The following is a 72,089-nucleotide window of genomic DNA, read 5'->3' on the forward strand; positions in this document are numbered from 1 at the left end:
TAAAAATTTAAGAATCTGATCCTATAGTGTATAGGAAAATATAAACATGAGAATAGCTAAGAAAGTTAGTGAAGAGTTGAGGTGGAAGTTGTCCTGAAATGTTTTTTTTTTTTAATAAATATGGCAGATTTAGTGGCTGATTTTCCCACATCCATTCTGTCTGAAGATCCTTAATTTAAGCCAATAATGGTATCTCCATTTTATTTGCCTATGATTGATTCAGGGAATGACAAATGTTAGCCAGTTGGGACAAATGACATGGGAGGAGAGCCTTTACTGTTTTTTAGGGGGGAAAAGAAGTCAGTTTCATTCTTCTTCAGGGTATTAACTGGTATCAGTTCGATTTTGGAAACTTCTGTAACCACCTCACTTTCTACTTGAAGATGAAGACAACCATTGGCATGTCCAAACTGAGAAATGGAAAGAACTGGATCCCTGATGACGTCATTGAGTGAAATACTGCAAAAAAACAGTCTAGGTTCATAAGACTCTGAAAGTGCCATTATATGATAGTATGAATTTCTTTTTTTTCTCTGCTTAAGCCAGCTTTATTCTAGGCTTTATTATTTTTGCAGCCAGAGCACCCCTCTAAAATAAATCTACCATTAAAATAATATAGAAATGGTATGTGAAGAGGAAGAAACAGAACAACAAATACAGAAATTGCCCCATTTCAAAGGAGTAGAGAAGCTATAGTTATTCAGTTAATGGTACTGAGACAAATTGCCTAGATTGTTGGACTCATGTAATGTTCCTATCTCCTTATTTTTATCAAGATAAATTATTGATATGTCAAAGATTTAAAAGGAAAATAAAATTAAGCCATAAAAGTACTAGTTAATTCTCATTACTGTTGGTGGAAATGGAGAATTGTACAATTGGCTAGTAGTCTATTAAAAAGTTAACTTAAAAGTTTTAAAAAAAATTTCACTGACAGTAACCTAACTGAGATAAATGAAAGCATACATCCACGCAATGACTTGCACATGCATACTCATAGCCGCTATATTAAAAATAGCTATGAAGTAGAAACATCCCATATATTAATTAGTAGGTGAATGGATAAACAAATGTGGTATTCATATACCACACTGAATAGTATTCTACAATAAAAAGGAATAAACTATGGGTACATACAATAATTTGGATAAGTCTCAAAATCATTTTGCTATTAGAAGAAGTCATCACAAAAGAATGCATACTATATGATTTCATTTATACAAAATTCAGGAAAATGCAAACTAAATTTAGTGACAGAAAGCAGACCAGTAGTTGCTTGGTATGCAGTCATAAGAAAGGATTGACTTAAACAGGCACAAAGTATCTGTAAGAGATGATGGCAATGTTATGTACCATTGTTGTGGTAGTGGTTTCATGGGTGTACAAAACAATCAAAACTCAAAATGCACAATTAAAATAAATGCAGTTTTCCGTATATAAAGCAAACCTCAATGAATCTAATAAACATATTGTCTGAAGATATGAAGATTTTAAACCATACTAGGAGAGAATATGGGGAATTTTTCTTTTTCTTTGTTTTTTTTTTTGAGACGGAGTCTCGCTCTGTTGCCCAGGCGGGAGTGCAGTGGCACAATCTCAGCTCACTGCAGCCTCCCACTCCCAGGTTCAAGCTATTCTCCTGCCTCAGCCTCCCGAGTAGCTGGGACTACAGGTGCACACTGCCACACCCGGCTAATTTTTGCATTTTTAGTAGAAACATTGTTTCACTGTGTTGGCCAGGATGGTCCTGATCTCCTGACCTCATGATCCACCTGCCTCGGCCTCCCAAAGTTCTGGGATTACAGGTGTGAGCCACCACGGGAATATTTTTTATAATCTTTAAGTGGGGAAAGCCCAGAATCGATCATGGAAACAAGTGAACAATTAAACTGCATACATAAAATTGTATGTCAAAAACATCACAAATAAAGCCAAAATACAGTTAAGAGTAGGAAAAAAATTGATACACTATAAACACATAAAGAGCTAATTTCTGTATCATATAAAATCACTTTGAGCAATGAGAAAAAAGTAAACAAAGGAGAGGAGTAAACAGAAACAAAATTACAAACACTTAATGGACCTGAAAATATGTTCAATGTCTTTCAGCAATAAATGAGACTAAAACAATAAGGTCTTGTTTTTATCTATCAGTAAACAATTTTAAAAGAACTGTCTTACAAGTACGCTGGTTATAATAAAAGTAGAAGTCCACTTACCCTTATTTTAACTTGTTTCTTTAGTAATTTCCTTGTTTTTTCCCTCCTTTGACTTTTTAGTCAAATTTTCTAATTTAGTCAAATTTTCAAATTTTCTAAAATTTTCTAATTTATGTCAGTCTCTCTAAAAAGCCCCCCCTTTTTGTCATATTCACATATCTCAATTTAGAAATTGGACACAAAGATTAAAGATTGGTGGATTAATTTAATTCCTTTAAAAGAAGAGCTTGCATGTATCCAGGCACCATTAGAGCATTCACACACTCATTTGATCAAACATGTAATGATCAATTTTCAACGATGTGTCCTACATGTCAGGCATTATGCTCAATGCTGTGTGCACAATGGTTAATATAGTAGACAGGACTTGTGCACTCATGGAGTGTACAGTCTCCTGAGAGAGACTTCTGTTAAATAACTAGAGAGACACATATATCAACTACAAATCAGAATGACCTAATTCAGATTGACAATTCGGGGAGTGTTGCTCTGATGGTGTCTTTCTGTTAAGGATTGAGGATGAGTAGGAGTTGTCCAGGCCAATAATGAGGAGGTGAGCGTTTGAGCATTTCAGACAAAAAAAGTAAAAATAAAAAAAAACTTAAAGATAGAAAGATGTCCTTTCATGATGTCCATGAAAATCTAAAAGGCAAAAAGCTGTGGTGTCGTGACCAGGGAGGCAGAGGACCTATAGTGGCAAGGCTGCAGGGAAGCAGGCGTCAGATTATAAAGAAGCTGGAAAACCCGGGTAAGGAGTTTACATTGTATTTTGTGTTCAACAGAATGCCATTCACTGGTTGCAGGTGTGAGTCAAATGATTAGAATCATATTTTAGAAAAATCAGCTTGGCTTCAATGTGAAAAATAAATTATGGTGAAAAGGGGTGGAAGCAGGGGATCTAGTCAGGGGTATGTTGCAAGAGTGCAGAGGAGAGTCCTAACTGACATTATCTTTACGGGGCAATCTCTGTGCCTCACCCATAGTAGTGAAGTTCAATAAAATTCATTGAAATGAAAGACTGATGAATTAATAAAGGTGTAAGTCTTGCTGGCCTGAAATTCTATTGAGCCATTTTCATGAATTCACCGCAAATAACAAAGTCTTCAAATCATATAACTTTAATATGGATTAGCACTTTGATCTATCAGCATACCAACCTGTGAAATTCGTAGGGATTTCCATCAAAATTTATTTTTATAAATTTTAAACAGTAACAGTTCATAAAAGTGTTCTTTGTTACAAGTCTTTACCATGTAAAAAAGCTTTTTTACTTCTCTCCTTATTTTATACCCTCTAATTCATATCTAAATTATATCTTGAATTAGAAAAAAACTTAATCATCTAACGTCCTAGAGAAGTGATTCTTCAAACTTTCTGCTGTATTCATTATTAATTATTCTATTAAATATGATGAATCCTATAGATACAAAAAGCTACATTTTATATGTAAACCATTTAGTGCAAACATTTGACTTTTTTATTATTTATGATGAAATAAAAAGTACACAAATTAATATTTTTGGTAGGAACAATTTTATTGTTCCATCTTTAAAACACAAATTAAAATAATACCATTAGTGGTTTAAAAATGGTGATAATAGTGTTAGGGAGTAACTCTATTATTATTATTAGAGCTCCATTAATGTTGAACAATAACTCTATTATTAGCTAAATTTCTAATAGCTCTAGTGATTGTAAAAGCACATGATTTTCTTAAAATTACTTTGGTCTCATTGTACACAAACATAGGTGACATGGGAAAGAGAAAAGGCCGCATGTAGTCCTGGATAGGTGGAGTCATCAGGGAGTGCCACATAGAAGTACTGATTTGTGAAAATAAAAAAAAAATGCTTCATGTGCAGAGCTCTGTAGAAAAATGGCAGACGTTAAATTTTTGGCTGGTAGAATCAGCTACAAATAGTACTTACGACTTTCAGACAGACAGTTCAGGGATTAAGAGACAAGTTTTTTTTTTTTTTTAGAAATTTTGTGTAAACAATGAAGTTTCCCTAAATTATGAGTCTTTCTCCCACTGGTCAATGTAGATCCCATTAGTTAAAATCAGAGTCCAGGGCCGGGCGCAGTGGCTCACGCCTGTAATCCCAGCACTTTGGGAGGCTGAGGCAGGAGGATCACGAGGTCAGGAGATCGAGACCATCCTGGCTAACACGGCAAAACCCCATCTCTACTAAAAATTACAAAAATTAGCTGGGTGTGGTGGCGGGCGCCTGTAGTCCCAGCTACTCGGGAGGCTGAGGCAGGAGAATGGCGTGAACCCGGGAGGCGGGGCTTGCAGTGAGCGAGACTCCGTCAAAAAAAAAAAAAAAATCAGAGTCCAAACAATATTATATTTTCATGGTTACCTCTCCTTTAGTGTTCTTTCTCTACAGCCCGGAGACTAATGTTTTCAAGCAAGCACTGGATGCAATTTCCGTTGTAGTTAAGCCACGTACGCCAATAAATTATTAGGTGCAGTTTTGAATTATCCGTTCCTTTGAGATGTCATTAGCTGTCCCTTCTATTATGTTTATATATGAGAACAAATGGAGTATGGTTAATTATAATGTTTTGAGCAATAATTAATGGTTGTTGAAACCACTTCCTCGTCTGTTTGTTATTCTAACACAAAGTACTGTACTTTCTGGCAAAAAGATGGTAAGTCGTTAATAAAACAGAGTATATATTATAAGGAAAGCAATTAGAACCAGTGTTCATTCTGAAATAGACTCTGAGTTTAAAAATATTAGTTCTGCAGGAATAATTTTATAGAGGTCATTTTACTTTCTAGTGTTTAAAATATGAATTATTAAGATCAATATTTTTGGAAAATAAGGTAAACAATTTTTAGTTAGCAAGTTTTCATTCCAGCTTGTCTTCTCTGAGTGCCGTCATAGAGGTACACTTATTTTCTCACATCTAGTTAAGAAGTATTATGAAGTACATACAGGAAGCATATATCATTCTCTTGAAAATGAGAGCGTGATAGCCATGCACTCTTAGGATTATTCATATAAAATAGGATAAATGAAAACATATTGGTGAAAATTCATGTTAAAAACAAAAAAGATATCAATATTAGTTTAATCAATTAATTAATAATAGCTTAACTAATATGAACTAAATAGACAAAAAAGATCCTTTGGATATTAATTCTGAGCTCATTCTAGTGAAGCCTCTGATGAATTAGGATAATTGCTGCTAATAGATGTGTGACTCTGGGAAGGTTATCAGGTCTCTGGATTGTGAGTGACTTCATCCGTAAAGTAGAGAGGACACTGATGTTTTCGCTATGATAATTTATATTCTAGGTACTTTTTATTAATGAAACGTGTATAATATGGGCCTAAGTAAGAGTCAACATCAGAAAAAGTATTGCTCTGAGAAATGACATAATAGGGTGCTGTCAGACTTACCATCCTATGAAGAGGTATAAAAGAGATGGAAAAAAATGTGTTAATTTGAAAATCATGATGGCAGGATTATACTCAACATTTTCTGGTTTCCCAAAATGGGCCAATCAGAGATCCTATTAAAGTACATGAGTTGACTCAATAAGCAGACATTCCACCATAACCCAACTGATAAGCTCCAATCTGTTTCTTCCAACCAGTCATCACACAGCTCGTTGTTCCTGGCTCATAGTAGATGCTCAGCATATGTTGATTGAGTTAAATAATAAAACATACCACCTTCCCTGTGCTTAGTGGCATTTGGATCTTCTTTGAAAGTGGCAAATGTATAGTTTAAAAAATGTTATGACATATGAAAAATATACTGGGATTTTTAACGGATTAAGTAAAAATATAAATGACATGTGAAGTTTGCTTCTGAGAATTGATAGGGGAAGAACACAGAATGTCACAATGATAGGATGGGTGTTACCATGAGGGTGGAGGTAAGGGAACAGACACAGAAAGTGAAAGCTATTAGTGTCCATGGTAATATGAATCTTACTTTCAAATTGTTCTTGAAAATGAGTTTATTTGAAAAAATGAAAAGGCCCAATATAATGTGAGCTAAATAACTGTCATGTGTGTGTATGTATTTCCATTCCGATTATTGCAAATATTTATCAGCGTACTTGATCAATGAAAATCGATGCTGGCCATTGTGCCATACTGATATGTACTGGCCAAATAACAATGATGTATTTGAAATAATCCTTGATAGTATCCCAATCAATAGAGAGATTACTCATATAAAATGCATTTTCATCTCTTATGGGTCATGTATGAAAAGGTCATCTTGCTCCCTAGGGCTCTTTACCCTGCCAAATGAATAGAAAATAAATGTCATAAATAATCAAGAATGAAAGCACTTTGGAATATATCTGTGTCTTATTAGTCACTCATTCATTATGCATGAACTATAAATGCATTTTTGAAATAATGCAAATGCAAATAATACAGTCCAACAATGGATAATTTGAATAAAAAGTGTCTTTTACTAAATGTTTGATAGCAAAATCAATCTAATGAAATTATATGTTTTGGTAGCTAATTGTGACAGCCTGAAAAGATGTATTTTTTTTCTTTTAAAGTAAAATTTTAAATTTTTCAAGTCCAGCCAACCAACTTGACTTTGGTGGGACAACTGTAAAAATGTCTCTGTTCTCTGAAGCACTGTTTACTAGATGAATTAAATAAATAACATACCACTTTCCCTACAGCTTACTGGCACTTGGACTTTCTTTGAAGATGGCAAATTTAGAAACTTATTTTCTCATAGTTCTGGAGTTTGAGCACTTCAATATCAAGGTGCCAGCCAATTCAGAATCTGCTAAAGGGCTGCTATTTTGTTCATAGATGATTCATTGCTGTGCCCTCACTTAGTGGACAGAGCAAACAAACTCCCTTGGGCCTCTATTACAAAGATACTGAGCTCATTCATACAGGTGGAACCAAATCACCTCCCCAAAGTCCCTACCTTCTAATACCGTCACCTTGGGTCTAGATTTTTAACATACGAATTTCAGGAGGACATGTAGCAAATTCCCACTAGACTTTCCTTAGAATCACCAAGACTGCTCATTCAGACAGCTACTACCAAACCCAAGGAGGCTTTTGGAGCAAAACAAGTGCTTTTACAGCAAGTCTAAATTCTCTATGTATTTCTGATCAAACCCCACAGAGCATTTCATGCCAGTTCTTAATGAGAGGGAAGAAATGTAATGAGATGAGAAAAACAAAATGTCATCCCACACTAGGCTTTGTTCTCTTGAATTCTCAGACAATTTATTGTAGTTTTGTTCGCAGGAATTAGTTTGTTTAATTGGGAATGACTTGCATGCCAACATTATACTCTATTTTCCAAAAGCTTGCCTTTGAGCTTGCTCTTAAATACATGATGCCTGGGGTTGGAAGCCTAAGTGAAGAACAAACACTTTTGGCTTGGCCTGGTATTTGACTTACTGCTTTATTTAGGCAATCTGATACCCATAGTTAAGCCTTAGCAAACCCTCACTTTAACACATGTTAATCTTTGCCTTTAATTTAAAAGTAGGACTGAATGCTCAGCCAATGAAATTACTGCCTTTGGCAGTCTTGCATGTGTGAGTGTTTGTGAATGCTTTATAAATCATGACTGTAGTCGTAAATTTAAAAAGTAATTTAGTTTAGAGGACAGAATTTGTTCACCATGTACCACATTTATGCAGAATTTTAAAAACCCACAGTGTTCGTTTAGTTGACCATTTTGAGTGCCATTTGAGATTGTATCCCCCTCTGTTTTATGTAGTTTTATTTGCAATGCTGGGTACCAACCAAAATTAATTGTTTCTTTCTCTTCTATCCCATAAGCATTTTCTTGTACCTCTAGAATTTGTAATCTGACTTGCAATACTGTTAATTGTTTATATGTCATTCTCAGCACTACAGAGTAAACTGCTTGGTGATGGTGCTATATCAGCAGTGTTATAGATCACATAGGAAGAATTAAACAATTTTTCAGCTGAAAAATTTTGTATAAGACAACCTACTGAAAATAGATTCCTCACAATTTGGAAGTCCATTTACCAAAAAGGAGCCCATTTTAAATTCATGGCTGATAATAAAAATCATATTTTTTCATTCACAAATATTTATATATTCATTCTCTGTTTCAGACCCTATGTGAGGTTCTAAAGGAAGGGGAAAATATAAAATGCATCAAATTGCCCAGATGTTAATACACAAAGCAAATAACAAAATGTAGAAAATAAATGCTAAAGGTTTTGTACTATGTTAAAGAAATGTAGATAAAATTAATTCCCCTGGTGATATAAAGTGTCAAAGCAGGCTTCTCAGAGAGGATGATATTTGAATTGGGGCTTGAGGTAAGTCCAGAAGGTTGAGAAAGATTTTGTTAAATAAACAAGGGAATAAGGTCATTTCATGGTTTTAAATGGGCATATACAAAAGGCTAGAGGGCCGAATAAACAATACAGTTCATGAGATAAATAAGAAATGCCTCAAGAAAATGCTAGGATTCTCTGGATAAAGACAATCTAGACATAAAGCTGAACTATTTGCATTTTATTCTATAGGCTGTGGTTTTTAAAAAATGATTTCAACTTTTATTTTAGATTCAAGGGGTACATGTGCAGGTTTGTTACATGGATATATTGCATGATGCTGAGGTTTGATGTATGATTGAACTTGTCATCCAGGTAATAAGCACAGTACCCAACAGGCACTTTTTCAGCCTTTGCTCCTTCCTTCTCTCCCCGCTCCAGTAGTCCGCAGTGTCTATTGTTACCATCAAGGAATTAACATATGATAGTTTTTAAATAAAGAAGTGATGTGGTCATATAATGGAATAGAATAGAGAACCCAGAAATAAAGTCACACAACTACAACCATCTGATCTTTGACAAGATTGACAAAAATAAGCAATGGGGAAATGATTTATCCTTGCTATGTGCTGGGATAACTGGGTATCCACATGTTGAAGAGTGAAACTAGACTCATACCTATTACCATATACAAAAATTAATCAAGGTGGCTTGAAGACTTAAACGTAACACCTTAAACTATAAAAATCCTGAAAAAATCCTAGGAAATACCTTTTTTTCTGTTTTACTTTGGCTTTGGCAAAGAATTCATGACTAAGTCCTCAAAAGCATTTGCAACAAAAACAAAAATTGACAAGTGGGACTAATTAAAGAAAATAGCTTCTGCCACAGCAAAAGAAACTTATCAACAGAGTAAATAGACAACCTACAGAATAGGAGAAAATATTAGCAAACTGTGCATCTGACAAATGACTAATACACAGAATCTATAAGAAACTTAAATCAGCAAGCAAAAATACAAATAACCCCATTAAAAAGTGGGAAAAAGACGTGAACAGACACTTCTCAAAAGACATACAAGTGGACAAGAAAAATATGAAAAAATGCTTATCATTTCTAATCATCAGAGAAATGCAAATCAAAACCACGATGACATATCATCTCACACCGGTCAGAAAGACTATTATTAAAACGTCAAAAAATAGCAAATGTTGGCAGGGCTATGAAGAAAAGAGAATGCTGATACATTATTGATGGGAATGTAAATTAGTTCGACCACTGTGGAAAGCAGTTGTGGAGATTTCTCAAAGAACTAAAAATAGAACAACCTTTGTGACGCAGCCATCCCGTTATTCAATATATATCCAAAGAAAAATAAATCGTTCTACCAAAAAGACACATGTACCCATATGTTCATCGCAGCACTATTCACAGTAGCAAAGATGTGGAATCAACCTAAGCAACCAATATATATTGGATAAAGAAAATGTGGCACATATACACCATGGAATACTACATAGCCATAAAAAGGAATAATATCTTGTCCTTTGCAGCAAAATGAATGGAGTTGGAGGCCATTATCCTAGGCAAACTAATGCAGAAACAGATAACAAAATACTACATGTTCTCACTTATATGTGGGAGCTAATCACTGGGTATACATGGATATAAGGATGGAACAATAGACACAGAGGACTACAACAGTGTGAACAGAAGGGGACAAGGGTTGAAACACCACCTGTTAGGTAACATGCTCATTACCTGGATAACAGGTTCAATTGTACCCCAAAGCTTAGCATTATGCAATATAGTCATGTAACAAACCTGCACTTGTACCCCCTCAATCTAAAATACAAGTTGAGGGTTGGATGTGGTAGTTTACACCTGTAGTCCTATCACTTGGGGAGGCCAACGTGGGAGGATTGCTTGAGGCCAAGAGTTTGAGACCAGCCTGGGCAACACAGCAAGACCCTGTCTCTACAGAAAATTTTAAAAATTAGCTGGACACAGTGGTGCATGCCTCTAGTCCCAGTTGAGGTGGGAGGCTGAGGCATGAGGATCACTTGAGCCCAAGAGGACAAGGCTGAAGTGAGCTATGATTGTACCACTGCATTCCAGCTGAACAGCAGAGGGAGACTCTGTCAAAAAAAAAAAAAAGAAAGAAGAAAAGAAAGAAAGAAAGAAAGAAAGAAAGAAAGAAGAAAAAAGTAAAAAACCCACAAAAACCAAAAATAAAAATAAAAAAAGAAGCAATGTGGTGGTCTAATATGAGCCAAGGTTGGAAAAGGAAATGATGAGGTTGAAGAGACCAGTCAGAAGGTTATTTTGAGCAGAAGGTTATTGTGAGGGGTTGGGCAACATGGAGCCATGAAGCAATTCAGTGCTAAAGCTGACAGACTGTAAAATGTTTGGATATAGGTAGTTAGGAAGGAGTCTCAGACAACTCAGCAATTCCCACCTTGAACTACTGGGCAGGATTATCTCCTTACCGAAGGGATCTGGATCTCTCTCTCTTTCTCTTTTAGGTGGTGGGGCTGAGTTGGTGGACAATCACAAGTTTGGCACATGACTTTCATGTGCTTATGGGACATGGTAATAGAAACCTATTATTTAGTCTAGCCATGAAAAATCTTATCTCTTTACCACCTCCTATTCTTGAGTCTGGCGCCTTAGACCACTCGGCTATCCTGACACCTACCACCTCCTATTCTTAAACCATGTCTCTTCTCACTTCACATGGTTTTGAAGAAGCTGTCATTTGTACAAGGATCCTTTTACATATCCAGAATGGATAGGTTGGGGTAATGTCTTCCTAGGATGTGGTCCATCCTAGGATGTGACATCCTAAGAGTCAATACCTTATATTATTAAAGTGGAACAGAGAAAACAAAGTCGGTCTTTCTCTGGGTTCTGAAACTGAGGCTCTGTAAACTTGGGGACCATTGTTGGTTACATTCCAACATGTGGACTAAAGAGTACAAAAAGATAACTGCCAGTGTACAAAAAAAAAAAACAAAACTGTAAACAGATGCTCTGAGAGAGACAATGAGAGATGAAATTTCCTGAGATTTTCTCAGGACTGTGGCCTCTTGTGGTGGCCATACATCCCATCCCTTAGGCTTTTTGGCATTCTCCAGTAATAGCCCCAGTAAATCTTTCTTTCTCTCTTTGATTTTGCCTAAGCTAGCTAAAGTCCATTTCTGTTTTTTTTTTTTCTGTTTGTTTTTAAAACTAAAGTGGTTTCAAACCCCTTTTGAATGAAGATGTTCATTATGCAAAGAACAATATTCAGGATATAATATCAAAACTTGAGTATAGATTTAGACAACATCAATATAGTTTCAGGAGCTGAGCTCTAGGAGTGGATGGAAATGTCAGGAAAGAACAAGCAAAGTGTAAAGAGAACAGGCCTGAGGGCAAAACCTTAGTAACTACCTAAGGTAAAGATAGACAAAGAGGAAGAGTTGTTTTTCCATATGCAGCGGAAACAGGTGAAATAGGTTGACAGAAGCCATAAAAGACAAAGGAATTTCAAATATGATGTGTGGATAATAACTCTGCTAAATATTGCAAAGAGGTCAAACAGGATGAGGGCTAATAAGAAGCTATTGAATTAGGCAAACAAATGATTATTGTTCATTTTTGTTAGATGTAAACAGTTTCAATAGAGTGAGAAGGATGTTGACTAAAAATGGATAAATAATGAATGAGCGAAGATTGATCTTGCAAGGTGTGTGAAGGGGTGGAAAAGAAAGAGACAGTAGTTAGAGGAAGCAATAGTGTTACTTTCAAAAAATGTTTTGTTTGACAAATATTTAGTTCTTACTATGTGCCAGGTACTAAACAAAGCGAAGTGCTAAAGTAGATATAGTTCCTGCCAGCAACAATTTATAGTCTAGTGATGAAAACTCATAAACAAAGGTGGTAACAGAGTCAGGACTAGAGAAGGACATCTTTAACTCCTCCATAGGTATGTGATCATAAAATACTTGATGTCTAAAAAACATGTCAATTTTGTATGCCTGTGCATTTGCCTGCATACTCGTGTGTATCAGCACACATGTAAATACACACTCATACAAAACACATACCGTCTAAGCTGAAATAACTAGTTTGTTTAAAGGAATCAATACTATAACCACTTATCTGGATGTGCAAGCTAACTTCCCAAACCAGTACTAAGCGTAGTACGAAAATCAAGCTGGGACACTGTTCACTTATCTGCAGCTTAAGAGTGAATTATTTCTCTTACATGACAACTGAAACAATGCAAGGAATGGGTAGCCTTGAACATCCCCCACTCAGACAAAGTGTGGTGATTGTGTTTGTAGAATGAGAATAAAACATTCAGTTGAATTACACTAATTTTTTTTTGTTTATTTTTTAAAACAGCAATGACAATTTTATTTATTTATTTATTTATTTATTTTCTTCAGTTAATAAAAATTATTTCCAAATAGTACTACTAAACTTGCCACAGATGGAATATTTTAGTACTTTTAAGGTCACAACCATAAGTGTCTACTTTTTCTATAAAAGAATGTCAATAATAAAATTCTTTAGAGGGGAGGCTCCTGTTTATGAGTTACTCATATTCTACTCACAGATATGGAAAAATAGCTCCTATCTACAATTTTATTTATACCTGGCCAGGGTCTGACCTTAGAAACTTCAAATGCTTCTTCTCAATAGTATTTCAAACATACCAAAAGCTTGTGAGAGTTAATCAATTTTGACACATTTTTACTTATTTTTTTCTAAGATTATTGTGCACTATAAACATCTTATTTTTTTCATTCTATCACTGTGTGGTAGAGGAAAAGGAAATCCAGTTGATGAAAAAAACTGATGTACAAAACAAATAAAAACAATAAAATAACTGCAGTTTAAAGGAATTCAGTCTACTCATCAAGCCAATACATTTTAGAGAAAGGAACTAGAACGAGATATATAGCCTATGTAGAAAATTGTAGTTCATCCTGAAATGGTTACTACATCAAAATTATATTTTCTTCATTTTGTATGAATTGGTCTCTGACCAGGTAAACCTAGTAACTTGTATTATAATATTTGTGAGTCTACTTGCCTATTTCTTTTCATTAGAATTTAAAAGCAGAATTGCCACATATACCATATATACCACAAACTCTTGCTTACAACTACTTTAAATCTTTTCTTTTGCCTAACTTTTCCCCAATTTTCTTACTTCCCTGTATTCAGTTATTGCAGCCATGAATCTAAGTATGATCCTTAATTAATTTCTGTTCCTCAAACTTGCTCATGAAATATGTCATATTCTTATAATTTCTATAGTTCAAATATACTCCCAAATAGATCTACTTTGCTACAGCTCTGCTACTGAGATCCTTTCTCAAGCCCCCTTTTTTCTCACCTATAATCTGACATTAGCCTTCTAATTGGTTATGCTGCTTCCCCTGAAAACTGTAGGCCATTCTCCATACCGTAATGGTCTTATAAAATGGGAATCAGTGCACATGGCAGTGCTGCAGCAAATCATATAGAATTTTTAGAATAAAATCCCAGTGCCTCACCATGGCCTGTAAGGCCAAACATGATGAAAGGTCTCTCATACACCTTTACCATTCTCCCTTTCTCTCTCTACACTGCAGCCACACAGGCCTTTTTCAGTTCCTTAAACTCTCCAGTCTTGTTTCGATTCCAGGGCTTTTGTACTTGAAGTTGTTTCTGCTTGGAATATTCGTACTTAAAAGTATTGTGCAATTTGATCATGACCATGAAAGATAATTTAGTTCAAATTGAAGAAAAATATCTTTTTTTTTTTTCCTAAAAAAAAGAGAGAGAGAGAGACTGTTTCTTGCCATCTTGCCCAGGCTGGAGTGCAATAGCACAATCAACTCACTGCAGCCCTGAACTCGTGGGTTCAAGTAATCTTCCCACCTCAGCCTCCCAAGTAGCCAGGAATAGGTGCACATCCCCATACCTGGCTATTTTTTTATTTGTTTGAGATAGGATCTTGCTATATTGCTTAGGCTCCTCTGGAGCTCCTGGCTTTAGTTGTTCCTCCACCTCAGCCTCCCAAAGTGCTGGGATTACAGGTGTGAGTCACTGCACCAGGTCTAAAGAAAAATATCTTTTAGTATATGTCATACAAGCCCCAAATTCATATATCCTTTGGTCAAGTTATTAGAACATTAGGGACAATATACTGATCCAGTTACATAATAAACAATCTTGAATTTATTGGCATAAAACAACAACCATTTTATTATCCTCATGGTTTCTGTGGGTCAGGAATTTTAAAAGGGTTCAATGGAGATGACTTTGCTTCATATTTGGGTTCTCAGCTAGGAAGTCTCAAGGATTAGGAATGACTTGAGAGTGGTAAGATTAAAATCACCTGACGGATCATTTACTCATGTGATTGATGTATTGATGGTGTCAGATGGAAACTCAGCTGGACCTTTCAACATGGCTGGCTTCCTCACAATATGGTAACTGCATTCCAAGAGAGAATACCTCAATAGAAACAGGCGGAAGGTACACAGCCTTTTAAAAATTTAGACACAGAAGTCACATAACATTGTTTCCACTGTATTTACAAGCCTGCCCAGATTCAAGGGAAATAAACATAGACCTCCCTTGTTAATAGCAGGAGTGTCAGAATTGCAAGGTAAGAACAGCATGTGGTATGGGAGATGTTGTTGCCATTAACTTTCACATGTATATTACCTTCAGTTATGGTGTCAGGAAAAGCACCACAGCAGTTGACTGCAAAACAACTACAGGTGTCAATGTCAAAGATGAAACAAAGTGTAATGGATCACTTGGTCTCACCCAGGAGATAAATATTTATGCTGTTGGATATTTTGTATCAGCTAGTTTTAAAGCCTTGTCACTTAACAAAATAAAAATGCCTTATTTCAATGGAGCAGAGTGATTTAATATAGCAAGGGTAATTTCCAATAACATAATATAAGGTAAAATTTATCGTATTACTCACCAGATAATGCTTGTGATAGCTTATGATAAACAAATGAAAGACTACAAACCACCACATAAAAGATCAAAAAAGAGATGGGGAATCAATAGGAAACTCTTGAGAGCTTGCCAGACTTGACAATGTCTCACTTCTCTAGATTATATTGTACTTTTTAAATTATTATGAGATAAAAGATTTTAGGGCATCAAGCAATTAAGACCAGCCAAAGTTTTTTTTATTCACATCATATTCCCCATCAAATGTGATGTGGAATCAGTTAAGAGACATTTCTGCCATTGCTTTTGTATGTCTGCCTAAACATGTGGAACCTCAGCTATTCCTTCCTTCAAGCTGTCCTATCTGGCTTTGCTTGATGATCAAACACTGAAAAGAGAGGTGAATAATTTATAGGTAAGAAACTATATCCTTGATTATGTATATATTGAATTTGATTTATCAAATTAATTGATTGGCTAAATATTAGTTGAAAAATAAAGTATGATGATATATAACATAACATTTTTGGAAAAAAGATGGAAGATTAAATTTATTGGCACATATACACACAGACTATGAGGAGAGGCACTAACAAAAGACATAAGTGAAGAATCTTTTTAAACTAAATTTGAGCTTGTAAGGCATCAAACCATATCACTGTACATAATTTATTGAGATGAGAAGTCCAGGATTGTATATGCAAAATGTTTCTCTTGAATGTATTTGTTCTGTTATTTGGGTACATACAATTTGATCTTGAAAACGTTGATAACTTGGCTCTTACAATTCAAAATTTAACTTGAAACATATAATCCAGAGCTTAGGCTTGTGCAATTGTTTTCTTTGTAAAAGATTCTTTTTATTTTATTACCCACTTAGCAAAAGCCTATTCATCCTTCAAGATCAAGCTCATATATTTTCGGTTTCCATAACACTAAGTTCTGTTATGACACTCACTGTATTTCACTTTATTTATAATGTAACTTGAGTTTCCTCATGCCTCACTAACCATGGAGATAAATGGGGCCACATAAATGAAAACGACCAAAATTGCTTTAAAGTTGACCCAACCTGCTCAAGTAGTAACTCAATGCGCTGGGAATTGTCTTTCAAATATTTCTAGTAGTAGATAGGATTGATCCACATGTACCTACAAGCTGGCTTCACAGGGGACATTTACTGTCTCCCACCAGACTGACACTGGATTCTGCTGTGTCCACTGGGAATGTACCATCTCCTGCTGAGCACCAGGGTCTCTGCTGTTGCTCTGGTGCAGCTACTTCAGACTGTATCAGGATGTACCAGACTGAGTTTTCATGGTATCTAGGAGAAGGAAGTGCTGTGCACAAGGAGAAAGAATTCTCATCTTCACTGCTCTGTTTTATGCTTTGTCACTGTGGATATGAACAGTTCTGCTGTGTTCCCATACCTCTGGTTTTTCATGAAAATAACTATGGAAGCCTATTTCACCACTGGGATCAGATTACATTCCATGGGGATTATCTTCATTCTCTTGTACTCTCACTTATGTCAGATGAATGTTCAATCTCTTATTTTCAGCCCAAACAAGAGACAAACATATGCCCTCATGTACTTACTCTGTGCAGTCACATTCCAACCCATTCAGTTCTCCAACCAGGTCATAGACATGGTCAAAGATGATTGACTCTCACTTGGGCTGAAGGAGCAGTACCTGCAACATTTCTTTATACATTTTCAGCCTCAGAAGTTTGTAAGTCCTTGAGGACATAAACCAAGAGTCTTATTTCTCTACATTGAATCAAAATTAAAAAGTAAATTTAAACCAACACACAGGCCAGAACCTTAATTCTAAAGACAGCAAACTGTAGGATCTCTTAAGGAGTGTGGTTTTATTTGGCCTGCAAGTTGGCAAGTTAACCCACCATAGTATTATGAAAACAGGCAGAAGTCACAAGACTCTTGGATCCGAAACAAAGTACTTTATTACTCACAACACAGCAAGAAACATGAGTTTTATGTTTGCGTCAAATTCCCTTCTCCTACTGGGGTGACCTATTGGTTCACAGCTGAGAAGCCCAAAACTTAGGGGACCCTAATATTTTATAATGGGTTGCACAAACAACCTTCCCAAGTTTTGCGCAGAGTAAATCATTATCTTTATTTTACTGGAGAGTAAACAAACATTCCCTCTGTTCTGGAAGGAGACTTTAATTTACAAGGTTGTTCACTATCCAAATGTCCTTGACAAGATGATCTTTTAAGGCTCAAGAAAGACCATAGGTGTTTCTGCTCTAAGACATGCAGAAATTCAGGAAACCCATCAGAACTGTCTTCCAGAAGTATCAAGAATTAAGGTGACCTTCTGTTTCCAGGGTTAGTAAATAGAAGATGAGAATGCGGGTCATTTGGCACATGATCTGGTAATTTCTTTGAGTGACCTTCTGTTTCCAGGGTTAGTAAATAGAAGATGAGAATGCAGGTCATTTGGCATATGATCCAGTAATTTCTTTGAGTGAAATAGGAGCAGAAAAGAAATGAGATAATTTTAGCTTTCATTGACTAATACTACTAAGATCATGTAAAGCCTTTCTAAAATATATTTTTTAAGTTTTAATATCACTATGGTTATTCATATCCTGCAATAAACATTATATTATATATAATTATAATTATATAAATATACATTAAAATATATATAAGTATATAAAGTATCTATTTATATATTATATAAATTATATAAAAATATATGTATAAGTTATATATAAAAAAATACATATATATATATATAGAGAGAGAGAGACAGTGAGAGCACAAGACAGGGTCTCACTCTGTAGCCGAGGCTGTAGTACAGTGACACAATCATAGAGCATCATAGCCTCAACCTCCCACTCAAGCAATCCTTCCACCTCAGTCCCCAGGGTAGCTGGGACTGTAGGCACATACCACCATGCCAGGCTAAAATTTTTTGTGTGTATTTATTGTAGAGATGGAATTTTGCCATGTTTCCCAGGCTGGTCTTAAACTCCTAGGCTCAAGTAATCTGCCTGCCTTGGCTTCCCAAAGTACTGGGATTACAGGCATGAACCACTGTGCCCAGGCCAACATTATATTAATTGTATAAATACCAAGCCTTTTTCCAATTTTTAAAAAGATTTTGCTATAAATGTGTATATCTTAGAAAGAAATTGCCAGAACAACAACAACAAAAAAAACCTCCTTAATTAAGGAGGTCATATTTTGCAAAATAATGTCTGGAAAAAAATTCACCAAAGTTAAACAGCTAATATTACCATGAACACTTTTTAAAGGGATGTTCTCTAGACCACTATGTGGTGCGGCCTCAGTATTTTACTATAAGATGATGAAAAAGTATTGACATGGTCACCAAGAGCTCCTCACTGTTGATTCATTATATTTCCCAATATGAGGAATCATTTTATGATGGTTAAGCCTACAGTTCTGTCTTCTCTCTTAAACTATATTCTTCCAGATGCCTTCCAGAGTCACTCTCTGTGTGACATTCAGACAGTGAATAAAAAAATAAGTATAAGCTAATGGGCCACAGCAGGTGTACTGGAAATAAACCTGGATTGAAAATAAAGAATTTTGGGATCAATTCCCAGTACCTAATGCATGACAAGAAAAGATAAAAAAGGGACAAAAACAAGCACTTAGCCATTTTTTACGTAAATTTTACTTAATTTTAACTAAAGAGTTAATGAAGGTTAAAGATTAGGAGTTCATAAGCACATCAATTACATCACAGGATGCAACTGACAAAATCCAGACTGTAAGATGCTCTACAGAATGTGAACGTATTGCTTTTTATCAACAAATAATTAGCAAGATGGGTAGGGGGAGAGAGAGAGAGAGAGAGAGAGAGAGGAGAGAGAGAGAGAAAAGAGAGTTTAAAAGAGATTTACTATAAATATATTGTAATTTTTGGTCCTTATTGGGGTCTGAGAAAAGCAAAGTAGAAGTTAAAAGTTTTAATGAGCTAATTAGAAAGTTTGATAGAATTAACAAATTATTGCCAATTTGAGGTATAATTATGGAATTGTGGTTACATTTAAAGGAGTCCTTTTTTTTTTTTTTGGAGATACAAACAGAAATGTTTACAGATAGAGTATTAGCTGTGATTTGCTTCAAAATAATACAACCCACCACTAACTGTCCAGTTAACTACAAATATCTCAGGCCCTCTTCTGCTTTTGGTATTCATTTACTCCGGAAGCAGTGAAGAAAGAAACACAAGTGCTTTTGTAACCATGGAAAACTACTCATGGCTTCCCTCCTGGGGAATCAGTTGCTGAAAATCATATAGCACATACATTGGGCGACATACTTTCTCCTGAATTCAGTGACAATTATTTTAGAAATCTTTTCAGTATAGGTGGAACAAAACTCAATATTAGCAGGATGATGTCAAACTCTACATCAAGGATCTGTGAATAAGGCCTTTCTGTATTGCCCAGAAATTATCAGCAATGTACGGACATTAAAATAAACCAAATATGACAATTTTGCTATTGAAATATTTGTAAAATTTACTGAGTGGCTGAGAGTTCCCCCTTCTAGATTTTAGTTGAATTAAGTTGAAGTGATTTTAATGATATAATCAAAACATCACTGCCTTTTCTGACTGTTATATCACGCTCATGCTAACGTAACTAACCTATGTTCCCCAAATAGAGCAACTTCTATGTAAAGGAATATTAACAGATTTCTATCTCTGTAGAATCTCACACAGAGTAACTCCTGAGAGTTAGCAGAGCAAAACAAGATGGTGATGCAAAGTGTGATTTTTTTTTTGTTTTTCGAGATGGGGTCTCACTCTGTCACCCAGGCTGGAGTGCAATGGTGTGATCTCACTCACTGCAACCTTCACCTCCCAAACTCAAGCCATCCTCCTTCTTCAGCCTCCAGAGTAGCTGGAACTACGGGCATGCACCACCATGGCCGGCTAACTTTTTGTGTTTTTTGGTAGAGACGAGGTTTCAGCAAGTTGCAGGCTGGTCTCAAACTCCTGAGCTCATGCAGTCCACCTGCCTCAGCCTTCCAAAATGCTGGGATTACAGGCACGAGCCACCGTGCATGGCCCAAAGTTGGATTTTTGGTCATACTAGTTTGGCATTGATTTTTGACTTGCTATTACTAACTTTTGGTAGTCTTAACTTGATTTAATTGTTGATCCTCAAAGAACATAATGAGTTAGAGGACCACAAGATAATTAGCACCAGGGAAAAAACAGTCAACACTAAAGAAATATTTAAATGTATTGAATTTTTAAACCAAAAAAGGAGGTGATCACTCTTTGAAAGAAAATTTAAAATTCCTCTTTCTAATAGTAGTTAAAAGAAGATCGTTTAGGAGATCCATGTTAGACTTGAATTGAGAATCATGTAACCTTTTTAATTTTATTTTTATTTTTTACTTTGAGTTAGAGAGGAGTTATTCTAGGGGAAGTAAGACCTCCTCCACGACAAAGGCAAAAAACCCATAGACTGTGTTTGTGTTTCTCAATACTCTGTGTACCAGGTATTTTATTCAGGCCAATGTTGAAATGTCACAGGATAATGTTTTGTTATTACTGGCTTCTACCTACCCTTGTGAAATCAGGAGTGATTGTTCACCTCAGAGGATTTCCTCTTGTAAATGACCCAAGAGAAAACAATAACTCATGTTGATTGCTGTGATTGATGACATGAACATGGAAAACCTTGTACCCGGAGGGAACAATACAAAGATTACAAATATATTGATATTTTGCATGAATTCTAATTGTCTCCAGGGTTAAATTTCAGTTAATTTGGGAGCTGATAATAATAAGAGCAATAGATAAGAGCCCTGATGTTGAGTGTTCTCAAAAATCAGTTGCTGAAAATCATACAGCACATACATTGGGTGGTATACAACTTACTGTCCAAATGGAGACACTTTTGAGAATGGTATGGAGCACTGTTCATAATTATGCTGTGAATTAGGCAAACCCTGACCAAACTCTGACATATAATCATGTTTGTGTATGCAATTATCCTAAATACATCTACTAAATAGTGAAATAAATATATTGCACCAAATATTACTTATTTTAGTGTATTTTTCAGAAAATAAAATGAAAATAAAATTCACGAAAAGAGGCCACATGTGGTGGCTGACTTCTGTAATCCCACCATTTGAAGAGGGTGAGGAAAGAGAATCACGTGAAGCCAGGAGCTCAAGACCATCCTGGACAACAAAGAGAGACCTTGTCTCTACAAAAGATTTAAAAAATTAACCAAGTACAGTGACACTTGCTTATAGTCCCAGCTACTCAGGAGGCTCAGGTGTGATGATCACTTGAGCCCAGGAGTTTGAAGCTGCAGTGAACTATGATTGCCCCACTGCACTCCAGCATGGGTAACAGGGAGATAACCCATCTCTAAAAAAATAAAAATCACTAAAAGTCAAGATCTTATTTTATTTGTCTAAAGACTGTTTTTTCATACTTAGTGTTATATTTTAAGGAAAAGCAAAATTAAATTTTCATGATATATCTTACCTAATAAAATCTCTTTAATAGAAGTGATCAACAGAGGTAGTCATAGATTGGTCAGATAGGCTAAAATATGAGGTTACTTGCCAAAAATAATGTTACTCATTTAATTGATTTCTCTCTCCTTTAATTGCTTTTGCATCTATTGCTAGTGCTGTACAATTTAACACTAAAGTTATCAAATCCCACTTATTCATCTTACAGATGGGCAAGTCATTTAACTTTCTCAGAATAGTAAACTATAGCTTGGAAGGCATGTCTCTGACAGCTTTTTTTTCACTGTAGGAAGCTGTCTCTTTAATAGTATTCTATCATTGAATGTCAGTCTTCTGCTCACTGTTCTCTATCTCTGCCCTCTAGGGTGGAGCTTTGTGTACCTAGTCTTTGCCCCACTGATATGCAGAGCTCAGTACCTCTTCAAGAGCTTTTAAAGAATGAGAAGTGTATAAACTTTATCGAAGATTACATGGGGTAGGCAAATGAGAAGTTTACTATTGAACACTTCCAGTAAACCAATAGAGACTCTTCTGTTAGACATGTCTTCTAGTAAACAGTTTTGGAACTCATCATTGTCAGGTTTTCTTATCATTTTGGATATTTGGTAACCCTTACTTCTCAGCTCCTTTGGGTTGGGTGGGATTATGGTACTAGTTTTGGTCAAAGGACTGTAACAGAAGTGAAATGCATTATTTTCAGGTGGAAGCATTTTATTGTATATATGAGACCCTTTATTCTCTCTTCTACAGCTATGGCAATCATGAGAAGGCCTTGGGCTTTGACAGTAGAGACATAGGACAGAAGTGGCCTGGACTGCTGAGTTGGAGAGCTGCTCAAACTCACAAGGTGATTTGTGTAAAAAAGAAGCCCTCACTATGTTAAGACAGCTAAATCACCGAGCCGTGAGGGTTGTACGCTGCCAGTCTAACTTTGCTTATCCTGTCTAGGACATGTCTCCATTACAGATCATCCTTTCTGCCCCAGTGCTACTCAGTTGAGTTATCTCCAGACCTGCACACACAAGGCCATCATTATGCTTAAGTAAACAAAAGGGACCTCCTTAGAACGGAATCTCTCTTTCTGTTTGTGTGTACATATATGTATCTGTAAGCAATAGAGCATTCGGTAATTATTCTACTGATAATTCTGTAAATGTCTTTTAATGAATTAGAGAACAAGTCTCTTGAAGATGACAGGGTCTGTAGATAAGTTTCAAACAATATGAATCCCCTGAAATGATGACCTTTTTTAGTTGTTGTCTATGTGCATCACATCTCTGGTTTTTATCATATTTTCAAAGAAGTCCTTTAAAAAAAAAAATTAGGAACCTCTAGTGAAGGAACATCATAAGTTGGGAAAGGGGAGAACTTAGAGTGGTCCAGATTCTAGCTCTGATACTTGCTGGTTATGCTGTATATTCTTACCATTGTCCGAGATTTAGCAAGATTATAATTGATTACTCACTCTAGCTGATTTATAATAATCTGAGGTATATTAACCAGAATAAAATTAACTAATTTAAATAGCACTACATCAATTCAGTAGACAGGATAATTTTAGGGCTGAATGTTGTCCTATTTGCCTGTTCTCTCCATTTAATCAAATTACAATAGTCAAATTATCAACACATTTGTTGCTAAGAAACCAGTCTTCACAAGAGATATTGCTGTTATATGGAATCCGCAGTTCAGTTGGTCTGGAAAATACCTTTTCCCTTGGATCATGTTTGAATAGGCAAGACCAATAACTGCCTCCCATCTCCTTCCTCTTTCTCTTCCTCTCCTCCATCTCTTCCCCTTCTCTTTCTTCTCTACTTCTGAGACTGACCAATACTTATTCTGGAAGATTCAGTGTATAGACTACAGCCAGGCCTTCAAAGGCCCAGATGCTATTCCATCATTTTTGTATCTCTGCTCAGATCTGATGAGCTGATGTACGATTTATATATCACTCAGAGGGTTATAGTATTTCCAAGATATGGGGTACAGCCTCATTATCATGCCCCCAACTAACTATCTTGTTTCTAGGCACTGATAATACTTAAAGGATAATTTTTTCATTATAAGTATCTCAAACTTTGATACCAAATAATCTTTTATCAGATATATATGTAACATATATCACAGATATATGATATCATATACCTGATAAAAGATCAAAGCTACACATATCATATGCCAGTGATATATATAATCATATATCTCTGCTTTAGGATGAATGTAAAAATATGTTTTAAAAGTGTTTTTCTCATTCTTTATAATATAAAATTTGACAACGTAAAAATATTTACTGAATTTTAATAAAAATTGGAAAAGTGAATTTCAGAAAATATTTGTATTTTGATTACATTTAATAGTCTCTTTTGAACTTGGTGCCTAGAGAAATAGCCATTTTTAGAGGATACAACCTCTGACTATAGTATTAGGATTGTGGCAAGAAGGTGAGTAGTATAGACAGTACAGTTATGTAGACCAGTGCTTCTCAAATAAATATGCCTTTGAATCACCTGGGGATATTGCTAACATGCAGATTCTCATTTAGTAGCTGTGGGTTGGGGCTGAGATTCTGCATTTCAAAGAAACTCCCAGGTAATGTTGGTGCTGATGGCTGATACTTTGAGTCGCAAGGGTCTGTACACAAGGGTAACACCACTAAATTAGAATATGTATAATTTGCCCTCTGTATTCTTCTGTGATACTTTCATAACTAATATTTCTCCCTACCCACAGCCAATCAATATTCTTACTTTGGGACACATCACATACAACTGCATTATGATATCTAGTTGGCCTATGTTTGCTCTCAGAATGTGAGATGAGTAACTATTTCTTTCATAATAAACAGTTACAATATTTTCCAATAGAGAGTTGAAACAAAGTAACACAGCAGTGGCCAGTGGCATGCATCTTGCCAAGGTCTCAGGGTTTAGTGAATTGTGCCAAGTATACTTCCCAGAGCAATGTTGAACCTCGGCAAGGGGACATTTGCTCACGCATTTATAAAGTTACATGTTGTGGGATAAATTGAGAGAAATAGGAAGAGAAGCACTTGTGCCCGAGAAGGCTGCCAAATATCTTGGCACCAAAGAATTGTGCTTGATTTCCTTCATGGAGCTTATTCAACTTGAGTTTCTCTCAGTTTAATTTGGAATTCATTTTCTATGGCATTGGCTTTTGACAGTTTCTGACCTTAGACACACACAAGTAGTTGAATATATTGCTACTTTGAAGCAATTGTCACCTAATTTTGGTAAATGTGCTGAAAACTCATATCTTTTTATATGAAATTGAGATTATGTATATACCATGGACATCTTTAATATGAGCTAATATCAAGATATCTTCAATTACTGTCATAATTTGAGAGATTCTGGCTTTCATAGAAACTTGAGCAAGAACATTATTTCCAAACATTATATTTCTTAGATATAAAATGGGGATAATAATAACAATGATAATCTCTAAAGTTGATGATGAAAGTGGCTGATTGGCTTTATAACTTCTTTCTTTCTTTTTTTTTTTGAGATGGAGTCTTGCTCTGTTGCCCAGGCTGGAGTGCAGTGGCATGATCTCAGCTCACTGCAGTCCCTGCCTCTCGGGCTCAAGAGATACTCCTGCCTCAGCCTCCTAAGTAGCTGACATTACAGGTGCCCGCACCATGCCTGGCTAATTTTTGTAATTTCAGTAGAGACAGGGTTTCACCATGTTGGCCAGGCTGGTCTCAAACTCCTGACCTCAGGTGATCTGCCCACCTTGGCCTCCCAAAGTGTGGGATTAAAGGAGTGAGCCACTGCACCTGGCCTAGAACTTCTTTCATAGTCTCTTTCCAAATCCTTGTGAAAAAGGAAATTAAAGCAATTGAAGTATTAGTTTCATTTATTGAATGTTATTATGGGAATTCTAATCTGTTGAATAAAGTATTTTGTACTTGAAATAGTGTTAATCTTCATTTATCAATATTTACTTGAAATAGTGTTAATCTTCATTTATCAATATTTACTTGAAATAGTGTTAATCTTCATTTATCAATATTTATATCTATTAATTCAGTAAATATTAATGAAAAGTACACTTTTTTTTTCTTAACTTATATTTACTTTTCTAGATTTTTAATTCTTTGTCATTTGGGCATTTACTGTGATAATGGGGAAAATGAAAGATTATTGAGGCCCTTTCCTAATCCCTTGAGGTTCATGACTCTATTATGGGCTTTCTCTGAAGATAGCACAAGGTTGAGAACGAAAGACTTTAAACACCAGAATAATTTAATAATCCATTCAAATATAGCAACTATACCAAAAAGGAGAAATACTGGAAGGAGAGGAAAAGCAAAAATTTGGGCAGAGCTCAAGAGGGAATTACTAGCCCTTTCTTTCTCCTTTACTCATGGAGTACAGTAATGTGGACAATTAACTTGTTTCTCTAGTTTCTACACAATTGTGGTGCAGGATCTGTTCCATCAAGACATGTGGAATGAATGGCTTTTTCTTATCTGAAAAAAGCTCAGCTCCAAACCACAAGTTAGTGCTGATGTTATCGGGATGAGAAGTAGGGAAAAGGCAGCAGAGCTCCTGCAGTCAGTGTGCATAACCATGGATTGAAATGGCGTGAATTCGTGGGATCCTGAGGACAGAGAGTGCCCAAGGCAGCTGGGGCTTGTGGTAACTTGCTGATACCTCAAGAGAGCTATCCATAGGAACAGTGAGAATAACCTAGCAGCAAGCCTGTCGGGGAGGGGGAAGAAGACACTTGTAACATCAAATGTATCAGGAGGAGCCCCAGTGGAGTCCCTCCAGAATCATTTATGAGTAGAGCTTGTGAAAGAAAAATAAATCTTGAGGCCCCAAAAATCACTAAACTAAAGGGAAAAATCAAGCTGGAAATTGTTTAGGGCAAACATGCCTCCCATTCTATTGAGCTATCTCTCTGCTCATTGAGATAAATGTATATCTGATTGCCTTTTTTGGAAAGGCTAACCAGAAACTCAAAAGAATGCAACCATTTGTCTTTCACCAGCCTGTTACCTGGAAGCCCCCTCCCTGCTTGAGTTGTCCCGCCTTTCCAGATGGAACCAATGTACATCTTACATATATTAATTGGTGCCTCATGTCTGCTTAAAATATATAAAATCAAGCTGTGCCTGACCACCTTGGACACATGTCATCAGGACCTCCTGAAGCTCTGTTATAGGTGCGTGTCCTCAACCTTGGCAAAGTAAACTTTTTAAATGAACTGAGACATGTCTCAGATTTTCAGGGTTCACATTTTGGTAACCACAAAGGAACTCTGATAGAGATGCCCCTGACCTTTGACAAATCTATCGGTGCTTGGTACCAGCAAGAGCTAACTTTATGGCTCAAACAAATATGACGATTGCTGAGGTCTGGAAGTACTCCCTCCAGAGAATCCCTGGTCTCCCAAAATTCGGTCAAGATCTAAAGTTTATTTTGCTGTACAACTCCCCCAACACACTCCACCCCATTTTTTCTGGAGGTTAACTTGGCTCCAACAAAGAAAGCAAGATTTCTTGTTTCCATGATGATGGAAGGCAGGTAACTCCTTTACGGAATTTGAACTCACACCCAGCAAGGAAGATGAGTTTGAGGGTTTTTTCCCCTCCTTCTAGGATGGTAGAAAGCAGTTTTCAGCCTGAGACCCATCCCTAGGTAAGTAGCTGAATTGGGGTTTTATCTTGGCTGAAGTTTAACAATCAGGTGGTCTTAATTTCTCCTTACCATTATGGCACTCAGTGATCATATTGTGGGTTTCTGTTGTTTCTTCCAGCCTTTTTCCCATCAGATTTGACCAACTCTAATTGACTTGGTTAGATCTAAGTAAGAATTCCAAATTATGGGTGAGGAAACCTCTCTAATTTGGCCAAAATTCCTTGCAGTCACAAACAAGGAAAATAAAAGCAAAAACAAAAACCAAAAAATCCAGGCACTCGGTTTCTGTGTTTGCTTCCTGTCTTACAAAAAACAACAAATGTTCTTTTGTTTACTTTTCTTCCCCCCACCTCCTTACCTGTTTTCCATCTGCAGTACAAAAACAAACAAACAAACAAACAAACAAAAACTAGAGAAGGCTTCTAATGACTTGAATTCCTTTAAAGCATTCAGAACAAAGGTGTCACTCACCCCTTTTGGGGTGTTCTGTCTTCTTTGTGAAGTGTCAAGAGTCATGGGCAGATTCTTCTTAGGTCTAACACTCCGTTTTCCTGTATTACATGACCTGATCTCTTTGGCTTTGGGGGTACCAGAAATTACCTTGTACTGTGAGAAGACTTGACCTTGGCATGTATAATGGTGGATGAGAGCTACAAAATAGGGGTGACTGAGAACAGTTTGCAGGAAGTGGTATAAGCTGTTTAAGCTGTTTTCTTTTTTTTTTTTTCCTTTTTTCTCTCCTAAGAAGTTATTGTTTAAGGATCCTAATTCTGGTTTGCAGATGCATTTTAAGGGGTCTTCTCTATTGCTTTTTATTCTAAAATTAATCTTGATTCAGCTTATCTGTGCACATTTATGTGAGGAATTGAATTGTTGTATTAATAGGTAAATGAGAAACTGAGTTTTCTCAGCTCTGAAGAGAAAGGGCATTTGCTCCTCCCAGCCGAAAGTTGTCCCTTGGTGGCTGACCCTCTGGAATGTGCAGTGACCCTGAAGGGAAATCCCCAACAAAAATTAATTTAAAAAAAGGGATCTTCCAAAAAACACATGTGAGGGCCGATCACCTGGCGTTTTGAGCCCTCTCAGAGGTCACAGACCTCTGGAGAGAGAAACTGAGACCCATAAGAGGGTGGAAATGACTCAATGGTGACACACTGTGGAGTCGTGCCCACAAGCGCACACATCAATATACCACACAAAACCGCTAGGCCACAGCTCAGTTCCTCCTTTAAAAAAAATAATAATGGGAAACAAATAATCTAAGAATGAGGAGAAAACGAGGAGAATGATCCCCCTTGCGAGCACACTGTAGATTTCATGGCGCCACTACTTGCCAAAGATTATGTAAAATTGAAGTAATATGGTCTTTGTGCCTATTTACATTAAAGAAAAAGAGCCCTAAGATTGCTGCAAACTACAGAGTTCCTAAGTTCTCTTTTTCTCTATCTTATATTTTGCCTGCTTTAAATCTTCTGTTATTTTTCTATTACGATAAAAAAACCACTATTTTGATCCAACAGGTTTTTTATTTGCAAGCCAGTGAATTTGTATTTATCTCATGGCTAAAGTTCTGAAGTAAAAGCTAAAGGATCTTTATGTGTTTGCATATGTGTGTGTGTATATATATTTAAAAGGCCTTTATAATTCCTATAATTTTATGTGTAATGGGCAATTAAATTCGTTTTAATTTCCCTCTAGCACACCAGATTTTTTCTCTCCATACCCTGTAATGTGAATTTTGCTAGTCGATTTTCACCTGAGTTGTGTCCTTTAATAAGCAAATTTAAGACTATTTAGCTGACAAATGCCTATGGTTATCAATAATTGATACAGGTTACCTACTGAAACAGGTTATCAAGAATTTGAAAGTCTAAGATGGGAAACAAAATGTCTTTATGAATTTATAAGATGTACTTCTAAGTGCACACTTCATATGTCTATGTATTTATGTGTTGTATACTCAATGTTTCAGTACTGAAACTATATAACAGAGTTCTAATTAATTGGCTTAAGAAAAATAAAGTGCTTGAATCAAATACTTTATTAGGAAAACAGAAAGGACTCATCAAATGCTTCTTCAAGTTTATGTAACTTAAGTAAAATCTTTAGTAAATAAATCAGAAATGTCTTAAGAATTGCCAGCATACATTTTTGTTTGTATTTATTAATCAAGCAAGTTCATACTTATCTCTGCCAAATACTATAAGGTGTTAAAATTTGGTGTACGGGTTACAAAATTATAAACCCAACCCAAAACAGAATGATCTTTGCTTGTGTAATTTTTAATAAATAAGACATTGATATTGGTTTAATGAAACTAGCTACATCCTGAGTTATTTAGTAAAATTACCATAACTTCTAATCTTGTGGCTTTAGGCAGTCTAGCCCACAGACAGTAAGGAGGTTTGTTTTGGGAAAGGACTGTTATCATGTTTGTTTCAAAGCTAAACTAAAAACTAAGTTACTCCCAAAGTCCAGGCATGAACAAGTACAGCTTGGAGGTTACAAGCAAGACGGAGTCAGTTAGTTCTTATCTTTTCCACTGTCTCAGAATTTTGTAATGGTGAATTTCATAACTTTAAACAATGACCACTGCAGTTTTCATAAATAATCCAGGTAAAGGATTAAAATAAAATAATTAGGTAAATGTAATGGGATACTCATAGAAAAACTTGTTGTAATTTAGAGTTGAACATTATATTAAATTATATAATATAATAGATATTTCATTATCTGGGTATTTTCCAATAAAAATATATTGTATGATAACATTCTTTTTAAAAACCAAGTTCCCTTTTTAAAAAGGTAAACAATTTTTGTCTAATTCAAAGCTTATTCAAAGGTTATGAATAAAACAGTGTAAAAGGAGCCAGGAAATAAGGGATGTAAAGAAAGTTACAGAAATAAGAGATTTTTTTGGTAAGAAAGATTAAAGAGAAAGAATTTTATGTGAGAAAGAATCTTGTACAGTAAATTTAGTCCTAGAATAAAATGCCTGGTTGTTTAAGAAGGAGGGGTGTTCAGGACAAACCAGAAAGTTCAAGCATGTCATGAATGGTCTGTATAAGTCACACTAAGAGGATTTATTTAAAAAAATCTTGTATATGATCAAGTTGTCTGTAATTAAAGGAAAATTATTATGGTATTTCTAGAGATTGGGTTTGATGTAAAAAACACTTATACACTAAGTAATTGATTAGAGCAATAAAATTTTCTTAAGTAATTGATTTGCTCTTAAGAAATTATATGAGATTTTACTTTTTTTTTTTTTTTAATCCAATGTTCAACTTGTATTGCATCTCACCATCTTCAGTTTTCTCTCTCTTTTTAAAGGGCATGAAATAGTGATGGTCTCCTTCAACTCATTTCCACTCATATAAGTTTTTATCCCCCCTCAAGTTCTGTTTGGTGTGGCCTGATGCTAACAAGTTTTTCTTAAAAGTTTAAAGGAAATGTTTTCTTCCAATATAATATTCTTTGCATTGCAGAAGGTCTTTTCTTTTGCCTTATGGTAACTGGTCTAACAGATTTTATGTTTTATTGAAATAATTCCTATGCCATTATTATTAAGTTTGGGTTTGCTTAGAGAAAAACAGATTAAAAAATTTAATTAAGGTTATTACATCCATGTTTCTTTCTGTATGTGCTTTTAAAGTCCTTGTGACATTGACTTACAGGACTTTGATGTCTGGGTCTTAAAAAGGACACCAAGTCTTGTGAAGTCTTCAACACTGACAGTAATTAAAGCCCCATCTTCAGTCCCTGTAGAAGATGCCAATCAAAATAAATTAGATTCCTGAGATACATGGTCAGAAATTAAAGCTATTCAACTCCTCAAGGCCCAGGGACTATTGCAGAAGAGGAGGGAATGTCAAATTCTAAGAGCCAATTTTGAGAGATGAAATAAGTTTAGTTTCTCTATAATTAAATAAATTAACCATTAATGTCAAAGACACACTGATGCAAGATGAGCATGTGCACCCCTGTTTCAGATCAACAAGGTTTTCTTGAAGCATTAATCAACTCCTTAATAAAGGTTATAAAGGTTATAAAAGGTTTATTATGGAAGTTATCTTATTGTAAAGATTAAAATTTTACAGATTATTTATGAAATGTTGGAATACAAATCTAATTGACTTTATGCTGTTTTCATTAGGGCTTATTGTTTGGAAAATTAATTCTACTCTCTAAAAGAATGAAAATTTTCACCTTTTTGAAATCCTTGAGTTATCACTTTGTTTAAATAAATGACTTATTTGGCAATGACCTGTGATCCTATTTGGTGATGTCAAATGTTTTAAACCTTTGATATTTGACAAACTTTCCAAAACCAGATTATAAATTTTGTCTTTTTCTGACCTAATTAATCCTTTGAGATATTGGCTTTCCTAAAGTCCAAAATTACCTGTTTGACTTATTTGGTATAAAAATTATACAGAAAGCATTGTCAAATATGAAATGGTGTTTGGTTTTCTCTGGGCTGTATTTGTATAAATATATAATTGGTATGTGTTCCAAAATTATGGGAAACTCTTATAATTCTGATATGACTTAGGGTACATTATCAGTAATAATTATAATTTTTTATGTTAAATTACTGTGTGCCACGGAGGTAACACATTTCCTCGTTAATTGTGTCTTTGACTATGGCTGCCTAAAAACTTTTTGTCATCCACGGACAATTGTTGTCTTGTTTTGGTCCTCTTTAGAAGGTGGTTTTTTAATCAGCTATAAAACTCTAACAGGTGTTCATGAACACAGGTTTCTGATAACTTTGGAGATTGAAACATCAGAATAGAGGAAAAACTTTCAGGATTCATGAAGAGTGGAAATGTTCATGAATATCAAGCAGCATAGGAATTAACCACACAGACTAAACAAATAGGAGACAAGTAATCTTTTTGACTTTTTGTTTAAAATGTTGCTGAACCTTTGTTTTGTTTTTCAGAGTCCAGAAAACTTTTCTTTTGAACTTTTCTTTTGAGCTATTGACAATTAAGTATACTCCTATGAACAAAATTTGAAGCATATTTGTTTCTTTCTACCTGATTCCTCCAAAATTAGGAAACTATTTGTGAGTATTCTTATCTTATCACAATATAGTTATTTGCGTAAGTGCAATAAGAATCCGTTTTCATTTGTAACAGGACACAATGGGAGAATCTGGTTATTTTACCAAAGCTTTGACTGGAATGGTGTGCTTTCCATTGAGGAATCAAACTTGACTTACAGAGCCAATAAAAGCCCCTTGGGAATCATATCTTGTCTACATAGCCACTGTACAGGGTTCCTGACCTGTGGTAAGAAAGTATGTCAGTTTCTGATGTGCCCAGGGCCCCAAGTTATCTTGGGACCTCAAGAGGAGAAGAATTCACCCAAGTCATAGATATTTGATGGTACAAATCCATGGCTTTGATGGAATCAAAAGACTTTAAGGTTTAAAAAAAAGTATTATCTGATATTCCTACTATGGAACAAAGTTCCATCAAAGCCAATTTATAAAGCCTATGTAAAAAATAATTATTCTTACTGCACTTTATACAAATAATCTGGTATATAAAAGTATAATAAGCAGATCAGCCCTACAATGATGTATCTTTAATAAAAATGGGAAACTGGAGAAAGAAAAATTATGTATAAAAAATATAGTACACCTGTTGTTAGATTTTTGTCTTGCCTGATGTTTTTCAACTTTTATTATTTTCTACAGTTTGGACCGAATTCTAATTTTCCTTGGCTACAAGTCTTCAAAATAATGTTTTCAATTTTTCTCCCATTTTTACTAATTTGGAGTCAATGAAAACTAAGCTGTGCTTTTGTAAAGCCCTGCAAACTGAAGCTAGACAACTTAAACTTCAGAAGAAAATAACAGCAACCTTTTTATTTACATAAGTCACTTTCATACCTGCCTACTGATATATGGACTTTAGAGTAATGTAGCCTATATCAGTTTTCCAGGATTGTTCTTTTGTCTGTTGTTGTTTTTTTCCCTCCCCCTATTTCCTTTGCATAGGACATGAGACTTCTCAACTTGCTAAAAATTAGCTTTCCTAATAACTTGGGACCTACCTGTCTAGGAAAAAACTATCCTAATCATGAGAGATCAGACAAAACCTGAAACCAGAGACTCATTTTCTTCTAAATTGTTTTCCCCAAAAAAATTTTAAAAAGAAAACTGGGAAATGTGAAAAAATAAATAAATCTTGGAACTCTTGGGGCCCCCAAAATCACTAAGCTAAAGGAAAAAGTCAAGCTGGGAACTGCTTAAGACAAACCTACCTTTTATTCTATTCAAAGTCATCCCTCTGCTCACTGAGATAAATGCATACCTGATTGCCTCCTAATCAGAAACTCAGAAGAAGCAATTGTTTGTGTTTCTCCTACCTGTGACTTGGAAGCCCCCTCCTGCTTGAGTTGTGCTGCCTTTTCAGACAAACCAATGCACATCTTATATATATTGATTGATATCTCGTGTCTCTCTAAAATATATAAAACCAGTATTGGCCCTGACCACCTTGGGTAATATGTCTTCAGGTCCTCTTGAAGCTGTGTCACTGGTGTGTGTCCTCCACCTTGGCAAAATGAATTTTCTAAATTAACTGAGACCTGTCTCAGATATTTTGGGTTTACAAGCTCATAAAAAGGACCACTATTTGGGCAATGGTTGCACCACAGCATTCAAGGTCATCTGTGGTGATCAAAAGAGGAGAGCTGTAATCTCCTGCTTTTGACAGAAATGTACTAAACATAAAGCAAATAGACTTCTCTGTCCTTATCAGCTTTATCACTTGAATAGATAGGTCCAGGAACAAAAAATAATGAGATTTAATATGATTGATTTATTACATAAAAGAAGATTTAGATTTTTTCTTTTTCTTTTTTTCTTTTGCCAAATTTTTAAAATTATGACAGTAACTGAATTTTAAAACAAAAGACAAATATAAAATTATCCTGCCTAATAAATAAAATATTTTATTTTTAAAAATTGATATCTTAATTACCAATGTTTTCAAAATATTTGCCACATTTCAACTATATATATGTTTATTTAGCTATTTTTCTTTTACAACTTTCATTTTAGATTTAGGGGGTACATGTGCAAGTTTGTTATCTGGGTATATTGTGTGGTGTTGAAGTTTGGGGTATGAATTATGCTGTCACCCACTGAGCATAGTAGCCACAAGTTAGTTTTTCAACCCTTACCCCTCTCCCTTCTTCCCCACTCTAGTAGCCCCCAGTGTCTATTGTTGCCATCTTTATGTTTACCCAATGTTTAACTCCCAATTATAAGTGAGAACATGCAGTATTTGGTTTCTGTTCCTGCTAATTTGCTTAGGATAATGGTTCCCAGCTGCATTCATATTGCTGGAAAGGACATGATTTTATTCTTTTTTATGACTGCATAGTATTCCATATGTATATGTACCTTATTTTCTTTATCTAGTCCACCATTAATGGACACCTAGGTTGATTCTATGGCTTAGCTATTGTGAATAGTGCTGCAATGAACATGCAAGTACACGTGTCTTTTTGGTAGAACAATTTGTTTTCTTTTGGTTACACACTCAGTAATGGAATTGCTGTGTTGAATAATACTTCTAAGTTCTTTCAGAATTTTTCAAACTTTTTTCCATAGTGGCTGAACTATTTACATTCCTCCCAACAGGGTTTAAGTGTTTCCTTTTCTCTGCAGCCTCTCCAACATCTCTTGTTCTTAGACTTTTTAGTAATAATGATTCTAACTAGTGATAGACAATGTCTCACTCTGCTTTTGATTTGCATTTCTCTGATGATTAGTGATGAGTATTTTTACATATGTTTGTTGGTCACCTGTATATTTTCTTCTGAGAAGTCTTTTTCATGTCTTTTGCCCACTTTTTAAAGGGGTTATTTGGTATTTTGCTTGTTGATTTAAGTTTTGTGCCAATTCTGGATATTAAACATTTGTTGGATGCATAGTTTGAGAATATTTTCTCCCATTCTTTGGGTTGTCTATTTATTCTTTTGATAGTTTCTTTTGCTGTGAAGAAGTGAAGATTTAGATTTTAATAATTTATTTGGTCTTTAAGTCACTGAGACGACTGAAATGGACCAAATGTGTCAAAATGGCCTGAAAATCCACTAGCTGACAAAGTTAATTTTTCTTACCATCCTTCCCCACTACACCTAGCCCTTGCAGATAGAAGTTCAACAAAAATATTATTATTAGTTATTTCAGATAGACTTGGAATTTTTCAGTTAAACTTTGAATGCTTTTCAAAGATTCACTTTCATATCCAATTTTTGGCATAACTTTAATAGCCAATTTATTGTATATTGCTTTATATAATAGATATGATTTCTAAAAGAGCTATGCATAAAAATATCTTTGGGTTAAAAAAACTGAATAATGTATTTTATAAAGTCAAGAACTATTTGAAAATGTATTACTAAATTCCTTATTGGAGAATTATGTCTTTTGTGGTTCACCAACCCCCTGCCCTAACTGGTAAGTTAAGTAGGCATTATATATATTACAATTGTTAAGAATATGGTTTTGGCTGGGCGCGGTGGCTCACGCCTGTAATCCCAGCACTCTGGGAGGCCAAGGCGGGTGGATCACGAGGTCAGGAGATCGAGACCATCCTGGCTAACATTGTGAAACCCCGTCTCTACTAACAATACAAAAAACTAGCCGGGTGAGGTGCCGGGCGCCTGTAGTCCCAGCTACTCGCGAGGCTGAGGCAGGAGAATGGCGTGAACCCGGGAGGCGGAGCTTGCAGTGAGCCAAGATGGTGCCACTGCACTCCAGCCTGAGTGACAGAGCAAGACTTGGTCTCAAAAATAATTAATAAATAAAAAGTTTTAAAAAAAGGTTCAGGAGCGTGACTGCCTGAGTACAAGCTGGACTCAGTGACTTAACTATGGGAATTTGCTCAGAGAATTAATTATGCATCAATTTCTTTGTTTATAAAACAGGAGTATAAAATAGGAGTTATAAAATAGGAGGTGTAAGTGTAAATAACAACCCTGTCTCGTAGGGTTGTTGTTGTTATTTAGTTAACATATTTCAAGCCCTGAGGTTCAGTAGCTGTCTTTTAACAAGGTTAACTACTATTTTTATTATGATTATTATTAGTATTATTATTCTCCATACACCCATGTAATACAAGGATTTGATTGAGAAGATTTTAGTCATGATTGTTTTGTTGTCATGCCATTTTAGTCAGACCTATTTTAACTCTGCCATTTCATTCTCTGTAATATAGGAAAGCCATGATTTCTCCAGGTCTTAGTCTCTTCATTTATCAAATGGGGAAAAATCTCTTGCTTTAATATCCTCACTGGGCTCTTAACAGGCTGTAACTAATTGTGGAGGGTTGTGAGACACACAAAAAGATCCCGAAATGGGACACCTGTTTCTAACTTTGTTGTCTTTTATTTCTTCCTCTGTACTGAGTTAGTCTTATTGGTAATGAATCTTTAGAATGGAAGTTGTTTAGCATAGTTAGAATTCCTTGTGCTTTTACTTTGCCTCTATATCAAATTTCCTTTTTATATTTTGATATTTCTATAGCTTTCCATTTGCTTAGTATCTCTATTTCCCACAGTTTTTCTTCTTACAAATTATAGAACAAATTGTTATTTCTAGATACCATATTTGTCATTTTAATGATGTCTCTCCTTAATCTGTAGGCCATTGCTACCCACATTTTACTGTGCATAAGAGTCATCTGGGAATCTTAGTAAAATAAAAATTCTCAAGAGGTACCTCTGCATTTGTAGAAAGATCACAGGTAATGCTGATGGTATTTTAAAACATATTTTGAAAATCACTGTTCTATAGAGGTAATATTACTACTAATAATAACTGCCATCAATTACAGAGCACTTTCCTCTCTCAGGATTGTTCTATGTGCTTTAAGCATATTGATTTACATAATCCTCCAACAAAACTTGCCTCTCCCAGCATTGTTCTATGTGCTTTAAGCATATTGATTTAGTTAATCCTCCAACAACCCTAAGAAGTATTCTATTTCTGTTATATTGTAGGTGAGGAAACTGAAGCACAAGGAGGTTAAGCAATATGCCCAAGGTCATGTAATTAATGAGTACACGCTTAACTATGAATACTACACCCTGGTGATCTAATATAAAAACTGGCCATCAGCTTATTTGTATTTATCATGTTAAGCTATTCTTAATTTTTATAATTATGTAATCATTTCTTTTTAGAGGTTGTGTAGGCAAGTGGAAGAGTAGTAATGTTGAACTGCACTGTCTAATACTCTCGCCACTACCCACAGGGGACACTGAGCACTCAGGATATGACTAGTCTGAACTGAGATGAGGTGTAAGTGTAAAATACACACTGGATTTAGAAAATAGTATGATAAAAAACGTGTGTATATATCATTCACAAAATGTTATAATGATTGCAGGTTGAAATCAATGAAAATATATTTTGGATATATTGAGCAAATGAATTATATTTGAAAACATATTTTTACCTATTTATATTTACTTTTTTCTAGTAGGAAATTTAAAATTCTATTTGTGACTCACTTTATATTTCTATTGCATAACACTTGTGTGGAGCTTCCAATACAAGTAGTTGAGCAGAGCCCTTCTCCAGAATACACTAAATAATGTGAATCTCAGCCCCAATTTCATCATGAAAAAAGACATGTCTAAACCTCAGGGAATGTAGCTGGGCATGGGTGGGGACTGTGGGCAACCAGATGGCTAACAGAGTGGCTAACCATGTCTGCCTCTCCTCAGCCTGAATGTCCATCCTTGTGACAGTGCTCACAGAGAGTTCTTGAAGTCTTTATTATTGAACAAATGATTATGAGTTAATGTGTCTGATTTTAGTACGATAAATTCTTGATTCAGACCACAGAATGAAATTGTGCATTCTTTTAGGACATCAGTTTCTATCTACAAGCTGAGGGAGGAGACAAGTTACCATTAGGAGTGCTTCAAGATTTAAAACTGGATAAGTGTTTGCTAACTGATAATTGCAGGAAGGTTAAAAAACTAGAGCAATTGACACATTTTATAGTCCATGGAGGCAGGACAAGGAAAAGCCATCTAGCTCCCAAATACATGAATAAATATAAAAAGCCAAACATTTTATACGAGCTAAATTCACAAGTTGTAAGTCTTTTGTAACCACATATTTAGCTTTCTTTGTTTTTCACTATTGAGAATGTTCAGAGAGCCTGAACAGTACACCATGTCTCCCTTTTTATTGCTGAAGTTCTCAAACTACATGAAAAGATAATGAAAGGATTTGTTGTTATGACTTTAAATAAGTCACCAAAAACCAATCAAATGGATCATAAAATCAAGGGTCTAAGTTAGCTGTACTTTTCTTGTGACTTTTGAACCACATCCAGACTTGGAAAAGAGCTGAACTGAGGCTTATTTTCCTATTTAGAGTTCAAAGTTAATTCTGTTTATTTTTAAAATTTCCATTTCAGAATTAGAAATCTTTGTTTCTCCAGGGTGAGATCATGTGGACATGCAATTTTAAAAATTTGTCTAATATAATATAAAACAGTAGAGCTATCGATAATGATTGTAGATATAATGGGTGAGACTCATTTTTATTCAAACTTTGGAGAAAAATAGTTTCATTCTACGTAATTACTGACAAAACTTTTCATTGACCTAATGAAATATGTAAACACATTTTAATCTCTTTGGAGTTTAGGAGATTATTATTTTGTTCCTATAAATTTTTCTTTGAATTTTGAAAATTATGTATCATAACAAAACCTGAAATCGTTACAGCAATTTATTCAGTTACTAGTAAGTGTTCTCTGGCAGAAGCGTAGGAAAGAAAATAAAACCTCAGAAAAATAAGTGTCCTGGAAGCCAGTCTTTCTTGGATTTCCATTAATTTCGGGGTTTAACTTTATGCTAATTATCACATATGTTTACAATTTTTAAACCCTTATCTTAATAATGGCAGGTCATTTTAATATCAGCTCATTAAGCAAAGAATGGAAAAAGCAAAGGCAAATAAGTTTTTGGATAACTTTTAAAACCTTGAACTTATTTTAAATATCAACCTGACATTTTGTACTTTGGGATTTGGCCTCAAACGTACTTTAAACCAGATGGCAAAAGGGCACAAAAGATTATAATGAATTCTTGGTAGACCATCTTAGTAGAATACCCCAAATATAATAGAATATAGTTATTTAGCCAGTTTAACATATATTCATGTTCTCTTCTTTAGTATGCTTAATAAAGTAATTTGATACTTAAAAAGATATTAACATGGTGAGAATTTATATTTTAAATGTTTAGAAGAAATAAATTGGCTCTCAAATCTTAAAATGTATTTAATAATTTTAAATTGTTATATAGTTTGGAAAGGGAAATGGGCTTAACTTTTTTTTTAAAGTTCATGCAAGTAGTTTATTTTTCTAGGCTTGTTGATTCATTCATATAGCATTTGTGAAGACCTTTTCTGTGCTAGTTCCAGGAATACAGTAAGTGCAAGATAAGGTCTTCAAAGTTCTGTTTCTTTAACTTTTATTTTAGTTTCAGGGGTACATGTGCAGGTTTGTTCTATAGACAAATTGTGTGTTGTGAATGGGCTTAACTTGTCACTCAAAGGAATTTAATTTCAGTGGATTATTCAACTTTATATCATCCATCTCTTTTAAATAAATTAGCTTGGCATTCATTTCTTTGCTTACTTAAAAGTATTGGACCAACTTTTAAATTTTTTATTTTTACGTCTATTTTTTAAGTTTTTTTTTTTTTTTTTTTTTTTTTTTTTTTTTAATTTCAAGAACTTCAGGGGTACAAGTGGTTTGGGTTACATGGATGAATTGTATAATGGTGAAGTCTGGGTTTTTAGTGTACCTGTCAGCTGAATAGTATACATTGTACCCAGCAGGTATTTTTCATCCCTTCCTCCCTCCCTCTCTCCCTCTGAGTCTCTGATGTTCATTACCACTCTGTACGCCTTTGCGTACCTATAGCTTAGCTCCCACTTATAAGTGAGAATATGTGGTATTTGGTTTTCCATTCCTGAGTTACTTCACCTAGGATAATGGCCTTCAGTTCTATCCAAGTTGCTGCAAAAGGTATTATATAATTTTTTATGGCTTAGTATTCCATGATAAATACACACACACACACACATACACACTTAGTATTCCATGGTAAATGCACATATACACACACACACGCACACAGACACACACACACACACATACATATATGCCACATTTTCTTCAGCTAATCCGCCGTTGAGGGACACTTAAGTTGAATTTCAATAATATGAATTTTTCCAATCCATGAATACAAGGTGGCTTTCCTTTGACTTTTGTCCTCTTCGATTTTTTTATTAATGTTTTATAGTTTTCATTGTAGAGGTCTTGACCCATTTCCTTGGTTAAATTTATTCCTAGATATTTTTTTGCAGCGCTTGTAAATAGGGTTATTTTCTTGATATTTTAAAAGACAGTTTGCTGTTGACATATAGAAATGCTACTTACTTTGGTAAGTTGATTTTGTATTCTGCAACTTTACTAAATTTATCAGTTTTAAGAGTTTTTTTGTATGTGGAATATTTAAAATTTTCTCTATGTAAGATCATGTCGTCTGCAAACAGAAATAATTGACTTTCTCCATTCCAATTTGGATGCCCCTTTGTTTTCTTTCTCTTGCCTAATCGCTCTGGCTAGGAATTTCAGTACAATGTTGACTAGAAGTGGTGAAAGTGGGCATCCTGGCATCCTTGTCTAGTGTAGATCTTAGAGAAAAAGGCTTTAACTTTTCTCAACTCAGTATGATATTAGCTATTGGCTTCCATTTATGGCCTTTATTATGTTGAGGTACATCCACTCTATAACCAATTTGTTGAGGGCTTTTGAGTTTTTATTTATTATATATTTTATTATATTAATAATAATTATTATTTTATCAAATGCTTTTTCTGCATCTATTGCAATGATTACGTGGTTTCTGTCTTTGATTCCTTTAATGTTATACATCATGTTTATTGATGTATGTATGTTGAACCATCCTTGCATCACTGGAATGGATCCCACTTGCTCATGGTAAATGATACTTTTAATGTGTTCTTAAATTCGGTTTGCTAATATTTTGTCGACAATATTTGTATCTATGTTCATCAGGGATATTGGCCTCGGGTCTTTTGTAGTTGTTGCTGATGTGTCTTTAACTGATTTTAAACAGAGAGTAGAATAGTGATTATCAGAGACTGGGGAGAATGGAGGGATGAAGAGCAATTAGTTAATGAGCATAAAGTTATACTTAGGTGGAATAATTTCTGGTATTCTATTGCACAGTAGGATGATTATAGTTAACATGGTTAAAAACAATGTATTTATTTTTCCAAATAGCTAGAAGAGAGGGTTTTGAATGCTCTCACTACAAAACAATGATAAATAATTAAGGTGATACCTATGCCAATTTTCCTGATTTTATTATTACACAATGTATACATATATCAAAACATCATACTTTACCCCCAAATATGTACAATCATTATGTATCAATTAAAAACAAAATAAAACTTTAAAAAGTATAAGACCAGATCATTTCCATAGTATTTTTCTTTTTGTTTGTTTCTCTTATAAGTAGCAGCAAACTTTCATCTTAAAAGGGATTCACAACTCAGTGAAAAAGGTGTAATTTCAGAATAAATGTAAACTTTTTAAGGAAGAATAATCATGACACCAAAGTTACCACAGTAACAATTTATTTAGAAAGGAGTATTTGTGTTTGAAGATGATTACAAATGGAAATGGAAATACTGAGAGAAAAAAAAAAACATATTTTGAGGATGAATTGCCACTCCTTTTTTAAGGACTTAGTCATGCCATAAACATTATTTCTTTAAAAGGTTAAGTTAAAATTCTTTATGTGTGATGGTCTGCCCTCTCCTGGGCCAGAGTCATATACAAAAAAATCTGTTTGACTTGTAAAAGGAAATTCAGCTCCAAAACAATAAAGCATCTTGTAAGTTAACTTGGTATTAAAATCTTAATAGGTATTCATGACTGTGGTAATTTCTCACAGACTGTAGTCCTTTCTCAAATATTTGAGGAATTCTTAGGTGTAGTTGTTCTATTCATTTCCTACTTATGTCCCTTTATTTTATTGCAAAATAAACACAGCTTGGCACTTGACATTTTCCCTGACCCATCTTTTAAACATACATTAGCTGTGAGTCATAGGCAATGAACAGAACTTGCATTTTTGCCCACATATTTTTACATTAAAAATGTTTTCATAATACGTGTAATACAAATGTATTAAAGAAGAAAGTTAGAAAATAGAAATAAACAAGCCATGAAAAATTACTTGTAATCACAAGGATATAATCACCATTAATATTTGGGAGACTAAAATTCCAGATATTTTACTATATAGTAATATATTAACTCTAAAAAGGTACTTATTTTATTTTATTTTTTATGTTTAATTTTTATGGGTACATAGTAGGTGAATATATTTATGGGGTACATGAGACATTATGATACATACATGCAATGAGTAATAATTACATCAAGGTAAACGGAGTGTCCATGCCCTCAAACATTTATCCTTGCTTTACAAAAAATTTGATCACATTCTTTTGGTTATTTTAAAATATACAATTAAATTACTTTTCACTACAGTCACTTTGTTGTGTTAACAAATACTGGGACTTATTCATTCTCTCTAACTATTTTTTAATACCCATTAACCCTCCCCAGTTCCTCTGCACCCACCCCTTACCCTTCCCAGCCTCTGGTAACCATCCTTATACACTCTCTGTCTATGAATCCAATTGTTTTGATTTTTATATGCCATAAACAAGCGAGAACATGCAAAGTTTGTCTTTCTGTGCCTCGCTTATTTCACCTAACTTAATGACCCCCAGTTCCATTTATGTTGCTGCAAATGACATGTTGTTGCAAAAGATCTCGTTCTTTTACATGGTTAAATAGAGCTCCATTGTGTGTATGTACCACATTATCCATTCATCTGTTGATGGACAGTTAGATTGATTCTGTATTTTGGCAGGCATGTCACACGGCCAGAGCAGGAGCAAGAGAGAGAAGCCAGGGTAGAGGGCATAGGTGTTACACACTTTTAAACAACCAGATCTCATATGAACTTGGAGCGAGAACTCACTTATCACCTAGGGGAAGGCTCAAGCCATTCAAGAGAGATCCACCTCCACTAACCAGACACCTTCCACCAGGCCCCATCTCCAACACTGGGGGTTACAATTTAACATGATATTTTCTGGGGACATATATTATTCAAACTATATCAGGTTTTTTATTTGAAGTTTTCTTCCTTTTTGTGTAGGCACTTATATCTATAAACTTCTCTCTTAGCATTGCTTTTGCTGTATTCCATGGGTTTTGGTATGTTGTGTTTCCATTAGCACTTGTTTCAAGAAACTGTTAAATTTCCTCCTTAATTTCTTCATTTACCTACTGGCCATTCAGGAGCATACTGTCTAATTTCCATGTGTCTGTACATTTTCCAAAATTCTTCTTGTTGGTGATTTCTAGTTTTATACCACTGTGATCGGAGTAGATGCTTAATATTATTTCATTTTGTTGAATGTTTCAACACTTGTTTTCTGTCCTAACATATGATCTATCAACAAAAATGATCCATGTGCTGAGGAAAAGAATGTGTATTCTGCTACTGTTGGATGAAATGTTTTGTAAGTATCTATTTGGTAGACTTGGTCTACAGTGCAGATTAAGCTCACAGTTTCTTTGCTGATTTTCTGTCTGAATATCTGTCCAATGATGAAAATGGGGTGTTGAAGTCTCCAGCTATTATTGTATTGGGGTCTATCTCTCTAGCTCTAATAATATTTGGTTTACATACCTGGGTGCTCCAGTGTTGGATGCATATGTGTTTACAATCATTACATCCTCCTGCTGAAATGATCCCTTCATCATTTATAGGGACCTCCTTTGCGTCTTATAGTTTTTGTTTTGAAATCAATTTTGCCTGATATAAGTATCATAACTCCTACTCTTTTTGGTTTCCATTGACGTGTAATATCTTTTTTCATCCCTTTATTCCTTTATTTTCAGTCTATTTGTGTCTTTATAGGTGAAATGTGTGTTTTTTTTTTTGTTTTTTGTTTTTTGTTTTAATGGATTCTTGCTGTCACCCAGGCTGTAGTGCAGTAGTGCAATCTTGGCTCACTGCAACTTCCACCTCCTAGGTTCTAGTGATACTTCTGCCTCAGCCTCCCAAGTAGCTGGAACTACAGGTGCACACCACCACGCTCGGTTAATTTTTTTTTGTGTGTGTGTTTTTAGTAGAGATGGGGTTTCACAATATTGGCCAGGCTGGTCTCAAATTCCTGACCTCTTGATCTGCCTGCCTCAGCCTCCCAAAGTGCTGGAATTACAGGTGTGAGCCACCATGCCCAGCCTATTGGTTAAATGTGTTTCTTATAGGCAACAACTCACTGAATCTTGTTTTTTTGTTTTTAAATCTATTTGGCCACTCTATGTCTTTTGATGGAAAAGTTTAGTCCATTTACATTCAATATTCGTATTGGTAAGTAAGGACTTACTCGTACCATTTTGTTTTTTGTTTTCTGGTCTTTCTCTCCTTTCTTTCCTATCTTCATTTTAGTAGAGACGATTTTCTCTGGTGGTATGATTTAGTTTCTTGCACTTTAGTTTTTTGTGTATCCATTTAATTTTTTTGATTTGTGGTTATGATGAGGCTTGCAATATCTTAAAACCCATTATTTTAAGCTGATAACATCTTAATACTGTTTGCATGAACAAACAAACAAAAAAACTAATAACAGCTCTACACTTTACCTCCTTTCTTTTTTTGTTTTTTAAATTATACTTTAAGTTCTGTGAACATGTGCAGAATATGCAGGTTTGTTACATAGGAATAAATGTGCCATGGTGGTTTGCTGCACCCATCAGCCTGTCATCTACATTAGGTATTTCTCCTAATGCTATCCCTCCCCTACCCCCCAACCCCTTGACAGGCCCCTGAGTGTGATGTTCCCTTCCCTGTGTCCAAGTGTTCTCATTGTTCAACTCCCACTTATGAATGAGAATATGTGGTGTTTGGTTTTCTGTTCCTGTGTTAGTTTGATGAGAATGATTGTTTCCAGCTTCATCCATGTCCCTGCAAAGGACAGGAACTCATCCTTTCTTATGGCTGCATAGTGTTCTATGGTATATATGTGCCCCATAGACTTGGAACCAACCCAAATGCCCAAGAACCCAATGTATGTCTTCTTTTAAATGTTTCAATCTCTTCATTAAATGTATTTGAAAGAATTATGAATTCTCTCTCTGTATTATCTTGAATTTATTTGCATTTCCTCAAAACAGCTATTTTGAATTGTCTGTCTAAAAAGTCATATATTTCTGATCCTCCAAGATTGGCCCCTGGTGTCTTATTTAATTCATTTGGTGAGGTCATGTTTTCCTGGATGGTCTTGATGCTTATGGATGTTTGTCTGTGTCTGGGAGTTAAAGATTTAGATTATTTATTTTAGTCTTTGCAGGACTTGTTTGTACCCATTCTTTTCGGGAAGGATTTCCAGGTATTCAAAAGGACTTGGGTTTTGTGATCTAAGTTGTATCTACCTTAGGTGGCACCCCAAGCCCTGTAATGCTGTGGTTCTTGTAGACTTGTAGAGGTACACTTTGGTGGTCTTGGATAAAATCTGGACGAATTCTCTGTGTTGCCAGGCAGAGATTATTGTTCTTTTCTTACTTTCTTCCATACAGAGTCTCTCTATCCCTCTGTTCTGAGCCACCTAGATCTGGGAGTGGTGTGACAAAAGCTCCCCTGTGACCACCACCACTGGGACTGCACTTGGTCAGAACTGAAGCCAGCACATCACTGGGTCTCACCCAAGGCCTGATGTAACAACAACCTGGCCACTGTCTGTTTTCTCAGGGCCCTGGGGCTTTACAGTCAGCAGGTGGCAAAGCCAACCAGGTTTGCGTCCTTCCCTTCAGGGCAGCAAGTTTTCCTAGGGTGGATTCAGAGGTGCCGTCCAGGGGCCAGAAACTGAAGTCAAAAACCATAGAAGTCTACCTGGTTCTACTGTACTGCAGCTGAGCTGGCACGCAAACCATGAGTCACAGTCCTTCCCACACTTTCCTCCCTTTTCCCCTGGCAGAGAGGCCTCACCCCATGGTCACCACCTCCACAGGCCCAACAGAATACTGCCAGGCTACTGCAGATGTTCCATTAAGTCCTAGGGGCTTTTTAGTAATGCTGCTTGGTGAATGCTGCTTGGCCCAGAACTCAACATTCAGAGCAGTGGGATCCCCTCTGGCCTAGGGTAGGTCCAGAAAAGCCAAGGCCTGAAACTGAGGATCCCAAGAGCTTGGTGCTTTACACCTCTGTGGCTGAACTGGTACCTAAGGTGCAAGACAAAGTCCTCTTTACTTTTTTCTTCTGGTTTTCTCAAGCAGAAGAGTTTCATATGAAGCTGGCAAGTCTCAGATTCTCTCTCGGGGCCCACAGTGTCCTACCTGGGTGTCGCTGCTGGTTATTCAGGGCCCAAGGGCTCTTTCGTAAGTAGGTGATGGGTCCTGACAGGACTGGGTTTTTTCCCTTGAAGGTAGTAGGTTCCCTTTTGGCACGGGGAATGTCTCGAAATGTCATCTGGTGGCTAGGGCCTGGAGAGTGGGCCTCACAACTCTGGTTGGTATTCTATCCTTCTGTGGCTGAGCTGGTATGCAAGATGCAAGGCAAAGTCTTCTTTACTCTTCCCTCTCCTGTCTTCAAGCAGAAGGAAGGAATCTCTTTTTAAGTCGTGAGCTGTGCAGCCTGGAGTTTGGGCAGAGGTATAGCAAGCACTCCCTTAGCCACCCTGGCTGGTGTCTCACTGGTTCTGAGCCCAGTTGTGAGCCTAGGCAACTCCTTACCTAGGAGTTTCAGTCCTTGTGGCATAGAGTGTTTTCAAGTTTGTTTAGGGCCCTGGAATGCTTTCGCCTATGGTGATGAGGCTTGGCAGAACTAAGTTCCAACCACTGGGATGAGTGATTCCCTTTTGGCTAGAGCCACTTTAAATACTCCCTCTGTGGGCAGGCCTCAGCTGAGTTCATCCCAGTTCTGCTTTCTGCTATGACAGGGCAACACTGAGCTCAATGCAATGTCTCACAACTACTGCATTCACCCTTTCCCAAGGGCACAGCTTCTCTCTCTGCCGTGCACCCACTGCTGGGGGATGAGGGAGGAGTGGTGCTGGCAATTCAAGACTCTTTTCTATCTGATTCCAGTGCCTCTTTCAGTGATATGGAGTTAAAACCAGGTGCTGTGAGTGCTCACCCAATTTTTGGTTCTCATGAAGGTGTTTTTCTGTCTAGACATTGGTAAACTGGTGTCTTCACTTTGCGGGAGGGATGATTGGCGGAGCCTTCTATTTGGCCATCTTGCTCTATTCCTTGAAAAGTTATTTGTTTTAATAAAGTGGAATACAGAATACATGCTTTTGAAATCTTTAATGGAATACATCAAAAATAACACTTAAAATATTTTATAATGCTAACTAACATTGTAATGCTATGTGTGTCTTTTGCTCAATTAGATAGTAAGTAAGCTGCTTTGGGAAAAACACTGAGCTAAATTAATTTTCAATTTCTTTTGAACTTCAGAATTAGTACAAAAATATATGCTTAATATTTTGGAACAATCTTGTATATATTTTCCAAATAGGCTGACTTTGGAAAATATGTCCTATAAGAGACAAAGAAAACAACTATAGAGTCTTTCCCCTCAATATGACTGACAGCCAACCAAGCAAAATGAGTCTAAACAGAGGAGATCAGGATTTCAACTATAACCATGATTAAAGAAGGTGATGTGCATACAAAGTTATTTGACATGATAAAACAACTATTTGAGATTAAATAGGTAAGTTCAAATAATTTTTTTATTGTGGCTTATTTATAGTTCCCCTGTAATTTCTACTTTACTCCTTACAGTTTTGAGGTATATCTTCTCAGCCTGTGTGCCTTCTCTCTGGCGTAAACAGAGCGATCTACTTACTACCCTAAAGTGTATTACTCAAATATACTGAAACTTTATTTCTCCCAAATAACAGTAATGAGTAGGCTGAAAATTTGGCAAGGCAGTTCTACTCCATCTAGTCGCTTAGAGATCCAGGCTGCCAATGTTCTGTCAACTTTAAAATATGCCTTCCAAGGTCATGCTTTGTTTGGGTTTTATCCATTCTGGTCAGGCATAAAAGGGTTGAAAATAAATGAGTGTTATAGGGTCTGGGGCTGGAATTGGCACATATCATTTTTATTCACATTCTGTGATGGAAACTTAATAACTTTGCTGTACCTAACTGTAAAATAGCTGGGACACTTACACCAACTGTACTCTTAAAAGAAAATGTGGATTTTGGTGAGCTGCTAGCAGCCTTTGCTATGTTCCTTTCTATTTTATTAGTGATGTGTCACCCTCTCTTCACCCTTATTGACTTATCAGAGGTGAATATCTGACATATCACAAGCTGCTAACATATCACAAGCAGAAGAGAGAGTGAAGGTGGGATGAGAATGAAGCAAAACAATGCAAAAGGACACGAGGCAGAGGTTGAATTTCTGTTGACTTTCTAATTGCTGATCCTATCTCTTTGAAAATTATGGCCATTTAGTCTGGCTGATTCATGAGATAATATCCTTTTGATTAAGACAAATTTTTAATTAAGCTTACTTAAGTTCATTTTTGTTCCTTTAAAGCATATTTTTAACACAATTATGTTGGTGAAAACACTTTTACTGACTGGGAAAGAGTTAGACAGTTATTAGTCCTGTTCTCCTACATGTTAAGTGACTGCCTTTTAGAAAATTATATCTTATACCTTATTGAGTTTCTCCCCATCTGGAAAATGTGAACAATAATCTGTACCTTTCATTGTCCTTGAAATTTTTAAACAGTAAACCAAATAAAGCACAGAGTACAGTGCCAGACATATGGCATATACTCAGTAAATGATATTTCTGATGATGGTAATGAGGATGATGTTGATGGATGTTGACAGATATCAAATGGCACTTGTCCAGTATATTTTTTCAGTTGAACTAGTGGCCTACAGCTGTCCATGAGGTTGTGTTTTCTCTGATTTCCAGGTGAGAACAAAACCAAGTGAAGTGTATGATGTTTCTAATTAAGAACCTGAACCATTTTGCCAACTTCTGTAAACTGACTATAGCCAAAGTTCTGCTAAATACAAGAAAAGATTTTAGAAAAACTCATACTAAATCAACTAGTGCCAGTTCTGCAAGGGGAAAGTATTTTTGTCATTTGTTTCATATTTTTGGCCAACACTGCTTTAAATCTACTTTCCAGAATATGATTATATCAATAACTTAACATTACTACAATCTACTTCTTTCTCAAAAAGCTAAAAATCTGGAGACTAAAAGATTTGAAACTATGTCTAGTGTTCCTAAGAAAGGTGAAAATGGAAGGTATAATTTAAACTGTCTAACTCTACTTGATCAACTCACTGAATTAACCATTACTCCCTATAGCAGATGCAACTGAAGTGTACTTAATTTAATCTCACTTAACAAAGTCACCCAATTAACCAACATTCTCCATTCCTACTATATAAGTTGATAGATGTCCACATAATTCTGCACTCTCAAAGCTAATGGGTTACCTTCTAATATTAACATATGCATAAAATAAATGTTGAATGGGGAGCAACAAATGATTGAAATAAAGCTGAAAATTCTAGAAGAGTTTGGCATCCACAGTGCTTAACACAGATGCACACACACATACACAAACACACACTTACTTTAAAATAGACTAAACAGGGAAATGTCAATGCTGCCTTCTAGGCTTCTGGTATCCGCACTAAGATGATGAAATTCTAATCAAGCAAGCTGTGATCAAATTCAAATTCTTGGCAATGAGTCAAAATGTTGTTCAATGACTTTACACTCATATATATTTTGGCTTTACCAGTTTAAGTGATATGCCTTTAAAATGATATTTCTCTTTAACTTTTTTGATTAACTTGTTAGTTGCCTATTCCACTCATGTTGAATGAGAGGGGGATTACTGTCCTATTACTTGGTGCTTTTTGAACTAGATTCTTGTAGCTTACAGAATATTTATTGACAATACCTAGACTCTTTGATCATCTTTTTCTTCTAACCCATATGAACCAGGCCATTGAAAGAACGATCAGTTGTTCCAGGAATACCGTAATGTGTTTAAATATCAAAGAAATGGAACCATTGTATAAGAATGCTTCCTGTTTGGCATGCACATAGTAGTCAGAAAAAGTAGATACATAGGAAATGAGAGAAATAGCCAAATATATCCTGAACTTGTATTCTTATAAGTTTTAAAGAGGGAGCAAAAATGACACGGAACTCGATAAAAAAAAAGTAGTGATAAAAGTGCCAATTTGTAATACCCCAGTTTAGAAGACTGTTCCAATAGTCATATATAGCCCAGAGGCTAAATTTTTATTTTATTAAAATCATTCTCCATGAAAAAAAAAAAAAAAAAAAAAAACAGGTAAGCTCAAAATACCAAAAACAGAAGAATAATGTTGGCAACTCGCATCACAAGCAATAAGCTAAAATACAAATCAATATGAAATGACCAGCAATTCAAAAGCAAATGAATAAAGAATACAGAAACAATTATGAACATAAAATTTATAGAAAAAAATGCTCTGAATGACTTTTAAACATATTTAAAGACTTCACCTTTACTTAGAATATGAGAATTGCAAATAAGCCAAAACTGAAATGCCATTTTTTATCCCTGTAAGACTGGCAAAAATCAAAAGTGTAATAACAGATATTCTTGTTGAAGGTGAAGAGAAACAGATATTTTCATACATTGCTGGTGGGAACATAATGTAGTACAATCTCTAAAGAGAGTAATTTGGCAATATCTGTCACAGTGACAAATGCGTATAACTCTTTGCTCCTGTCACTCTCCTACTTTTTACTTACGTACTCCTATTTTGTGAAATTGCTGTTATAGTATCATTTATAAACATTAAAAATAAAAGAATGACTATGACTTTTATTGACTATGACTATATAGATGATGGTGCATGCATACAATTGAATGCTACGTGTCCGTATAAAAAGCAATTTTTTTTTCTTTTTTGAGACAGAGTCTCACTCTTTCTCCCAGGCTGCAGTATAGTGGCGCAATCTCGGCTCACTGCAAGCTCCACCTTCCAGGTTCACGCCATTCTCCTGCCTCAGCCTCCAGAGTAGCTGCGACTACAGGCACCGGCCACCGCGCCCAGCTAATTTTTTGTATTTTTAATAGAGACGGGGTTTCACCGTGTTAGCCAAGATGGTCTCGATCTCCTGACCTCGTGATCCGCCTGCCTCGCCCTCCAAAAGTGCTGGGATTACAGGCGTGAGTCACCGCGCCTGGCCTTAATTATAAAATGTGCATGAACTCTCTATAAATTACTTAAGGGTCCACAATGTATAAATTTAGGGCACTTGTGAATCCTAAAAAGCGATTTTTATTTCCCTTAATATGGTACACCAGATATCCAGGAAAGCTTATCCAGGAAATCCACTATAAAGCAACTAAGCATAATGAATTAATATCAAATGCATATTAGACACAGGGTTAAGTTTGCAGTAAAGTAAAGGAACTCTTTAGAAGCCAAACTTGAAGCTAAAGCACAAATTCAGACATAAACACGTGCTAAAACTAGTGGTTGCCTAAAGAACTTCCTATTCCTTAATGACTTGGAGCATCGGCGTTAAGAACTGTGTAAAACAGAACAAAAGGCCAGAACCATGCATTTTGGGGAGTTAAATCAGACTTTCTCATAAAAATGGGCCACAACCTTAATAAAATTGTTACTAGGTTGGTTGGGGAGTGGGAGACCCTGTACGCATAGCCAACATTGCTATATTGACCTTAGTTATAGACCAAAGAATAAAATATCTCCTCTTAGAAACTGGAATTATAAGGTAGCTCTTCTTCAGGTATGTGATCCAAGTTTAGACTACCCCAGTAAGGTCTGAAATACTTCAAGCAAAGAATTTATTTTAATGTAGTGCTGGGTTGATACTGTACCTTGGTACTGGAAGAAAAAAAAGGAGTGGAAGAGGATTTCTTCCCCAGTGTACCTTATGAGCAGGTCGAACATATTCCAGGGATGAAAACTGGTTTAACATCATTCCATTAACTTTCTTTTTGTAGTCAGAAAAAGTAGATATATTTCTTTTTGATCATCTCAATGTGGAAGACCATTAAATAACACTTAAAACAAATTCATGTAAAAAATTACATTAATTTTTGTGGAAAAGCAGGATTAAAAGATAATTTTAAAAAGTTGATTTTAGGTAATTTCTCAAGTTTATAGTAACTTCAGATTTGATGAGGAAACATTAAAAGTATCCCCTTTAAAATCAGGAAAAGGAAAGGATTCTCACTTTATCATTAATATTCAATACATATCTTAGTATCCAAGCCAGTACAACAAGATAAATAAAGGGAGGAATTATTTTGAAAGAAAAAATCCCTGTCATTATTTGCAGATAATATAATTGTCAATGAAGAAAATCAACATACTGTACCAATAAATCCTTTGGATTAATGAGATTATTTGAAGATGTTACTTTAGAAAGCATAATACACAAAATGTCATTTGCCTTTCTGAACATCAGCAAATGTTTAATATTTAAAAGTATTAAATTTAAAATGTAGTAAAAACCCCAAACCAAAAAATGTGAAACACTTTATGGATAAATGTATTAAATATTTTATTAAAATTATTAAAGCAAACTAAACCTAAATGAATAAGTAGATATGTTCATGTATGAATGGCTTAATATTAATACAGTTTCAATTAATTTATGGAAATGAAAAAGACCAAAGACATCCATAACACACTGTAGGAAGAATAGAGTGGGAGAATTTACATTAATAAATTCAGGGTGTCCAGGTGGGTTTTTTTAAAGCAATAAAAACTAAGACAGGTAAAGGATAGAAAAATAAACCACTGGAATAGGAAAGAAAGTTCCCAAATAGATCTCCATGATTATGAAAACTGGATGTATGAGAGAAGTACATGGCAAATCACTCGTCAAGTCTTGGGGATCAGATGAATTATTTACTAAAAATACAATTAGGTATCCAGATGGAAAAGAACAAAATTTGATCCCTACCTCAGTCTATAAACAAAAATCAATTCTACATAGAAGATTAATTGCAATTTTATATGGTAGTGTAGGACAACTCCTGTATTACCTCAAAATAAGAAAGGATTTTAAAAAATGAAACACAAGCCGGGCGCGGTGGCTCAAGCCTGTAATCCCAGCACTTTGGGAGGCCGAGACGGGCGGATCACGAGGTCAGGAGATCGAGACCATCCTGGCGAACACGGTGAAACCCCGTCTCTACTAAAATATACAAAAAATTAGCCGGGCGAGATGGCGGGCGCCTGTAGTCCCAGCTACTCGGGAGGCTGAGGCGAGAGAATGGCGTAAACCCGGGAGGCGGAGCTTGCAGTGAGCTGAGATCCGGCCACGGCACTCCAGCCTGGGCGACAGAGCGAGACTCCGTCTCAAAAAAAAAAAAAAAAAAAAAAAAAAATGAAACACAATATAAAATTAAATATAAAGAAAGCAATTGAAAAATTCTACTGCATTAATTAAATCAAAAGAGATCATATGAAAATGAAAGATAATCTACTGAGTGGTAGAAGATATTTATAACAGATATACTAACAAAAGATTCATATCTAGATTATATAAACAATTTCTAAATTTCTTAAGTAAAGATAATAAAAAGGGCCTTTTACAAGAAAGGAAATTCAAATGGCAACTAAAAATATGACATAGTGCTAAAAAGGAACACGAAAATGGAAACTACAGTGATGCCATTAGATACCTATTAGATTGGTGAAATAAAGAAAGAAAACAGTTTGACCAAGAAGTAGTATAGATTTGGAGAAACAGGGAATGGCACAGACTACTGCAGTAAATATAATTTTGATACCACCACTTTGAAAAATAATTTGGTACTACCTAAATAAGCTGAATATTGTCATACCCTATTACTCAGCAATTCCACTCCTAATATATTCCTGAAGTAAATATCTTTAGTCTGTTCTAGGAAATACATACGAGAATATCTGGATACGATTGAAATACCTAAAAGTAGACACAATCAAAATGTCTCTAAAAGAATGGAATGAAAAATTTTGTGCTGTGTTTCTACTATGGAATCTTATACAGCATTGAATAGGAATGAACTGAAGTTACATGTAAGAATGTGTATGTATCTTCCAAGCCTGTGAAATAATGAACAAGATGCAAAAGATTCATATAGTGTAGTTTCATTTTTATAATATTTATACATAGACACAACTAAGCTGTATTGATTAGGAATACATATATAAATGATAAAATGAAAAACTGTAGCAAAAAAAACCTAACACAATAAAAATCAGGACCATGGTTACCTCTGGGATGATAAATGAGGAGCAATGGGGAGTGGACATGAAAGGATTCTGGAATGCTGAAAATGTTTTGAGTTTTACTTGAGTTGTAGTTTCACAAGAGTCTGCTTTATAATTATTTAAATTATGCATGTATGTTTTATGCTGTCTTCTGTGGGTATATCTCATGAACAAGTAATTCCAAGAAGAGAAAAAAATCAACATCCAGCAAACCCGTAAAAAGATTCCTAACTTAACATGTAATAATGAAAAAGAAAATCAAACGGGATGCATTTTACACTCACCGATTGGCAAAACTAAAAAGTATTGTGAGAATGTAGAGAAAGGTGGTGGTGAGTGTAAATCCACATAAACACGTTGGAAAATGATTTGGTATCTAGAAAAGTTGGTGGTGCTCATACCCCTTGACTCAACAACTTCACCATTAGGTACATGCAGAGGAACTCTAGTACATATGCAGGAGGTAGACACAAAAAAGTTTATAGCACTATTTTTCTTACAACAGTAAAATATTGTATAAAAAATTTTTAATGTCTACAATAGGAGCATGGATAATCCTACCTGGGCTCCTCTCTGTAATTATGAAAATTAATGGATTACTATTATGTGCATTAACATAGATTAATCACACACATAATATGAAAAATATGCCATAGAAACATACATGTGGTACAATTTCTTTTATTGCTCAAACACATGTATTATGAAAATAATTGTCTACATACATGTGTGGTAAAATTGAAGAAAAGCAAGAGAGTATTCAATATAAAACTTCAAGTTTTTAAAAACTCTGGATGGTAAATAAAAGAAAATATGAAGAGTGATGCACAATGGGCTTTAAATTTATTGGTAGTATCACATTTTTATCCAAGGAGTAGCTGCATAGGTGGTTGTTTTATGAGTACTCTACATAGCTTTCATAAGCTATATAGATGCATATGCTCTATACATGTATACATGCAACATGACTTATATATGCATGACACAATCCCTGGTTTAAAATGGGAAAGGGAGAAAATACAGAAAAATATTTTTTTATATAAAAGTATTTTTTTATAAAAAAGTAACTTTTATATGTTGAAATGAAATAGCCTTCAGGATAAATTAGTGGAAAAAAGTAAGGCAAACAAAATGTGTATAGGATGCTATGATTAGTATAACTAAAGTATAAAATGAGAATAAATACACATTTCACTTATTTGTATTGAACATTTTGGGGAAATGATGCAGAAAACTGATGACTGGGTTGCCACCCAAAAGTGAGTGTTTGGATGACAATTTTATGGGGGAAAGAATTTTCATTAAAAGGCCTCCTATTACAGAACTTACAGTACAAGTTCTGTAAACTTTAGACTCTTGTACCAAGTAAATGCATTGCAGCTATTATAATAGTTACAATTTAAAAATTTTAAATAAATTATCCTACCCACATTTTCTGATGAAATGGAATCCTATGATATGTCTTAATGGTGGGAAAGCAGGACAACAGAACTTATATTCCAATAACAAAAGACCAAGGGATTCTATCCTCAGTTTTTTCACCTAGAGGTCATAATAGGAGGAATTAAAAAACCTTCCTATTGCCACAAAGGGAAGGGAATAAAGGAAGGGATAATGTGATTATTATTTTTTTAATTACAAGTGATACACATGAAATAGTAGAATGGGACAGAATTTAGTTAACGTTAAGCCAGAAAATCACACCAAATGTCAAATTATCACAGTCATTCTCATTAACACTTATGCCAGTGATACACACTGGTTTCCACAGAGACCCACCAAAATTTCTAACAGTTACTGGCTTTATAATCTGACTTTCTAACAAAAACTAGCTTATTATATTCCTGCAAAGACTAATGTTGAGCAACACAGAACAGCAGCAGGAAAGAAGTAACGTTGTGAGCCAGAGTAAACCCATTTATTTATAATGTGGTCTGGCTAATTTTTGGACAGTCATATTCCATGAATCTGGAATTTTCCTTTAATTAACAATTGTGCTAAATTTACTAAATATATCATTCCGTTGTCTAAAACTGTCTAAAACTGACAAAGTCTTTGTTTTAATAAACTAATTATTTTGTAATTTAACACAACTAGTAATTTTTAAAATGCTTTTAGTTAGCACAGAGCCAATTTATTCCTATTTTGCTTATTTGCCAATTTTCTGTACTATCATAAGCATTGTTACTTTAAACCTTCAAGTAGTGTCTTAAAATAATCCAGGTGCTAAAGTTACTACTCCTGGTACATTACACACGTTTAACAAACATTTGTGTGACAACTATATGTAAAATACTCTGCCAGAAGGTAGAAAGACCCAGAGGGAAATATATCAAGCTTTTCAAAAACATTGTTTGCAGGGGAGGGCCCAGATGTACTCTGACTGGTTAATGAAAGATAGCAAAAGAAAATTAGTTAAATTAGTTGTGATGGCCTGTGTGCAGCAGCTTGGGCTTGTCGAGAAATCTGATGTATTTGGAGCTTTCTGAATTCTACAAGGATTCAGGGCAGAAGGAACATTTTACCTCTATCTTGCAAGATGAGAAGGGGGATTTTTAAAATGAGGAAAGAGTATGAGTTAGCTAAGATTAGTAATATGAAAGTAAATGACATATTTGCAAAACAAAGAGTTGAAATAGCCTGAGTTTAAATAGCAAATTGGGAGATCTCAGAGAAATAAGATGAGATCATGCTATGGAAGGCCATGAAAGCAATGCTAAGTCATTTACATTGTTTTTATTTTCTTCATGAGGAACCATTAAATAGTTTTGGAAATCCTTGTAAAATGCTTAAGTTTGAAATAATTTTATTTATTTATTTATTTATTTATTTATTGACAGTGTCGCTCTGTCGCCCAGGCTGGAGTGTAGTGGGCTCACTGCAATCTCTGCCTCCTGGGTTCCAGGGATTCTCTTGCCTCATCCTCCTGAGTAGCTGGGATTACAGGCGTGTGCCACCACGCCTGGCTAAATTTTTGTATTTTTAGTAGAGATGGGGTTTCACCACGTTAGCCAGCATGGTCTTGATCTCCTGACCTAGTGATCTGCCCACCTTGGCCTCCCAAAGTTTAGGGATTACAGGCGTGAGTCACTGCACCTGGCCTGAAATATTTGTATAAAAAAGAAATATTTGGTTATTCAGATTGGCAAACAGATTTTTAAAATAAAATTGTAATAAAATACACGTAACATAAAATTCACTAGATCTAAGAAAGTAAAGAGGTGAAGGAAAGAATATGGCTGGATAAATCAATTCGGAAATAGATTTCATTAGGAAGATACCCTAGAGGTTAGCCATCATTGGCCTTGACAAGTAATGTGGCCCACTGAACGTAAAATATAATGGTTTTGGACAGAAAAGTATCATGTAGGCAGATAAGAAAAGGCTTGATATAAGGCAATACACTAAGAGGGAATAGAATAACTTTTAAGGCCACTTGGCTGATGTATTGACCATGCCAGGAACTAAGAGCAAGGGATATAGTATTCAGCTCTAGTATCATATACAACCTTCTGGCCAGGAGCTCTTTCAATGACTGAACAGGGACTTAAAAGGCTGAAGATGAACATATATATCCAGTTACTTTTCTTTCACAAACTTCCGTGGAAACAGGAACAGCTGAGGACATTTCAAATGAACCAATAGTCTTTATTGAACACATACAATATATTCATCCAGGTTCTAGGTTTTAAAGATTATAATTAAGTTTATACAATGATATATAGTCAAGAACAAAGTTTTGCATCTTATAAGAACATGCAGTCATATCTTAACACAATATTATGATGTTTCCATATCTTGTGGTATTGCCATGGGAAAACATAAATTTGTTGTTGTAAGTTTACTGCAAAATCAGCTGTCAGATAAGCCTTAATTTAAAGATAATTAGCTATTTTTTGTAATTGGAAACATGAGAAGAATGTGAAAAATACCCCAAAGTAAACAGACCCAGTTGGCAGAGCACATTAGTTTTGATTTACATGAGATTTTATATGCCTAGAGATTTTGGTATGAAAAAAACTAAACTTCTAAAATCTTAAAACAATTTTAGTTCATTTTTTCTTCTGTTTACCTAACATTGATTTACTGCTTTTTATTGCTATCTCAGCTACTCCAAGCCTTTAAAAAGCTGCCTTATCATCTTTCTATGGTCATTAGACTTTCCAAAAGAAGAATTAAATTCTATTTGGTAGAAGGTGTTGGTAATTTTCAATTATATTTCAATGGCTTCATTTTGTGTCAAGTATAATAATAAAAATCACTCTAATTGGACTGGAAATTCATGATTATTATTGGTTATGTGTTCCTGAACCTGAGGATGACATTCCAGCGTGACCACACAATCCCTAAATAGGTACTGACTTTACAAAGTCTTGAATCAGCCAGTTAGGAGAATAAACTGAGTGGAGGAAGGACTGTGTAGGTGTGGAAAATTCTATCTGCCAAAGTTTTGGAACTACTGCTTTTGATATTATACAAGCAAAATGAATAAAACTATGGGCTTTCATTGCTTCCCATCAAATCATGATTTCCAAGATTTCCAGCTCCATAACAAAGTAGAGGATGCAAATAATATATTTTACTTATCGTGTGTTTTTCTGACTTGTATCAAGGACATTTTGATGTTGGTAAAATAAATATATTATCAGGAGATAAACATTGTGAGGAAATTTGCGATATGATAAAACAAAATGAAAGCATGCCATAAAGTCCAGTACTTTTGCTAAAATTCCATGAATTTGGAATGGAAATGACTTTTTGCTAGCAGCCCCAAAGTTTTCAAAGCCTAGCAGTAGTCTCTTAATGAGCATCCGTTGTTAATCAGTGACTGTAGGACAACAACTTTTTGTTGTTTGGATGTTGGCATAAGCAGGTTATGTTCCTTTCAGAAAGTGATGAATGAGACAGGCATTTTCTCAAGATAAGCATACATATCATGCATATGTGAATAAGCCCACATATTAATTCACAGTCATAAATAATTTCAGGAGATCTACATGCCTCCTGTCTAAGGAACTATCTAATGAACACCAAATTTAGAAGCTGAAGCTTAAAGCACCAAATGTATACTATTCAAGCTTACCCTCTACAACCAGAGCATTTGCTATCTGTCATAAACTTCTCTCCCACTGTTTCACAAAATGAAGCTTCTGCTCAAGTCAATATGATTTCCTTACTGTCTCCAAAACAAATCATGATACCAACCTACTGCTGCCATCCTCAGCTGGATCCTGGATAACCTTTGTCTTTTTTCTCCTCACATTCCCAATTCTAGCAAATTAATTTAAATTATACTTTCCACAAAATTTTTCTATGATATCAACTCACAGTTAACTCTATTTTCTCTGTGATTTTAATTTGTGATAGTGCATGTTGATTATTATAATACAGTAGGTAACATGTCCCTGGGCATATAGTAGACACCATGAAGAACATAACGAGATCCAGTATTTTAGGATATTTCACACTTAAATTCTTTCAATCTGAAACCACCAAATGAAGAAAGATGACATTGGGAACAAGGTTAACTTTACCGTGACATGTTCTCTTAAGGAGGGCCAGCAGTGGCAATATTCTATCAGAAGTAGCCACGTGGCGCCAAGCAATTGATTTGTTTCACCTTGTAGCCATTTGAATTTCATAGCTAATTTATCTCCCCTTTCTGTTCACTAGAAAAGCTAAAGTCAAATTTGTGGAATTCTAGCAAAAGTACAGGACTTCATGTATGCTTTCATTTTGTTTCATCATATTGTAAATTTCTTCACAATGCTTATCTTCTGATAATATAATCATTTTGAAAACATCAAAATGTCCGTCTTGATAAAAGCCAGAAAAACACACAATAAATAAAATATATTATTTGTATCCTCTACTATGTTATGGAGCTGTTTGAGAGAAGAATGATGAACAAAGATTTGGTGAAGAAAGACTAAAGGAAAGAAAGAGGAAGGGAGAATAAGAAGATATGCATAGATTAGAATATGAGGTTCATTAATTTCAAAAGGAGTAATTTTTCTTTATGAGTTATAGTAATTTGGATTAAAATAGTAATTGCCCATCTCGAGCACTTTCTATTGCTCTTTCCTGTTTTATTTGCCTGTAGGATTTATACCTGATATATCTTTATTTGTCTTTGTTCATTCTCTGTATCCTCTTCCTGGAACATCAGTTCCATGAAGGTAAGAATTTTGCTTGTTCCTTGCATACTGCCCCAACCCATAACAGTTAGATACTAACAGCCTGTCCCCAGGTAGATACTCCATAAATGATTAACTAGTGAATAGATAGTAAATAATCACAACAACATCATATGATTACAAGGAGAAATAGTATCAACTAAACTGGAAATTTTTGTCTTCTAGTTCTATGTGCTTCAATACTAGCTTTGTACATTTGGTTCAGTTATAATATCTTCCAATTTAATTTCCTTCATTTATTTCCCTTATGACAGCTTTGCATTAGAACTAGGGGTGTCCAACCTTTTGGCTTCCCTGGGCCACATTGGAAAAATAAGAATTGTCTTGGGCCACACATAAAATACACTAACATGAATGATACCTGTTGAGCTTAAAAAAAAAAAAATCACAAAAAAACCCCTCATAACATTTTAAGAAAGTTTACAAAGTTGTGTTGAGCTGCATTCAAAGCCATGCTGGGCCACATGCGCCCCACAGGCCACAGGTTGGACAAGTTTGGATTAGATGAACCATAAGATTTTATGCCAAGTCCTTTTCTCTATCAATAAAGATTATTGTTTATTTTAATGTCTATTACTCAATTGGAATACATAGAATTGTATTCAATTCAATTGTATTCAATTGGAATAGTTGTTTCTAAAATTTTTAGTATTCCCTTTTGTAATCTTTGTAAAGATCCTATTTCTGGGTTAAGAATATCTTTCTCATTTTTTTTTAAGCCTCATACATGCAGACCTGCAAACTTGATTAGACAGACCTTACTAGCTTTATTCTTTGACAATTTTGAATGAGTAATTGTTCTTATTTTGAAAGATATTAGCAATGACTCTAAATTTAATGAGTCTCCCTTAGGTTGTAAAGTCAATTGAAGTAGATTTGCTGATTTTATGACTGAGTTCAGCTGTGTTCTGATGAACATTTATCTTTGCAATTTCTTTTTCTTTCTTTCTTTTTTTTTTTTGAGATGGAATCTTGCTCTGTCACCCAGGCTGAAGTGCAGTGGCGGAATCTCGGCTCACTGCTACCTCTGCTCACTGCAATCTCTGCCTCCCAGGTTCAAGTGATTCTCCTGCCTCAGCCTCCTGAGTAGCTGGGACTACAGGCGCACACCAACACACTTGGCTAATTTTTGTATTTTTAGTAGAGATATGGTTTCACCATATTGGTCAGATTGGTCTCGAACTCCTGACCTTGTGATCCACCTGCCTCAGCCTCCCAAAGTGATAGGATTACTGGTGTGAGCCACCATGCTCGGCCCCATATTTGCAATTCCTTTTCATTACTGGCAGACTTTCCCCCCATTTACCTACATTGGCTTTAAATTTCCTTAGTCCATTTCTCTGCAGCTTTGTGTAGTAACAGTTTGGTCTCCTCTATACATGCTCTTCAAAAATTTCATCTATTTAAACTCATTTTCTTTGTAGGAGGTAAATGAATTCTTTTCAAGGCAATCAAACCCATATTTATTCTCTGAAAATCCTGGAAATTCTGGCCATTTTTATCAACATTCTTCCTCATTTGCTATGTGTTAGTCCCAGTGGGGTCTCCAGGTGAACAAGTCCCTAAGGAGCTCAGTCAAATGGGGAAAGAGTCACACATATCGATGTTTCACAGCTAAAATGATTTGGTGACAGTGAATGCAATGTGGAGCACAGAGAACAGAGTGACAAATGACGGCATTTTCTGAGGTAAGTAGTCCCAGTCCTCTCTTCTCCTTCCTCCCCACACCTACTTAGCATGATGCTCCTCTCCTGGCCTGTGTGTCCAAAGAGGTGGAGCTCCTTCTTCCCTTGGATTCCAATAAACGGTTACCACGACTGCTTAATGAACAGAGGGGCAGGCTTCCAACATGTCTCATGCCCTCCAGCTCTAAATGAGACAGACTAAATTCATGGTGAGTGTGGTCAGGAGGTGAGGCGCTCCCTTTTTTCACACAGCCCTGACTAGTATGAGGTAGGTCCGCAGGTGCAGCTGCCTGAGAATACTGGGAGCCAATTGCCTTCATCCAAGCTCACTCATAGTGCAGAGGTTCCAAGCGGGGACAGTCAAGCCAGGAAAACAAGAGGCTACCACCCTGTTCACTGTGCAGAAAACAACTCAGAGATTTAGCCCAGAGAGAGAGAAAGTCTATAAGGAAAAAGAACTCTGAAGTTCTCCACAAAGAACCTAAGTGTGTTTGAATAAATTTTTTTAATTCTGATAACATTTAACATCTGAAAATCGGTTAACGTAATATAGCTCATCAGTAGAATTAAGTAACTCCACATGGTCATCTTAATAGAGGCAGAAAAAGCATTTGACAAAATTCAATACCACCTCATGATAAAAAACATTTGATAAACTAGAAAGAGAAGGGAATATTCTCCACTTGATAAAGGGCAACTGTGATAAATTCCACAGCTAACATCATATTTAGTGTTAAAAGACTGGATACTTTCCCCCTAAAATTAGGTGCAACTCATGATTTTCTGCTCTTACCACTTCTACTCAATGTTGTATTGGAGATAGTGTACAGGCAGTAAAATTTCACTAAATAGTGCTCACCTGTCCTCCAAAAATGTTGCATCTTCAACTACCATGAAAGTATTAGAATGCTTCTTTCTTTATCCCATCTAAAACATTTTTGCCTCTACAATCTGTGAAAAATAGTTATATGTTGTGATTTTAATTTGAATTGCTTTAATTATAATTAAAGTTGGGAATTTTAAATTTTTACTTATTTTTAAATTTTTTATTGAAACAGGTCTCACTGTTGCCCAGACTGGATTGCAGTGGCACCATCCTAGTTCCCCGCAGCCTACAACTCCTGAGCTCAAGCAATCCGTCCACCTCAGCCTCCTAAGTAGCTGGAACTACAGGCATGTGCCACCACGCCTAATTTTTGTATTTAGGTTGGGCATTTTAAAATCTGACATCTATTTTCAATAGTATTTCTGCAAACTGCCTGTTTATACCTACCTATTTTTATTTGCTGTTTTTCTGTATTGGCTTATGAAAATTTATATATATTAAAAACTTTATATATTGTATATAAACATGTTTTGCATGCTTTTTTTTAGTTTTAGTTTGTCTTTTGATTTTTCTCATGATATATATTTTTAATATCCTAAATATTATTTAGTTAAGTGTATTGGTCTTCTGTGTTTTGTATCTTGCTTAGAAAGGGCTGTTTGTTTTTAAGTCTTAAAAAATAAATCACTTACTTTAAGAAAAATATTTATATTTTGGTTCATCCAAAATTGATTTATAAAGATGGGGATAGGAATCGAACTCCCCTTGCCCCCTGTCAAATAGTTGATCAGTTTATCCCTAATGATTCTTTGTCTAGCAATCTGGATGATTTCTGGAGATTCCTCAAAGTCTAACAGTTTATAATTCTAAAAGTTAAGGATTGTAATTAATCTCTGACAAATCAATGGGAATGGCAAAGACTAAGTTTTGGATTTTAAGCAGATATGAACACTTTATTAACAGATTCATCATGTGGATGGGTTGGTAATATAGACTCTTGAGACCATCAGTTTCAAATTCCACCTTTGCCACTTACTAGCCGTGTGATGTTTGGCGTGTTACCCTCCCTGTGCCTCAGATTCTCTATCTGTAAATCAAGGATAATAGTAGCATCTAAATCATAAGACCATCTTGGACATTCAATGGGTTAATGTATGAGTTCAAGTATTATCTAAAACACTTCCAGGCAGAGAGTAACTGCTACATAAAAGTTATTACTATAAAAATTATTACATTATTATTACTAAAATAGTTAGAAAGCAAACCGGCCATTTTATGAATCATGACACTCATCGCAGCCATGTTGGTCAATCCTACTCATGGTGGGTGTCTATGATTCCATGATTCCATGATTTCTTCTAAGAAATAAACCTGCCTGAAACCATTCTGTGTCTTCCTGCCTCTAATCTATAAGGAGACAAAAGAGAGTGGTGATGCTGGTAGTTCTGTCGCAGGTGAACTATTGATTTTTCAATAAATAAATGTAAACATAAAATAAAGCATAAATACTGCTTTCCAGAAAAGTTCACACAGTGAATAGTTAAATGTCTGCCACTGGATTCATGTCATTTCCATTTTTCAGGGGGTTGAGGGCGGTGCAGTGAGCTCTAGACCCAGAACCCGATTCAGTGCATAGGCAATGCATCTTCCAGCCTCGACTTTCTGGTGGCATCACCATGGATCTACATTACCTCCTCATACAAAGCAAACAACTACACTTAAAATTATTGGATGATCACAAGAGAAGTTAAAATTTACCTACCTTCCAAATGAAACACTTACGATGCAAAAACTAGGCTAAATTTCCTTCTCCCTCTTGTAAGATACCTATTTTATTAGCAATTATCACAATCTTCCAATTGCTCTCTTGCCTCTGTCAACAAATATTGTTTTTATCGTTTTTGTATCATTTCACCAGCTTTTTAGCACAGCAACTGGTCCCATGGAAGGAACTCAAATATTTTTTGGATAAATTTGTAAAATTATTAGTAAAGCTGAAAATACTGGCTACTGTTAAGCATTTCATCAATGCCTACTTAGTGTTTTTGTTGAAGTTTGATACTGTAGTGTTTATAAATAAAGATCAAAGAAATTTGTAAGCGCTGAGCTTATTGAAAACATGAATGTTTTCTTATTTACATCTGTATTCTCAAGTTCTCCTACAATTCCAGGTACGTATATAATAGGTGCACAAAAATGTTATAAAATTCATGCACAACCTGACCACTTATTGAAAATTATCTGATACAGCTAATAATAACAACAATTAAAAAGAGTTGTTGGCATTTCTTAAGGTCTTTTTATAATTCACTGTGAGTGGTGATATAAGTCGTTAAATAATAAATTAACCTTGAAACAAATCTAGGAAATAGGTATTATTATTCATATTTTACAAATAAAACATTGATATTTAGAGGGAAAATAAGTTGCCCTTGGTCATACAGTTGGTTTATAGTAAATTGTTGACTCAACACTAGATCTATTAGATAATAAAGTTTTTACCAGCAAACACTCTGTGATATCTCTTGTTAATATCACCTAAACATTGCAGAGCACTGAATGACACTAATGGATCCTTGGGTCCTTAGGACTTTCATCTTTTTCTTTAAGTTTGAATTCTCATCAGGGATTGTCTTGATAGTTTGTCAAGATGAATTTGAATTTTTAATGAAAAAAATAAACGACTTCACCTCCTTTTCATTTAGGGTACAAATAAATTTGCACAAATAGCATAGCTAAATGGTTAAGTCCATGGGCTTGGAAATCAGGGCTGAAATTCTTGCATTTGTTGCTGAGAGCATTAGCAAGTTGCTTAACCTCTCTATACCTCAGTTTGTCCCTATGCAAAATGCAGATATCAATAGGCTGTCTCTTATAGAGCTATTATGTAGATAAAAATGAATGCATATGTGTAAAATGCTTAGAACAGTGTCTGGTCCCTAAGTACTCTGTAAATGATAGCTGTTATTATTGTTGTTATTACTGAGGGCTCAAAGTAGCTCACTTTAGAGGCAATATAGCCTAGTGGCTAGGACTCCCTGGGTTTAAATGTAGCCATTACTAGATAGGTGGCCTTGGGAAAGTTATATCTGTCTGTGCCTCAGTTCCCCTAACTACAAAATGGGGAGTATTTTTACTACCTACGTAAGAAATTTATTATAGAGAATGGGTGGATTACCATATGTAAAGTGCTTAGAATAGTGCCTCATATGAGTAAGCACTAGCTATTATTGTCTAGCTTTGTTTTTGTCACTGCTTCAGTAACCACCTTTTCCATGTTGGCAAGAACTCTTGTCTTTTATTGCCTTAGTGATGCCGTCTCCCGAGAGGTCCAAGAATCACCTCAGCACTTTCTTATGCGCGATGGGCCAGACCAGGTAAGGGCCTGCCTCACCTACCAGAGCCAGCTCAGGTGTCCTGCCAAGGCCAGGGATCTGCATCGCTTTCAGATTGTTTCAGAGTGAGTCCTGGCATTGCTGCTACCAAGGTGTATTTTTATTGCATCCTGTGTTAGTTTCCTAGGGATGATGTAAGAAAGTATCACAAAATTAGTGGCTTAAGCCACAGAAATGTATCCTACTGTAGTTCTACAGGCAAGAAGTCAAAATCAAGCTGTCAGCTGGGCCACATCCCTCTGAAGGCTCTATGGAAACATTTTCCTCGTCTCTTTCAGATTCTTGTAGCCCCAGTCATTCGTTGGCTTGTGGCTGCAGAACTGTAATCTCTGCCTTTGTCTTCACATGGCCTTCTGCTCTTTCTCCTGTGCCTCTCCTTTGTGTGTCTCTTATCAGGACACATGTCATTGAATTTAGGACCCATATGGTTAACCCATCAAGATTCTTACTTACACTCACAAAGCTCTTTTTTCAAATTAGGTTACATGCATAGGTTCCAGGAATTAGGAGGAGGATATGTATTTTGGAAGGATCACCATTAAACTCACTACACTGTTGTAACAAATTATAAACTTAATGGCTTAAAACAATACAAATGTATTGTCTTATAGTTGTGTATGTCAGAAGTCTGAGACTAGTTTCATTGGGCTAAAATCAAGATGCTGGCAAAGCCTGTTCTTTTCTGGAGGCTTTCTGGATTCTGGAGTGAATCTGTTTCACTGCTGATTCTACTTTCTAGAAGCTGCCCATGTTTTTTTGTTTGTTTGTTTGTTTTTCCCGCTCATGGCCTCCTTCCCCTGTCTTTAAAGCCGGCAATATTGCATCTCTCTGACCCTTTTTCTTTCAACACATCTGTTCTTGACCGCAGATAGGAAAGATTTTTCAATGTTAAGGACTCATGATTACATTGTGCCCGCCTGGATAATCCAAGATAATCTCCCTATCTCAATGACCTTAAGTTAACCACATCTGCAAAATCCCCTTCGTCATGTAAGGTAACATATTCAGAGGTTTCAGAGATCAGGGCATGGATATCTTTAGGGACTCAGTATTCTTCCATCTGCACTAGGCCTGGGACCCAGTGTTACTTCAGAACTATCTTCGAAGACATATTTGGAGACCAGTGAATGCCAGTGCCCTCCTAGGAACTGAAGATAATGTCTTCATTAACCGGAGACAGCAGATAAGCCCCACACAACCAGACATGCACCTTATCAGAGCAAAAGCCTCTGCTGTGCTAGTCATTTCTGCTCATCACTGTTTCCAATACAAGCTCCTGATGAAACCTGAACAGACTAAAAAGATTTTATTTTATTAAACATATCATTTGATCATGTCACAGTGGTCCGTCATGGTGCCATGATAGTAAGCAATTATTCCTCAGGACTGATCATCATCACCTATAACAAATTCATTCCACTAGTATTACAGTTCTTTAAATGCATTGACATAAACATTTACCTAAGGGGCAAAGTGACCACTAGGATGGCTGTATTGAAACAGACTGCTGGTGTCCCCTGACTCATGGACTCTGAATTATTAATCTCCCTTCAACTACAGTTTGTTGTTAAGGCAAAACAACATATCCTGTTTCTTTTCATAGAAGCGACATTTCCTGGCTAGGGCTATTTGACAAAGTTTATCCTCATCTGACTGAAAAGGTTTTAAAAATTGAACTTTTGTAGATTCTATGAAGACAATTTCTTTTCAAATTTTTATTTTAATAATTTAGCCAGAATTGGTTTCTATGCATGAAACTTAGAAAACCATCTGATATAGAACTTTTTCAGTCTGCTCAAACTGCTAGACTTCAGTATAGAAAAAGATTTAGATTTTCAATGTGATGTAAAATCTCTTAGACAATTCCACTTTGCCTCCATATGTTGAAATATTTTAATTATACTACTGCTGTTTTTCATTAAGTAGCATGATCCAATATGTCATTTCCTTTTGATGTCTATTTAGTATCTGGACCAACTGAAACATACAAACAACAAACAAAAACCCAGAAGATATATTTGGTCTAAAGCATGCCAAAAGTAACACAGATTGGCTATAGCACATCACAAGAGTGACTTTAAGGTCTATTGCAATGACTTTCTGCAATTTGATCAGCCTCTCTGGGTATCAGTTTATAAATTTTTTATTGTAACAAACAAGGGGGATGAAATCAAATACATGTAAAAAATGTGCTATTGTGTCTCTAATTTAGTAGGCGCTTGATAAATGCTTGACTGTTGAACTAACATAAATTTTGATAAAATTATTATTTTGTATGATTACTCACTATTTTCAAGAGTAAGTTGAAAGAGTATTTTGAAAGAAGTCAAAATTGTATAGAACTGACCATCGGATTCAGAATGTTTACTGTACATAAACATGTTATAAAGGGTAATCAATCATAAAGCTACAAATTCTAGACTCCATATCAAAACTGGCCTTCCTACTAGTTAAGTATATAAAAATGACTCTTTTACTTTTTAAAAACATTTCTCTTTTATGAAGAAAGAACTGTGAGCTAGAGGGCTGAACCAAATGAGCTTAAGTGCTTAATTTATTATACTACTGCTTCTCTTAATCCGTACAGTGCACCTCTACATTGGGCAGAGAGAATCAATCAGGAGAGGTATATCTTTAACACTTATAATTCTTACTTTTTTTAATTTTTAAATTTTTTTATTATACTTTAAGTTCTAGGGTACATATGCACAATGTGCAGGTTTGTTACATATGTATACATGTGCCATGTTGGTGTGTTGCACCCATTAACTCGTCGTTTACATTAGGTATATCTCCTAATGCCATCCCCCCTCCCTACCCCCTCCCCACAACAGGACCCAGTGTGTGATGTTGGCGTTCCTATGTCCAAGTGATCTCATTGTTCAATTCCCACCTATGAGTGAGAACATGCAGTATTTGGTTTTCTGTTCTTCCGATAGTTTGCTGAGAATGATGGTTTCCAGTTGCACCCATGTCCCTACAAAAGACATGAACTCATCCTTTATTATGGCTGCATAGTATTCCATGTTGTGTATGTGCCACGTTTTCTTAATCCAGTCTGTCACTGGTGGACATCTGGGTTGATTCCAAGTCTTCATTATGGTGAATAGTGCTGCAATAAACATACGTGTGCATGTGTCTTTATAGCAGCATGACTTATAATCCTTTGGGTATATCCCCAGTAATGGGATGGCTGGGTCAAATGGTATTTCTAGTTCTAGATCCTTGAGGAATCACCACACTGTTTTTCACAATTGTTGAGCTAGTTTACAGTCCCATCAACAGTGTAAAAGTGTTCCTATTTCTCCACATCCTCTCCAGCACCCGTTGTTTCCTGATTTTTTAATGATTGCCATTGTAACTGGTGTGAGATGATATTTCATTGTGTTTGATTTGCATTTCTCTGATGGCCAGTGATGATGAACATTTTTTCATGTGTCTGTTGGCTGTATGAATGTCTTCTTTTGAGAAGTGTCTGTTCATATCCTTTGCCCACTTTTTGATGGGGTTGTTGGTTTTTTTCTTATAAATTTGGCTGAGTTCTTTATAGGTTCTGGATATTAGCCATTTGTCAGATGAGTAGATTGCAAAAATTTTCTCCCATTCTGTAGGTTGCCTGTTTACTCTGATGGTAGTTTCTTTTGCTGTGCAGAAGCTCTTTAGTTTAATCAGATCTCATTTGTCAATTTTGGCTTTTGTTGTCATTGCTTTTGGTGTTTTAGACATGAAGTCCTTGCCCATGCCTATGTCCTGAATGGTATTACCTAGGTTTTCTTCTAGGGTTTTTATGGTTTTAGGTCTAACATTTAAGTCTCTAACACATCTTGAATTAATTTTCGTATAAGGAGTAAGGAAAGGATCCAGTTTCAGCTTTCTACTTATGGCTAGCCAATTTTCCCAGCACCATTTATTAAATAGGGAATCCTTTCCCCATTTCTTGTTTTTGTCAGGTTTGTCAAAGATCAGATGACTGTAGGTGTGTGGTATTATTTCTGAGGGCTCTGTTCTGTTCCATTGGTCTATATCTCTGTTTTGGTACTAGTACCATGCTGTTTTGGTTACTGTAGCCTTGTAGTATAGTTTGAAGTCAGGTAGCGTGATGGCTCCAGCTTTGTTCTTTTGACTTAGGATTGTCTTGGCAATGAGGGGTCTTTTTGGTTCCATATGAACTTTAAAGCAGTTTTTTCCAATTCTGTGAAGAAAGTCATTGGTAGCTTAATGGGGATGGCATCGAATGTATAAATTACCTTAGGCAGTATGGCCATTTTCACACTATTGAGTCTTCCTATCCATGAGCATGGTATGTTCTTCCATTTGTTTGTGTCCTCTTTTATTACACTGAGCAGTGGTTTGTAGTTCTCCTTGAAGAGATCCTTTACATCCCTTGTAAGTTGGATTCCTAGGTATTTTATTCTCTTTGAAGCTATTGTGAATGGGAGTTCATTAATGATTTGGCTCTCTGTTTGTCTGTTACTGGTGTATAAGAATTCTTGTGATTTTGGCACATTGATTTTGTATCCTGAGACTTTGTTGAAGTTGCTTATCAGCTTAAGGAGATTTTGGGCTGAGACAATGGGGTTTTCTAAATATACAATCATGTCATCTGCAAACAGGGACAATTTGACTTCTTCTTTTCCTAACTGGATACCCTTGATTTCTTTCTCTTGCCTGATTGCCCTAGCCAGAACTTCCAACACTATGTTGAATAGGAGTGGTGAGAGAGGGCATCCCTATCTTGTGCCAGTTTTCAAAGGGAATTTTTCCAGTTTTTGCCCATTCACTGTGATATTGGCTGTGGGTTTGTCACAAATAGGTCTTATGATTTTGAGATATGTTCCATCAATACCGAATTTATTGAGAGTGTTTAGCATGAAGGGCTGTTGAATTTTG

The sequence above is a fragment of the Trachypithecus francoisi genome, unplaced genomic scaffold (assembly GCF_009764315.1).
Source record: "Trachypithecus francoisi isolate TF-2019V2 unplaced genomic scaffold, Tfra_2.0 Lachesis_group0, whole genome shotgun sequence".
Lineage (NCBI taxonomy): Eukaryota > Metazoa > Chordata > Mammalia > Primates > Cercopithecidae > Trachypithecus > Trachypithecus francoisi.